The sequence below is a fragment of the Ranitomeya variabilis genome, chromosome 1, assembly GCF_051348905.1.
Source record: "Ranitomeya variabilis isolate aRanVar5 chromosome 1, aRanVar5.hap1, whole genome shotgun sequence".
Classification (NCBI taxonomy): Eukaryota; Metazoa; Chordata; class Amphibia; order Anura; family Dendrobatidae; genus Ranitomeya; species Ranitomeya variabilis.
Genome location: NC_135232.1, coordinates 713,171,513 through 713,243,601, shown reverse-complemented (window position 1 = coordinate 713,243,601; position 72,089 = coordinate 713,171,513). Strand labels below are relative to the sequence as shown.

At 47.1% G+C, this 72,089-nt stretch overlaps 1 protein-coding gene and 1 long non-coding RNA gene across 2 annotated transcripts; one reads left to right on the top strand and one right to left on the bottom strand.

The window, feature by feature from the left end:
• Positions 1 to 23,694: 23,694 nt before the first annotated feature.
• On the bottom strand, positions 23,695 to 35,320 carry GTF2A1 (general transcription factor IIA subunit 1). The gene is made up of 9 exons (XM_077267445.1): positions 35,157 to 35,320; positions 30,151 to 30,252; positions 29,899 to 30,082; positions 28,474 to 28,544; positions 28,294 to 28,369; positions 27,396 to 27,529; positions 27,006 to 27,320; positions 25,886 to 25,975; positions 23,695 to 25,003 (listed from the first exon to the last, which is right to left on the bottom strand). Exons 1-9 carry the CDS (start codon positions 35,184 to 35,186, stop codon positions 24,896 to 24,898), a joined length of 1,110 nt encoding a protein of 369 aa, XP_077123560.1. The 5' UTR covers positions 35,187 to 35,320; the 3' UTR covers positions 23,695 to 24,895.
• Positions 35,321 to 35,351: 31 nt separating this feature from the next.
• Positions 35,352 to 70,877, top strand: LOC143779192 (uncharacterized). The gene is made up of 3 exons (XR_013216497.1): positions 35,352 to 35,528; positions 60,816 to 60,892; positions 69,467 to 70,877. It is a non-coding gene; the product is annotated as an uncharacterized LOC143779192 (long non-coding RNA).
• The last annotated feature ends 1,212 nt before the right edge of the window (positions 70,878 to 72,089 follow it).

Here is a 72,089-nt window from a genome sequence, read left to right as displayed (position 1 = left end):
AAACGACGCATAGCGACGTGCAGTGCACGACGCTAGTGTGAAAGTAGCCTTACATAAAAATTACAGATATCACAGTAAGCAAACTAACAATTACAGACTGATACAGAGGGGCGAGGACCTTGCCCTTGCGTAGATATAAATCATTGAGCTGCCAGGATGAAAACTAAATCTCCGAGCAGTCATAAATACTCGGAGGTCACCCGAGCGTGATCAGGAAAACCCAAGCAACGAGTACACTCGCTCATCACTAACAATAATCAATATGAGTATGAACGTCACGTACTCTGGAATAAAAGGTGTATTCTCTCTCCATGGGGTGACAGCATCTCCAAGCATCAACTAGATCAAGCCTATCTAGTAGGGAAGAAATCGCTCCAGTTGAAGACTGAGATGCAGGCAGAGGTGTAGATCTATCAAAAAAGAGATCATGAAGGGTTTTTAAATCTCCACCTAATATATTAGTGGGATGCCATCCATGAACAACTTCCAAGAGTCTAGCAAAAAATGAAAGCTTGGCAGTGTTAGGCGGATAAACATTAATGAGGCAATATTCCTGCTGTTCGATAAGGACTCTGACTACTAAATATCGTCCTGCCTTATCTCTCACTACATCTTGTTTAGAGTATTCGAGGTCCTTATGAAACAAAATGGCCACCCCATGCTTCTTCCGTGAAAAGGAAGCCTCCAAGCACTCCCAATAATGTCTATTACGGAGTGCTGGGTGACCTCTGCAAAGCCAGTGAGTTTCTTATAAAAAGACAATATGTGGGCGTAAGCGGGTAATATGGTCTAATACCTTTCTGCGCTTTACCGGCGAATTGACCTCCGGAAATAGCATATAGAAAGTTCACATCAGTAGCAGGCTCAGAACCAGTGTTTGATGTTGGTTCAAGGTGTTATGGAGCCTCAGAGAGATATGAAGAAAACTTCAATTGGCAGCAGGGGCAATAATGAGGTAGGAGAAATGCTAACCCAGGGGCTGTACCCACTTTGTGAATATTGAAGTTATATGGGCCAAAAAAAAAAAAAAAAAAGGGCCTTTATATGAATCTCTGGTACAAACTAGACCTTTTGCTAAGATCGTAGGAACAGATGCTGCTCTGGTGTGCCACCTTCAGGAAGAATGAGAGCTGGTGACAGCTCCACTAGTGATCAGAAGTGAGTGAGGTATATTTTCGGCCCCACCATCGCCTGATGGCTGTGCTAGGAGCTGGGGATAGAGAACTATGCGGTGTGGCTCCACTCACTAGCCTACAGTGTCCGGTCCTGCTGGGTTTAAGGCCGGTTTCACACGTCAGTGGCTCCGGTACGTGAGGTGACAGTTTCCTCACGTACCGGAGACACTGACACACGTAGACCCATAAAAATCAATGCATCTGTGCAGATGTCATTGATTTTTTGCGGACCGTGTCTCCGTGTGCCAAACACGGAGACATGTCAGTGTTCGTGGGAGCGCACGTATTACACGGACCCAATAGAGTCAATGGGTCCGTGTAAAACACGCACCTCACACGGACATTCTCCGTCTGGGGTCCGTGTGGCGTGCCGGAGACAGCGCTACAGTAAGCGCTGTCCCCCCCACTGGTGCTGAAGCCGCGATTCATATCTTCTCTGCAGCAGCGTTTGCTGCAGAGAAAATATGAAGAATAGTGTTTAAAATAAAGATCTATGTGTCCGCCGCCCCCCCACCCCCTGTGCGCCCCCCCGCTGTTCAGAAAATACTCACCCGCTCCCTCGTTGGCTGTTGCTCCTTCCTGGTCTGGCCGCGGCTTCCACTGTATGCGATCACGTGGGGCCGATCATTTACAATCATGAATAGTCGGCTCCGCCCCTATGGGAGGTGGAGCCACATATTCATGACTGTAAATGATCGGCCCCACGTGACCGCATACACTAGAAGCCGCGGCCAGACCAGGAAGCAGCGAGGGAGGCGGGTAAGTATTTTCTGAACAGCGGGGGGGGGGGGGGGGGGCGCACAGGGGGTGAGGGGGGCGGCGGACACATAGATCTTTATTTTAAACACTGTTATTCATATTTTCTCTGCAGCAAACGCTGCTGCAGGGAACATATGAATCGCGGCTTCAGCACAAGATGCAGGGGACCACACGCGTGGGTACCACACGCTCCGTGTGGTACCCACTCGCCATACGGGCGGCACACGTGTGCCGCACGCATGGCCTACGTGAGTTCCCAGGCACACGGACACGGATAACTCCGGTACCGATTTATTCTGGTACCGGAATTATCTGGACGTGTGGGACAGCCCTAAAGCAAACATCTCAGCTGTGCCAGCACATAGTGTGTCACAGGTGGTCTTGGATTGCTCCACAAGCAGTTCTGAATCCACCCAAACGGTCCAAATGAGACCAGCTTCTTTTTGTTAACATAGTAACATAGTTATTAAGGTTGAAGGAAGACTTTAAGTCCATCTAGTTCAACCCATAGCCTAACCTAACATGCCCTAACATGTTGATCCAGAGGAAGGCAAAAAACCCGCAAAGAGTAAGCTCCACATTGGGGAAAAAATTTTCTTCCAGACTCCACATACGGCAATCAGACTAGTTCCCTGGATCAACACCCTATCAAGGAAACTAGTGTATATAACCTGTAACATTATACTTTTCAAGAAAGGCATCCAGTCCCCTCAAATTTAAAAGGGACACTGTCACCCCCTCCAGCAGTTATAAACTAAAAGAGCCACCTTGTGCAGCAGTAATGCTGCATTCTAACAAGGTGGCTCTTTTAGTTTTTGTTGCTGTTAGTCTCAAAATAAAGCGTTTTATAATTTTGCCCAAATACCTATCTTTATACCTGGAGGCAGGTCTTTGAAGCGCCCAACTGCCGTCAGTCATCTCTTCTGCGGTGCTGGTCGCCGCCCCCTCAGCAATGTTTTCCTCTGAAATCCGGCGCCTGCGCTGTGCTCTTCTGCCTGGAGCAGGCGCATTGAGCATTGGCCGTCATAGCTCAGATGCCGGGTTCCGGACTGCGCCTGTGCCGTGCCTAGGAATCCCAGCGCCGCACTGTGCATAATGCATAACACACTGCGGGGCGGGGATTCAGTAGCAGGGTGGCCGCACTGCCCGCACAGGCGCAGTCCGGAACCCGGCATCTGAACTATGACGGCCAATGCTCAATGCGCCTGCCCCAGGCAGAAGAGCACAGCGCAGGCGCCGGATTTCAGAGGAAAACATCGCTGAGGGGGCGGCGACCAGCGCCGCAGAAGAGATGACTGACGGCAGTTGGGTGCTTCAAAGACCCGCCTCCAGGTATAAAGATAGGTATTTGGGCAAAATTATAAAACGCTTTATTTTGAGAATAACAGCAACAAAAACTAAAAGAGCCACCTTGTTAGAATGCAGCATTACTGCTGCACATGGTGGCTCTTTTAGTTTATAAGGGCTGGAGGGGGTGACAGTGTCCCTTTAAGTAATGAATCACTCATTACAACATCATATGGCAGAGAGTTCCATAGTCTCACTGCTCTTACAGTAAAGAACCCGCGTTTGTTATTATGCTTAAACCTTCTTTCCTCCAGACGTAGAGGATGCCCCCTTGTCCCGGTCTCAGGTCTATGATTAAAAAGATCATCAGAAAGGTCTTTGTACTGTCCCCTCATATTTATACATTAAAATAAGATCACCCCTTAGCCTTCGTTTTTCCAAACTAAATAGCCCCAAGTGTAATAACCTATCATGGTATAGCAGACCCCCCAGTCCTCTAATAACCTTGGTCGCTCTTCTCTGCACCCGCTCTAGTTCAGCTATGTCTTTCTTATACACTGGAGACCAGAACTGTACACAGTATTCTAAGTGTGGTCGAACTAGTGACTTGTATAGAGGTAAAATTATGTTCCCTCATGAGCATCTATGCCTCTTTTAATGCATCCCATTATTTTATTTGCCTTTGTAGCAGCTGCCTGACACTGGCCACTAAATGTGAGTTTGTCATCCACCCAGGTCTTTTTCATTGACGGTTTTGCCCAGAGTTTTAGAATTAAGCACATAGTTATACATCTTATTACTTCTACCCAAGTGCATGACCTTACATTTATCCCCATTAAAGCTCATTTACCATTTATCAGCCCAAGCTTCTAGTTTACATAAATCATCCTGTAATATAAAATTGCCCTCCTCTGTATTGATTACCCTGCAGAGTTTGGTGTCATCTGCAAATAATGAAATTCTGCTCTGTATGCCCCCTACAAGGTCATTAATAAATACGTTAAAAAGAATTGGACCCAATACTGACCCCTGTGGTACCCCACTGCTAACCGCAACCCAGTCCGAGAGCGCTCCATTAATAACCACCCTTTGTTTCCTATCCCTGAGCCAGCTGTTAACCCACTAACACATATTTTTCCTATCCCCATTATTTTCATTTTACGTATCAACCTTGTGTGGCACTGTATCAAAAGCTTTTGAAAAGTCCATATACACTACATCCACTGCATTCCCTTGGTCCAGTCCGAAACTTACCTCTTCATAGAAATTGATCAGATTAGGCTGACAGGAACGGTCCCTAGTAAACCCATGTTGGTATTGGGTCATGAGGTTATTCCTCTTCAGATACTCCAGTATAGCATGTCTTAGAATGACCTCCAGGATTTTACCCACAGTAGAGGTTAAGCTTACTGGCCTATAATTTCCGAGTTCAGTTTTTGTCCCCTTTTTGAATATTTGCACATTTGCTATACGCCAGTCCTGTGGTACAGACCCTGTTATTATGGAGTTTATAAAGATTAAAAATAATGGTTTATCAATGGCTGTACTTAATTCCTGCAGTACTCGGGGGTGGATCCCATCCGAGCCCGGAGATTTGTCAAATTTTAGTGATTTTTAGACACTGCCGTACTTCCTGCTGGGTTAAGCAGGTGACATTTAATGGGGAATTTTTGTTATCACTGATCATATTGTCTGCCATGGAATTTTCTTGTGTAAATACTGATGAAAAAAAGTCATTTAGCATATTGGCTTTTTCCTCATCCTCATCCACCATTTCACCCAGACTATTTTTAAGGGGGCCAACACTTTCATTTTTTAGTTTCTTACTATTTACGTAGTTAAAGAATATTTTGGGATTATTTTTACTCTCTCTGGCAATGAGTCTCTCTGTCTCAATCTTTGCTGCCTTGATTTGCTTTTTACAGAATTTATTTAATTTTCTGTATTTATTTAATGCCTTGTCTCTACCTACTTCCTTTAATTCTCTAAATGCTTTCTTTTTGTCACTTATTGCGCCCCTTACAGCTCTATTTAGCCATATTGGTTTCCTCCTATTTCTAGTATGTTTATTCCCATACAGTATATACTGTGCACAGGTTCTATCCAGGATGCTAATAAACGTCTCCCATTTTCTTTGTGTATTTTTATGTCTCAGGATATCGTCCCAGTTAATTGCACCAAGATCATCTCTCATCCATTGGAAATTTGCCCTCCTGAAGTTTAGTGTCCTTGTCACCCCCCTACTACCCATCTTATTAAAGGATACATGAAAACTTATTATTTTGTGATCACTATTCCCCAAGTGACCCCCAACTCTATGCGGTCTGGCCTGTTGGTTAATATTAGGTCTAAAGGTACCGTCACACTAAGCGACGCTGCAGCGATACAGACAACGATGCCGATCGCTGCAGCGTCACTGTTTGGTCGCTGGAGAGCTGTCACACAGACCGCTCTCCAGCGACCAATGATGCCGAGGTCCCTGGGTAACCAGGGCAAACATCGGGTTGCTAAGCGCAGGGCCGCGCTTAGTAACCCGATGTTTACCCTGGTTACCAGTGTAAAATGTAAAAAAACAAACACTACATACTCACCTTCGCGTCCCCCGGCGTCCGCTTCCTGCACTGACTGAGTGCCGGCCCTAACAGCAGAGCGGTGACGTCACTGCTGTGCTGTGCTTTCACTTTACGGCCGGCGCTCAGTCAGTGCAGGAAGCGGACGGTGGGGGACGCGAAGGTGAGTATGTACGGTTTGTTTTTTTACATTTTACACTGGTAACCAGGGTAAACATCGGGTTACTAAGCGCGGCCCTGCGCTTAGTAACCCGATATTTACCCTGGTTACCATTGTAAAACATCGCTGGTATCGTTGCTTTTGCTGTCAAACACAACGATACACGGCGATCTGACGACCAAATAAAGTTCTGAACTTTAATCAACGACCAGCGATATCACAGCAGGATCCTGATCGCTGCTGCGTGTCAAACACAACGATATCACTATCCAGGACGCTGCAACGTCACGGATCGCTAGCGATATCGTTTAGTGTGACGGTACCTTAACAGTGCCCCCTTCTTGTTGGGTCCTGAACCAGTTGTGAGAGGTAATTGTCTCTCATAGTTGTCAAAAACCGATTACCTTTGCTGGAACTGCAGGTTTCTGTTCCCCAATCTATTTCAGGGTAGTTGAAGTCCCCCATAATAATTGACTTCTCCCTGAGTTGCAGCTTCATCTATTTGCTTTATGAGGATATTCTCCATTGCTTCCATTATTTTTGGAGACTTATAACAAACCCCTATCAATAATTTATTATTTTTCCCTCCTCCCCTTATCTCCACCCACAGGGACTCCACATTTTCATTCGATTCACCTATATTATCACGCAGTATGGGTTTTTAGGATGATTTTACATATAGACACACCCCTCCCCCTCGCTTATCCGTTCGGTCATTTCTGAACAGACTATAGCCCTGCAAGTTAACAGCCTAGTCATAGCTCTCATCCAGCCATGTCTCAGATATCCCCACCATGTCATAATTATGCTCCAACAACATTAATTCTAATTCGTCCATTTTGTTGGTGAGGCTTCTGGCATTACTATACATGCACTTTATGTTATAGGTCGCTTTCTCTGGTGTCCCCACAAAGCTCAGGACGAGCTTCCTACATGCCAGGACTCCCATCAACGCATTTTTAAACCTTTCAGTAACACCTTGACAAAATTGGCTTCTAAGAGCCAGGTTATTCCATTTGGTATCGGTTGCCCACATGCGGAATTCAGAGCTTTAAGTGTCCACTGAACGATTCCCTTGCTGAAGGCGATGGAGCCTGGATTCAGCCAAGGAAAATACGGTCAGGATCATCATAGATAAGGGCTGAAGCCCTGAAAAACCCTTCTACGGACCGGAGACACATAGAAACCTGTGACAAAGAAAAAGCCTAGGATTGAGGATACCCTTGCAACAGTGAAATCACAATTCCCACTTGCTGTTCCTTATCCCCAGAAAAGCAAGGACCAAGTTTATGTTTAAAATGCAATTTGCACGCTTCTTTAATACAAAAAACCTGTCCCTACCTCATGAAAACCTGTCCGGGAGGACAATTTTGGGTTGAAGCTGGACCGGCCTACCCGCAGAATCCCCCACAGTAGGAGTCTGCAGCCGCTGCTGCTGAACCTCAGAGCAAAGGTCAGTCATCTCTAGTGATAACCTCTGCAGCTGCTCTGCCAGCACAGAAACGGGATCCATGAACTCTGAAAAAGGTAAAAGTAAAAAAACAAACAAAACAAAAAAAAAAAAAACACACACAAAAAACAAAAGTCAGGGTTCCCCCCCCTTTAAAGAGAGTGTATGGCGGGTGTTAACGTCACGCTGGGTGAAGGATAAATAAGTGCACAACAAGGGGAAGAGGAAGCCCATACACTAGGGAAGAGGGTAGTGGAGATCCCTAGGCAGACCTAAAAAATCACCCTGTCAGCCCTAAACGTCCCTATATACGTTCTGCACATATCGCTGAGCAGGAACCAAATCCCCGCCTGACCCTAGCGATAGGCCCTACATTGGGAGAGGACAGGGTTAGCACTTGGTCGGTCGTCGCTAAAGACAAAGAGGGAAGACGACGGATGGGGGGGGGGGGGGGGTGGGGGGTGGAAACACTTAGCTTGAGAAGACAACCAAGATGTCAGCCAGCAATCCTCCAATAGACCTCAGGGGAAAAAACACTAAGACTGCTAAGGCTATGTGCACACTTTGCGGCGTCCTCTACGGGTTCTCCCGCAGCGGAATTGATAAATCTGCAGGGCAAAACCGCTGCGGTTATCCCTGCAGATTTATCGCGGTTTTGCGGTTTCCGCTGCGGGTTTACTCCTATACTATTGATGCTGCATATGCAGCATCAATAGTAATGGTAAAAATAATAAAAAACGGTTATATACTCACCCTCTGATGTCCCGATCTCCTCGGCGCTGCACGCGGCGGTCCGGTTCCAAAGATGCTGTGCCGAGAAGGACCTTCGTGACGTCACGGTCATGTGACCGCGACGTCATCTCAGGCCCTGCTCGCACAGCAACCCAGATCGGACGGCCGCGTGCAGCGCTGAGAGGTGAGTATATCATTATTTTTTATTTTATTTTTTTTTTTTACACACACAAATATGGTTCCCAGGGCCTGGAGGAGAGTCTCCTCTCCTCCACCCCGGGTACCATCTGCACATTATCCGCTTACTTCCCGCAACGTGGGCACAGCCCCATGCGGGAAGTAAGCGGTTCAATGCATTCCTATGTGACATGCTGCGTTTCTGCGCGGTTTTTCCCGCAGCATGTGCACAGCGGTTTCCATAGGGTTTACATGTAAATGTAAACGCAATGGAAACTGCTGCGGACCCGCAGCATCAAAATCGCCGCGGATCCGCGGTAAAACCCGCAAAGTGTGAACATGGCCTAAAGCTTCCAAAAAGACTGAGGCAAATATGAGCCAACACCCGCACCATTCTCCAGAAATTGAATGTATTTAACCCCTTAGTGACCACCAATAGGTAATTTTACGGACCTGCGATATAGGAGACTAGCATCCACCAGCTGTCGGCTGTGCACTATAGCTGACAACTTGCTGCATCATCCATGATCAATGTTGGTACCAACTATAGTCATTTAACCCCTTAAATGCTGCAGTCAATAATGACTACAGCATCTAGATGGTTAACAGTGTTTGGGCTCCCTCTTTAACCCCAGTGGCACTCGGAGATCTTGATCGTGTCGTCCTGAAGTTTGCAATGGCCATTCATAGCCAAATAACGGTCTTAAAATCTGGCGGCTACAGTGGCCTGTTCAGAAGTTATCAACATTTGGATGGCAAAAATACATTTCTTCATTCCTGTTATGCCACTTTGTATTAATTCCTGAAAAGCATCTGAAGGGTTAATAGACTACCTGTAAGAAATTTTGAATACTTTGAGGGGGTGTGGTTTTTAGAATTCTAGCACTTTTGGGGGTTTCCAAAATATGCGACCCCCAAAGTCACTTCAAAATTTAATAGGTCCCTGAAAAAAGGTTTAGTAAATTTCATTGAGAGAAAAAAAAAAAAAAATAGTTTCAAACCTTCTAAAATGCGAACAAAATAAAAACAACATTTTACAAATGGTGCTGATGTAAAGTAGACATGAGGGAAATATTATTTAGGCTACGTTCACATTAGCGTTGTGCGGCGCAGCGTCGGGCGCAGCCGCGGCGACGCATGCGTCCCTATGTTTAACATGGGTGGCGCATGGACATGTGTTGTCTTGCGTTTTGTGACGCATGCGTCATTTTGGCGCAACTGTCAGGGCGCAGAGGACGCTGCATGATGCAGTTTTTTCTGCGCCAAAAATCATGCAAAAAATGAACGCATGCGTCACAAAACGCTGCGTTGTGCGTTGCGTCGCCGACGCTGCGCCGCACACCGCAAATGTGAACGTAGCCTTATTAATGTTTTTCTATGGTATGACTCCGGATTAAGGGAATAATCAGTCAAAGTTTGAAAATGGCAAATTTTATGAAATTTTTGTAACATTTCTGATATTTTTATAAACAAACGCAGAAAACATCGACACAAATTTACCATTATCATAAAGTACAATATGTCACGAAAAAAGCCTCAAAATCAATGGGATATGTTGAAGAGTTCCAGAGTTATTACTACAAAGTGACACTGGTCAAATGTAAAAAATTTGGCCCGGTCACTAAGGGGGTAAACCTTCACCACAGGTGTATGATTAGCAGCAGAAGGTGGAGGTACCTATTGGGTCCTAGAGGGAGAAGGGTATCACTCCATAAGAGATGCAAAAATCAAGGAGCTTGAGCTAAATCCAAAGATCTTCTACAACCAGGTCCAGGATGACTGTCTGTCACACATGACACAACTGTGACATGCAGTCACTATTCTGCTGGTGCAGTCACTGTGTACATACATTACTGATCCGAGTTACATCCTGTATTATCCTCCAGAGCTGCATTCACTTGACTGGATAAAATGGCCACAGCAGCCTTTATTAAACAACTATAACATATAAGTTAACATAAAAATTAACCTGAATCTGAGAAAGGGTCTTTGGAAGCAACCACATTGAAAACCTGTCACCATCACCTACTCGTCTATTGCCCCAAACCGCAAGGTGCTGATTCGGGGCCCTCTTTCTGAATGATGTCCTATACATTTCCCTCTAAGACCTTTGCCCAGTAGGGACCGTGATTATTGGTTAACATCTGGCAAAGAAGGGAGGTGACCCTCCCAAACAGGGTATACTCCCTCCCCTTTACCATACCACCTCAGATTTCCAAAGACCCGATCCCACCACAACATGCATGAGGGACCACCTCATGAGTGCATCACCCAAACAGCCTTTTCCAGACCCTCTCAAACCTAGGGTCCACATATCGATACCTATGGATGACAAATGTACCCCATCTGATGCAAACGTTCCTAGGAAGGAACCTCTAAATCCTGATGCCCTACCACAATGGCACCACATCTTGCGGCGAGGCGGCTGGGTAAAAGTGTGGGGAGGCGAGTGCCACCCCGCATGTACTCACCACCGATGCAGCATGCTGATGCGGATTCATCCCAGCGTGCCAAGTAGACGGCCAGCATGGACGGTCCACAGCTGCTGGAGGGTCTCTGGTGGGGCTCCTACACTGATCTTCCAACAGACTGCCCTAGGATTGCTCATTGAGCCCTATATCTCCAGGGGACAGTGACCAATCAAGTATGTCCATGACCCCTGACCTACATCCCCTTTCATGTGTGACCTAACCTATTTTAAACTCATCTTTGCCCCTATAGTACAAGAAAAACTCCATTTTGGAATCTTGTTTCCCCTGATCTAAACTGACCCATTGAGTACTCTGGCATACATCCCTGTCACTGTGTACATACATTACTGATCCGGAGTTACATCCTTTATTATGCTCCAGAGCTGCACTTGCTGACACTGTAGATTTTTGTATACAGTAGCAGCCCACCACCAGGAAAGGAGATGAGGACCAGACTAGGGCACATTAGAAGAAAAGCCCCTCCAGAGAAGAGCGGCTCTACATGTGCAGCATCTCACATACTCCAGAGAGCGCACCTTCACCAAGTCACCGAGTATGGTCCTAAACACATCGTCCACTGGGAGGATTTTCCGTTGCATGGATGCTACGCACCGTGCGTTCCACGTGTGATATCCATCCACTGTGCTAACTAGAAGAGAGAGAGAGAGAGAGAGAGATCCTACACTTCATATTGACACACACCATGGAAGCAGCACCAAGCCAAGGTGAAGGAGTGAGGACAACGGGTGAATGGGTGACCTGACTGAAGATATCCTCACAGTGCACATTTCTGCACAGTGCAGTTTGTACTGAATTGTGTTGGGTTGTCACACCTGTGCCCCTGTGTTGTGAATTCCGCTCTTGGGCTCCCTCCGGTGGTTATAAGTGGTAATGTTGTGAGTTCTGATCTTGGGCTCCCTCCGGTGGTTATAAGTGGTACTGCTGCTCCTTTGGATTTCAGCAATTATCAGGTGCGTCCACTTATTACCAGTTCTGATTGGGCTATTTAATCTGGCTAGACCCTTTCCTTAGTGCCAGTTGTCAATTGTTCTTTGGTGGATTCACATCTCTGCTTGGAGTCTCCTGCTATTCTGACCAAATCATCAAAGATAAGTCCTGGCTTGTTTTTTTTGCAGTCCACATGCTGTGGACTTAATAGTTCAGTGCATTTTAGGTTTTCTCTTGTCCAGCTTGGTCAGTATGGATTTATTCAGTTAAGCTGGAAGCTCTGGAGAAGCAGATTTACCCTCCACACCTTTAGTCAGGTGTGGAGATTTTTGTAATCTCTGTGGTGGATTTTTTCTAGTATTTTAATACTGACCGCACAGTATTCTGTCCTGTACTTTCTATCTAGCTAGAGTGGCCTCCTTTGCTAAATCCTGGTTTCATTCTGCGTTTGTTATTTTCCTCTCCTCTCACAGTCAATATTTGTGGGGGGCTGTCTATCCTTTGGGGATTTTCTCTGAGGCAAGATAGCTTTCCTGTTTCTATCTTTAGGGGTATTTAGTCCTCAGGCTGTGACGAGGTGTCTAGGCAGTGTTAGGAACATCCCACGGCTACTTCTAGTTGTTGTGTTAAGTTCAGGGTCTGCGGTCAGTACAGGTACCACCTCCTCCAGAGCACGTCCCATGTTGCTCCTAAACCACCAGATCATAACACCCCTGGTACAAGGCCAGGAAACGATCCCTTCCCAGGAAGGCAGATGATGGAATGTGAGCAACCATACCACGAGCGCTTAAAGTTTTACCATAAACGTCCAAGGCCCTGACCAGATAAACTCATCGCGGATTTTCTTTGGCATCTCTACCACCTCTTCATACCGGCCAAGCCACGTCATGAGGTCATAACGAGAAAGCGACTCGTTACAAGCCATCACTGTCACTTTCTTGACTTGGTTTTGGCTAGACACCACCTGAGTGGCAAAATCTTTCAAGCCGAGCTCATTTTTTTGCCAACTCACAATTCGACCAGTAGAGCTCAAGCCGCTCTGGCTGAACAAAGCATGCCTCTCTATCCAAAAGGATAGATCAACCTCTCGACCCTCTACCATTAGTGATCTCTCCTTTCTTTAGAGCCTCCAGGAGACATTGCTGCAACATGCGGTCCCCCAGAGCATAGTAGGACACCCTATTTTCGCCGGAGATGACAGCGGCATAACTCCTAACGGGCGCTGCCACCACTGGGGGGGGGGGGGGGGGCAACCGGACCACATCAACTCCAATAGTTTCACCGTTAACTGTTGTGAAATTGGATTTTGGGCTCCCCCGGTGGCCACTGGTGGAATTGAACTGGTGTGCATCATCCTCTCTGTTCACCTGTTTCCATCAGGATGTGGGAGTCGCTATTTAGCCTTGCTCCTCTGTCACTTCCATGCCGGTCAACATTGTAATCAGAAGCCTTTCTGTGCATGTTCCTGCTGCTAGACAACTCCCAGCTAAGTTGGACTTAGTCCTTGTTTGTTTTTGCATTTTGTTCCAGTTCACAGCTGTAGTTTCGTTTCTGTGTCTGGAAAGCTCTTGTGATCTGAAATTGCCACTCTGATGTTATGAGTTAATACTAGAGTCTTAAAGTAATTTCAGGATGGTATTTTGATAGGGTTTTCAGCTGACCATGAAAGTGCCCTTTCTGTCTTCCTGCTATCTAGTAAGCGGACCTCAATTTTGCTAAACCTATTTTCATACTACGTTTGTCATTTCATCTAAAATCACCGCCAATATTTGTGGGGGCCTCTGTCTGCCTTTCGGGGAAATTTCTCTAGAGGTGAGCCAGGACTATATTTTCCTCTGCCAGGATTAGTTAGTCCGGCCGGCGCTGGGCGTCTGGGGATAAAACGCAGGCTACGCTACCCGGCTACTGTTAGTTGTGCGGCAGGTTTAGTTCATGGTCAGTTTAGTTTCCATCCTTCCAAGAGCTAGTTCGTATGTTTGCTGGGCTATGTTCTCTTGCCATTGAGAACCATAACAGTTACCCACCTCTATAAAAAAACCCTCACCCTCCACCAAACCAACAACCACACCACTAGACAAATAATTTTCCTCATTCACACCCACCACCACATTCACTGCTGCTTGGCCAGTAACAACAGTGTGTGATATTTTGACCTCCACATCATCAGGCACCAGGGGCTCAATTTCCTCCATAGAACTGGAGGTGAACTCACCCCTGGTTTTACGTGTGCCCTCCGCATGATCAGTAGGTATTTTCCGCTGCGTCACAGTTGCTACCAGGCGCAGCTGATCCTTAGTATTAGCTGACCAGTGGCATCAACACAGAATAGGACTTTGGTGGGCGGGCCGGAGCTCCCAGCCCCGACAACCCCCTCACTTCCACCCCTTCTCAACTAAGCCATCAGCGGCAACAACATTCAGTGGCGCCGAGGCTACTGGAACTACCCGACACTGGAACGTCCCCCCCAACTGAGGAGCACACTACAGTATCATGGACTTAGGCTACGTTCACATTTGCGTTGTGCGCCGCAGCGTCGGCGACACAACGCAGGAACAACGCATGCACAACGCTGCGTTTTGCGACGCATGCGTCCTTTTTTGCTTGATTTTGGACGCACAAAAAATGCAACTTGCTGCGTCCTCTGCGCCATGACGCGTGCGCCGCAGTGACGCATGCGTCGCAAAACGCAAGTGCAACGCATGTCCATGCGCCCCCATGTTAAATATAGGGGCGCATGACGCATGCGGCGACGCTGCGGCGCCCGACGCTGCGGCGCAGAACGCTAATGTGAACGTAGCCTCAGGCTGGTTTCACACTTGCGTTTTTTTTTTTTAAAACGCTGCAGATCAAAACGCATGTGGTGAAAAAAACGCATGTAAACGCGGCAAAACGCCGCGTTTTTTAGACGCATGCGTTTTTGCATGCAGAAAAAAAAACGCGGCGTTTACATGCGTTTTTTCCTGCGTTTGCGTTTTTTAAACGCATGCTGAGAAGTGTGTGACAGCTGCCAATCATCAAAATCAACTAGAAAACCCACTATAAACAGAAATAGCTAGGGTTAGGATCCCTAGTAACCCTAGGGATCCTAACCCTAGGGATCCTAACCCTAAGGGTTAGGATCATAACCCTAACCCTAAGGGTTAGGATCCCTACGGTTAGGGTTAGGATCCCTAGGGTTACTAGGGATCCTAACCTTAGGGTTAGGGTTAGGATCCCTAGTAACCCTAGGGTTAGGGTTTTCTTGTTTTTTTCTTGTGTTTAGGGTTAGGGTTTTCTTGTGGTTAGGGTTTTCTTGTTTTTTCTTGTTTTTCTATAAAACCGCATGCGTTTTTAACGCAAACGCATGTGCTTAAAACCGCATGCGTTTACATAGACAGCAATGCATTTTTTTGCGGCAAAAAAACGCAGATAGAAATTACTACAGGTTGCATTTCTGCAAATGAACGCACGCGTCAAAAAACGCATGCGTTGCCGAAAACGCGTCAAAACGCACGCGTTTTTTAATGTTAAGTATAGAGAAAAAACGCATGCGTTTTTAGCGCTAAAACGCTGCAGATCAAAACGCAAGTGTGAAACCAGCCTTATCGTACACCTTCACTTTCCAGCCTCTCGCCTGATGCACCTCCTGCTACGTCGCCACTAGTGATGAGCGAATATACTCATTACTCGAGATTTCCCGAGCATGCTCGGGTGTCCTCAAGAGTATTTTTTAGTGCTCGGAAATTTAGTTTTTATTGCTGCAGCTGAATGATTTACATCTGTTAGGCTACGTTCACATTTGCGTTGCGCGGCGCAGCGTCTGCGACGCAACGCAGCATTGTGACGCATGCGTTCATTTTTTGCATGATTTTTGCGTCACAAAACGCAAGACCACGCATGTCCATGCGCCCCCCATGTTAAATATAGTGGCGCATGACGCATGCGTCGCCGCGGCTGCGCCGCATAGCGCTAATGTGAACGTAGCCTTAGCCAGCATAAGTGCATGTGGGGGTTGCCTGGTTGCTAGGGAATCCCCACATGTACTTATGCTGGCCAACAGATGTAAATCATTCAGCTGCGGCAATAAAAACTAAATTTCCGAGCACTAAAAAATACGCGGACACCAGAGCGTGCTCGGGAAAATCTCGAGTAAAGAGTATATTCGCTCATCACTAGTCCCCACTACTACAAGCAGAGACTGAGCTCTGCGCCTCACACCTTGCTTTGTAATCTCCCCGCGCCTTTGCACCGGATCCACAGTAGAACTCGGTCTGGGCAACGGGGCTTATACAACGAGCTGACCTTGATGCCGATTCAGGGGGTACAGGTAGGGTGGCATACACATAGCTTACTGCTTCCTGCAGCTTTGGCTTGGTGTTCTTTGCCTTTTTCTTCTGGCCCAAAGGGGCCTCCTCCGGTAAATAGTCACCAAGATTGAAATTCTTAAGTCATACTAGGGACTCTAGGAGCTGCTTAAAGGGAACCCGTCACCCCGTTTTTGCGATATGAGATAAAAATATTGCTCAATAGGGCCTGAGCTCTGCTTTACAAGAGTGCCTTTATTATCCCGATTCCCCACCTTTGCAGAGAAAATACCGTTGTAATCTCGTCGTTTTCTGCTGTCAATCACCCCGGTCCGGTCGGCTGTGCCTAATCGCTGTCTCTCCCCCCGCTCCTCGGCGTGTCAGACGTAACTCAATCTGTGAATAGCACAGATCGCGCTCATTTTTCGCGTTTGCGCAGTGCATTTGCCGCTAGCGCATGCGCAGTATGTAATGCCCAACAGTAGGCAAAGCATACAATACGTCATTGCGCATGCGCCGTTTTTTTTACTGTAGCCTCTGTGCCCCGGAAGTCTCAGTATGCAAATTTGCATATCGAGACTTCCGGGGCACAGAGGTTACAGTGAAAAACCGGCGCATGCGCAATGATGTGTTGTATGATTTGCCCACAGTTGGGCAAAGCATACTGCGCAGGCACGAGATGACACTTTAATGCGCAGACGCTAAATACAACGCCGGGATGAAAATTCGTAGTGAAAGCCGGAGGTGGGGAGAATTGGCGATTAAGCCCCGCCCATCGGACCGGGGTGATTGACAGCAGAAAACGGCAAGATTAGTACGGTATTTTCTCTGCAAAGGTGGGAAATCAGGGGATAAGAGGCACTCTTGTAAAACAGAGCTTAGGTCCTATTGAACTATATTTTTATCTCATATCGCAAAAACGGGGTGACAGGTTCCCTTTAATCTCTGCCATTTGTGCCCCTTCCTGGCTGCTGTGGTCACTTTCGTCCCCAGAGCAGGCAGAACTGTGCCCAGATGTCAAAGTTGCCTATCCTGCAAGGAGCTTGCTGCACGTGGCCTGCGGGTGACTTGGCAGGCTGCCAGGTGGAGCTTTCTGCTGGTCATCATCACTCATCATCCACCTGGCTCTCAGGCCGCAGCCGATCTACCTTTGCTCTCCTAGTCACTTCTCCAAATCTGTCCTCATTCATTAGTTTTTCCTTGAAAGGACCACTCTTCTCTCTGATGAAGGCTTTCCTTACCTCCAGCTCATTTCAGTTTCAGTCTCTTTACCTAAGCCTGGAGTTGGGTCTTCCTCGGTTTGGAGGCACCAGCAGCTTTGGCACTTGTGCAGCGCAGCTCCTCCCGGAGCCTCGTGATGGTCTTACTTCAGGGGTGGGCAATTAATTTTCCCCAAGGTGTCACAGAGACAGTGACAGTTGTGGAGGGCCGAACCAATGGGCAGAAATTAATTCTGCTTAATATCAATATAATTATTATTTTATTAATTGTATCACTTAAGATTGAGCAGAATTAAGTATGCAAACATCCCCCCTATATATCGTATGAGTCCATGTCACCCCCCAAGCCTCCCCATGCCCAAAAAAACAGCCCATACACAAGAAGAAACAAGAACAAAAAGACCACCACACACTCACCTCGGTCCTGTTCCCTGGCGCTCTGCTTCTCTCCCTGCCTCCGATGCACGGACTCTCCGGAGTACACAGATGACGCGATGAAATGACGTCATCGCGGCAGCCGTTACACATGCCGATTGGTGGAGGAAGTGACCGGAGGCCCCTTCACCAAAGGCAGAGGTGTTTCTAGGTATTCTGGCACCTGGGGCAAAAATTCAGTTTAGTGCCCCCCTTTCCCAAGTACATACGCGATGTGCACACGTACTGACGAGCTGCTCTCCCTAATGCTCTCAATGTTCAGTGAAAAGCTGAGAGAAGCAGGCAGAGAAGATCATTGTCACAGGACAGGAAAGTCGCATATGAGTGTCCATGTAATGACTACTGGAACCTGCAGAGCTGAATCCTGACATTACAGGCTTATGAATTCTCACAACTAATTCACTGCACACTTTTAGGACTCTCCCTGGCCGGTGGCAAGAGTGGACGGTCATGCCAGCTCAAGCATGCGATTTGTATACTTCTGGCCACATTCCGACTAGACGTGTCTAACCTCACTCAGCTAATTTTCATTGAGGTATACATGTCTAGTCAGCGTGTGACCGCATGTAGGTAAATCGCCGGCACGAGAGAATCCTAACAGCGAGCACTGAGAATTCAGAAGTTTGCAGTCACGTAGAATAACTGCAGACTGATCACAAGTCTAGACAACCCCTTTAATGCTCCTAACAAATAAAAATATGAGAAATAGTCAGTATCACAAATATTTACATCCAGGTACCTTATAGATGGACGTTGTCTCTTCTTGTTCAGACTCCATGATGAGCTCTCTCATCCACAGCCGTCTCTGCAGACTTCCATATTCTCTGGTCTTCCACAGCAAATCTCAACTATACCTTTAAAGATACCAGTGTCATTATAATGCTCCCGAATAAAAATTATCTGCCCCTCACTATATGGTCTGCACAAAATATGACCCCACGCTGGCCCTCTTATGGCACATGCTCTTCACACTGACCTCTCCTTTCCATACTGGCCCTCTCTTCACACTGTCCTCCCTATAGGCCCCGTCTATACTGTACCCTCTCATCACACTCCCCCCTCCTTGGTATACTCTTCCCTCCTGGCTGTACTCTTACACCGTCACCCCCATGCTACACCCCCACTACTGTTTCTATTCTGTGCCCACTCATTCGCCATCCATACTGTCTCCTCACACTATTACCGCCACCCATACGGTCTCCTCACACTATTACCATCTCATCTAATATCCCCCCGTTAACAGTACTGTCTCCTCATATTTACCCCCTCTCTATACTGTCTACTCACACTCCTAACTCCCCATACTGTGTCTGCACACATCCCAACACCCTTACTCCCCATACTGTGTGCGCATACATTCCCCCGTTCGCTCCCCATACTGTCTGCACCCATCCCCCATACTGTTTTCTCGTCCATGCCTCCATTCCGTTTCCTCATACATGCTCTGTATCTCCCCCTTTGCTCATTGTGTCCTCAAATCCCCCATCCCCACACACATTAAATCCACCCCCTGCACTTAATCTTTGGTTTCTTCAGCTCTACTGGAGCACTTACCACCATTGTGCTCCTTTGTAGTCCGGCGAGTGACGTCAGCAGCGTGATCACATGATCTGATCACGCTGCTCGTGTCACTCTGACACAGTGGTTAGAGCCTCAATTGTACTCGCGAGTACAACCGAGACCTGGGAGCCGGCGTGCTGCAACTTCTCTGTGCCAGCTGTCAGTTTAACAGCCGGTACAGAGAACAGCCGACTCCCAGTCCGGAGAGCGGTAGAATGCAGTCACCGGGGAAGACAATGAGGACTGCCGCATTAGGCGGCCGACTGCCCCCATCCTACATACGCCTCTGAGTCCATCAGCGGCGCAGCGCCACAGATGGAAACAGCAAGCGGGCGGGCATTGTGCGGCCCGTGGACCTCTGGGTTCCAGCCCCACGGCTGTCTCGGTCCACGGGCCAGACAGAGGGCTGGACTTTGCCCAGGTCTGTCTCACTCGTATCTTCATACTCACGGAGGTGGCTGAGAGCCTGGGAGGCATAGGTGGACAGACTCCTAGGGTCTCTGCAGCCCCCAACCTTCCACAGTGAGGTTGGCCTTACCTCTGTGAGCACTCAGCTTTCCTCCGTAAGGACCGCCATCATGCACGCTTGTCCTCCATGTTGGAAGCCTTACGACCTCTCTGGGTCTCCGCAGACCAGGCACGGAAGGGGGGGGGGGGGGGGGGGGGGTTTGGAAACATATTACTGCGTCTGGAGTAGCGACTCACCCCCGGGTCCTCTGATGTGCAGGCAGTTAGCTGGTTTCTTCTGCCCCCCACTGGCCTGGCCCGGGGAACAGAAGCCTGGGACTTTGCTACATCGCTCATCCCAGAAAACCCATTCCCTCCCTCGGTAGGAGAGAAGGTCCCCAAGTGCAGAGGTGTTGTGGCTCAGGAACACACAGCAGGATCAGTAGCGACCACAACTTCAATTACCACAGTTATCAACGAATGGGCAGAGCTGCACTCACTATTCTGCTGGTGCAGTCACTGTACAGACATTACTGATTCCGAGCTTCATCCTGTATTATACTCCAGAGCTGCACTAACTATTCTGCTAGTGCAGTCACTGTGCATATACATTACTGTCACACACAGTGTAGGAAAGACTAAGTGCAACATGGAGGGATAAGTGGGAAGGGAACCCAACACTAGGGAAGGGCGAAGTGAAGACCCTTAGGCAGATCTAACGTCACCCTGTCTGACCCAAGCATCTCTATATAGGTTCCGCACCCATTGCTGAGCAGGATACCTAGCCCTTGCCTGACCCTGGCGATAAGCCTGCATAGGGAAGGACGGGATAGCACTAGTCAATCCTCACTACCACTAAAGACAGATGGAATACACAAACAAGGGGAACACTTAGCTTGAGTGGACTCAGAGAGAAACACAGATGTCCTCCAAGCACCAAAGAGGAAGATAGCCGACTGCTATAGCTTCAAGTCTCAATAGGGAAATGTCACCCGTAACATCCAGCAGCAAGCTTGGGCTTATAAACACCCCGGTCTAGGTGTGTCAACTAGAGCCGGGGGAAGGCTACCACTGGGTCCTAGAGTCAGAAAGGACCAGGAAGAAGTCTGCAAATCAAACTGCTGAAACCTTCTGCAGTCAGATGCAGAGCGACAGCTGCAACCTCAGACTCACCCATGACAATTACATTACTGATCCGGAGTTAGATCCTGTATTATACTCCAGAGCTACACTCACTATTCTGCTCCTTACGTACATTTCATATGGCTTTTATACGATGATCTTCTGTAATATAATGGCTCCATGTCTGATGCCACCGATGGTAGTGGGTACAGGTGTAATGTCTCCCATACGCAGTGCCACCTATAGTCACTGGACCAGGCACTATCAAAATATCCTGTGCAGGAAGTGATGTTGAAAACTATATCACAATGTAACAGAAGTAACCCTGGAGACAGGAGTGTGCCAATCATTGTTATGGTAACAGGCGAGTGTGTTGCTGGTTCTGGGCATGACGCTGGTAGCTCCTCTGTGAGAAGCATCTGGAGCGATTTCATAATTTCCCAATCAATAAATCAATGTCATGTGTGACCATGAGACATCCTGGAGGCGGAAGGTGCATGGTCACGGGGTCTCATGGCGCAGGTTCCCGGGGTCACACCAAGGGCTTGTTATGATAGCTCCTGCCAGTGTTCTGGGCGAGCGCGGTGCGAGTGTCCCAGTGACGTCATGCCAGGATCAGGGCGTCATCTCCAACGCTCAGTGAGCCGTCCAGGTCTGTTTAACCCCCTCCACAGCCCACAGTGACTGCAAGGAACAGTGTACAATGGAGTAATATCAGTGGTGAATAAACCAAAATGTGAATGTCTGTTTCCCCCCCAACCATCACAGGTCAGCCTCAGTTTACATGCGGCCATCTGTCTGAAATTCTGCTGCTTCTACCGGGTTTCAGTCACATCAAGACAATGGCATCTTCTAGGATTGAGGGGGTTAAAGACCCATACAGGAGTTAGGCGGGGGGTATAGCCCCAAAGGAGAGCTTCTAAATTTAACCAGCCACATTGTCTGCACAAGAACAGGAAAAGAAAAAAGAGCTGAGAGGCTCTCATGGGCGAGGGGCTCTCAGCGGTGCCCCACAGATGGGCAGAGGCTGCTATGCGAGGCCGGAGGTCTACAGCAACTCGTCTGGCTCAACAGAAAGAAAGCAATGATGAGGAGGAAAGTGAATGGTCCCTATAGTGAGGGAGGAATTCTTAGGGATACTAAGGCCCCCGTTGTCACAGCATATATAACTAGGCAGACAGGACCAGCTCCCCCACCACCCCCCGGCAGGGGCAACAACACCGCCATGGAGAGCTCACCTATTGCACCAACCATCATGGGGAGACTGGCACAGCTTGCACCATATGACCGGGAAATAAAATTTATCAGGTTACAAAATATGGAGGAGCCATTGAGTAAGGCCTGGAGAGCGAAGGCTCCATCCTCCACCTACACACTTCTCTACTGAAACACAAGGAGAGAAGGGCCCAGGGCCACAACCAAGGGGAGCACAGCCCAGAGCACGGTTATGGGTGTCCAGCCCAACCAAGAGTGCACAGCCATGGGTGCACGGCCAGGATGGTAGGGACGAGGGCCACAGCCAGAGGAGTATGATGCTTCACTTCAAAGCCTCAACATTAGGCCTCCTTCAACCGTCCTGGTGATTCTTTAAAGAACAGGGAAAGGGGAGAGGATTATTCAGCTCATCAAGTGTTGGAATGTAGCCTCCATCACAATATGTGGTGCAGGGACTCCAGCCCGGCAGTTGGGCAACAGACAAAAGAGGAAGGGCGTTCCAGCATCCACCATGTACAATCGGGTTAAAGCATGACTTTTAATAATAAAAAAAATAAACCACATGGGGTCCCTCCCCCTCTATTTGCTAACCAACAAATACTAAACAGACATCCGCATGCTGATATTAATAGGCTGGGACGAAGCCATGAATGCCCACTCCCAGACCAAGAACACCAGCCCTCCACCACCCCAAATCTGGCGCTTAGCCTCCACTCGTTCCACATAATCCATTAAAGCCCATGTGCCACAAGGATCTGGATGGCTTGGTGAGAGGTCACATCAGTGATGCGACCACTCACTACGCCAGCCGGAACATACTAAGCGGAGCGTGAGAACATGGCTGTGTGTGACCGGCGGTGATGTCATTAAGGTTACAGCCGATTATAGGCAGCGCTTCTCATGCTCAGCGTGTTAGGGCTGGTGTGGCGATCTGTAGCATTACGGATGTCACCGCTCACCAAACCATCCACAGATCATCGTGGGACATGGACATTAGTGGTTTATTGGCAGAACCAGTAAAGGCTTAACAAACAGCTGTGAATTGATATCAATAGCCTGGGAACTTATGGCTATTGGCCCGTTCTCAGAATATTTACATCGGCCCCACAAAATGAAGCGAAACCCCACGCAGTGTTTCCCCCCCTCCAAATGATTTAATATACACACACACACACACACACACACACACACACACAGTGGGTGCTGACTCCAACTCGCATCAGCATCGAATTTTCTCTGACCACAGAGACCAAGCAACAAGGATGAGTTTAATTCAGCTCCTGGGAACAGCATTAACTGTATGGCTTTTTCCCCAGGCGCCAAAAAGTGTCACACAGAGAGAAAAACAAACAAGCAAGCAAGCAAGCAAGCAAGCAAAAAAAAACAAACAAACACAGACCACCCTACGGACATAAACAAACGGATGTGTGAAGGGGCGTTGCACCAGCCTCCTATGGCAGCATTGCATCATTGTACCATGGGATGGACATTTGATGATCCATCCTGGCAGCGTGGCACACAAAGGGCGAGCCACAGTGTCCGTCAGAATCAGCAGACAAGGTTCTACAACATGGTCCGAAATCATCTCCAATCTGCAGACGAGAGGAGAAGCCTCCGATTTCAGGCTATGGCAATATATCTACAGCCCGCACAAGCCCCCTGGGGGTCTTCACACAGAAAATATAAAGTTTTTAAAATAACTTTTAATTAAAGGTTTTTGCAAAGGTAAAATATTAAAACGTAAGAGAATCAAATAGGTTTCCTAATGAGAAGTCTAAAGCGTGGCATTAAAAGAAAGCGGCCTCATCTGCCATTGTACAGCATTTACAGACAGACATAATAAATAGCGTCGCCCCTCCACAGCACTGTACGTACAACAGCAGATGACAGGGGCGCAACCACCCGTCCGATATAAAAGAGATCCCAGCCCCCGAGTACAAAGGGTTTCACATTTATGAAAAGCTGCTCCATCACTGCCACATACAGGGTCCGATGATCGCCAAGAGGGAGTGGCCATGCTCCAGAGCTCCGACCACAGTCAATGTGCTGTGTAAGGCAGCAAGTATTCATTGGGGGTTCCCACACCAAGATCATTCATCTGCAACCATCACCCCACAGAACAGGCTGAAAGAGACACAGAATTCCCATACAAAAACATAAATCAGAATGGATAAGACGGCAACCCCGCCAGCAGCCAAGAGGGGGCGCAGCTTCCATCTGACTCAGCATCTTACTTGCGTGATTTTAGGCACTAGACACAAGGCAGTACAAACATGGAGCCCCCTCCCATGTATCACCATTGCCAGGAGTGAGGGTGGGTAAGGCAGCCAGCCCCAGACGTGCCCAACAAGAACCCCCACAGAGTGCGCTGCAGCGAGGGGGGCACAGGTCGTGGAGCAGTTAGCTGCACAGTTAATGATTAAGCCGAAGAATAAAACAGAATGGAGGGTAGGATGTGAAGACACTGAGCTGAACCCGACATTTAGGCATCACATCATGGATGATTGCGGCATAAGGGAGAGGCGGTAAAAGCAGGGGTCGCATCAGGTACCTAGGAGGGCAAAGGTGCCAGTGTCCCCCGATAAAAACACTTTGTACAATCTTTTGAAGTAAAACTTTCCAGAGGATCAAACTTGTATAACATGGAAAGAGGAATAAAACAAGGGCTGCACGTAGCCGTCCGTGGCCAGCGTCACTCCATGTGATCAGTCCCGTGACATCCAGGCCCAAACGGAGATGCAGCGTTAGTCTATTGTCACTGACGCCAGGGAAGGGGGTCAATTCCCGGACTTTGGGTGCAGTTTTAAAATTAACCAGTTATTTAGCTGGGTTTTCTCTAAAAGTCACTGCCCCCCTAACAACCCTGCTCAGGGCCGAGGGGGGCTCACCACTCAGCATCACCAATGGCTTTGGAGAAGACAAAGTCACGACCATTCAGGTTCATAATTCCATCTTTGAGATGAAACTTCCACTTGTTTTTACTTCTGTGGATCTGAAACGTGGAGAAGAGTGGAGATATTAGCAGAGGATACTTGGGGACCGTCCGACCGCAGGCTTGCCCACTACAAAAACCTACATCTGCAAACAATGTCAAGCACCTTCATCAGAAAGCAAAGAACCATGATCGGATCAGACCACAATGGCGGAGAGGTGGACCCTCTCATGATTCAGTGTGGCCAGCTTCCATACATCGCAGCGGTTAGGCTACGTTCACATTTGCGTTGTGCGCCGCAGCGTCGGCGCCGCAGCGCACAACGCAAACAAAAACGCAGCAAAACGCATGCACAACGCTGCGTTTTGCGCCGCATGCGTCGTTTTTTTCATTGAATTTGGACGCAGCAAAAATGCAACTTGCTGCGTCCTCTGCGCCCCGACGCGGGCGCCGCAGCGACGCAAAACGCAAGTGCGCCGCATGTCCATGCGCCCCCATGTTAAATATAGGGGCGCATGACGCATGCGGCGCCCGACGCTGCGGCGCTGGCCGCAAATGTGAACGTAGCCTTTGGCCACGGCCAGACACTGCTCACAGTGCCAGGACGCTGCAATGCACAGATGACTATCTCTACAAGGCTGCCACCTAGTGGCCACGCTGCGTATGGCACATTCTGACAACCTACGGGGGTCAGGTGCACAGGACAAGTGCTTGTGACATGAGCACAGATGTAGGACCTAATTGGTTCGTTAATACTGCACACATCGAGCCTTTATTATAAGGGCTCTAAATAAATGCCAATCTCTGGGTGCAGCACTGTTTCAGAGAGGGTTCATTTCACTGCAGTAGCTCACAAGTGTGAGGATGGCTGTGACAGGTGTCCTGGTTTTTGCCATTGACTGGACAGGACCAGTGTCCACTGGCACTACAAGGGTGTCTCACCTTATCGTATTGACACACAACAACATTCTCCGTGTCGAACAGCTCCTGCCCTTCCTCATCGCTCACATCGTCCTCACTGTTCAGCGGCTCCTGCGGGAGGAAACAGAAGTCACTAGATCCGGCTTTATAGACTACTAGATGGTGGCCCAATTGTAACACATTGAGTATTCTAGAATATGTATGTAGTTTATTTATGAAGATTTAAGAATAATGCAATGAATACACAGGATTTTCTGGGTAAAATATATACATTATCAGTGAAGCGGTGTTTAAATCCCGCGCCAATATCACTGATCGGCCGGCCGCGACCAATCAGCGCAGCGGGGTTTAAATCCAGTGTTAATTCGCGGCCGGACTGCGCCTGTCGCTGATTGGTCGCAGGCAGCTGGCGAGACCAATCAGCAATGCGGGATTTCCGTTACAGAGAGAAAAATAGACGATTATATAGTAGATACCCGATGCATTAGAATCGGGCCACCATCTAGTATTCATATAAACATTGGTGCTTACATTTATGTTTTAACCCATTGGACACTGCTATGGTTTTTCTCCTGTCTTTACTTTAAGAGTCAAAACTTTATTAGTCATCTATCGCTGTATGACCGCTTGTTTTCTACAGGATGACTTATAGTTTTCAAAGACACCATATATTTAACCATATGATAAACTTAAAAATGGGGGAAACTTATTCTCTCCCTCGCACACTGTCCTCCATGTTATTCTCTCCCTCGCACACTGTCCTCCATGTTATTCTCCCTCACACACTGTCCTCCATGTTATTCTCTCCCTCACCCACTGTCCTCCATGTTATTCTCTCCCTCACACACTGTCCTCCATGTTATTCTCTCCCTCACACACTGTCCTCCATGTTATTCTCTCCCTCACACACTGTCCTCCATGTTATTCTCTCCCTCACACACTGTCCTCCATGTTATTCTCATTCTAGTATATGTACGTAGCTTATTTACGATCGCTGATTGGTCGCGCCCGGCGCGACCAATCAGCAATGCGGGATTTCGGTTACAGACAAACAGACCCTTAGACAATTATATATAGATTGCATTCTGTAACTACAACTCCCAGCATGCCACATGCCAGAGGGACGCCGCCTTAAGATTACCTCTTCCACTTGGCCGTCTTCTCCATCCTTTTCCTTGTCCTCCTCCTCTTCATCGTCATAATCTTCATCCTCGTCCTCATCTTCCTCAGAAGAGGTATCTCCGGCACCATCCACCTGCAGGACAAGAGGTGCTTGCTGCTGTCCCTGCTGCGGCTGTTGGGCATTCGCCACAGAGAGTTGCCCCTGCGATGGTGCTTGTGGAGCTGCGATGGTGGTTGGGATGACTTGGGGTTTATTGCCTGTGAAGAGGATTTGCTGAGGCTGTATGATGACACCGGTCTGCTGTGAAAGACCACCGGGCAGGGGAGTCAGAACCTGGAATAGACAAGTGGGTCACAAGGGCCATACCCCCTATGATATTGGAAGTCACCAGCATAAAAAGCTGTCTACCTGCTGGATGACAGGGCCTTGTACCCCTCCAGGCTGCATTTGGGGGATCACTTGCTGCTGCAGGACCATAGGCTGCTGCTGCTGAATGATATACTGGGCACCATTGGGGGCTCGGACCACCTGCAGGAGCTGACCTGTGGGAAGAACTGGAAAGTAACAAACTGGCACAATGATGGCAGAGGTGACCACCAGATGCCTGAGCCCTCAGAAAGGATCACGACATGGGGCAGATTGTGGAGGGACAAGCGAAACAAACTGGACCCATCAAAGAGAGAGAGAGAGTGGGAGAGAGAGAGAGTGGGAGAGAGAGAGAGTGGGAGTGTGTGTGTGTGTGTGTGTGTGTGTGTGTGTGTGTGTGTGTGTGTGTGTGTGTGTGTGTGTGTGTGTGTGTGTGTGTGTGTGTTACCACCATGTGCGATTAATCAGCCCCCACACAGTGACACCCAAAGGGCTCCTTCCTTGTGCAACACAGATTTTAGCTACTTTAGGAGGTTCCACTTTTACAAAGCCTCATCACTGATCAGGGAGAGGATCCCAAGACCCTCATCCGTAGGATTTGTGATGGCGCCAGAGGTTAGATGCAGTCCAATTTTATAGTAGACGCTTGTAACAGGTATTGACTGCATGTAAGGAGCTTCCCTGGTTGCCAGCGAGCTAAAACTAAGCCAAGGGTGAAAGAGTGCTAACAGAAATTTAAAGTCTGACATCACCACCAACCCTCCGAGACCTCCCAAAACCAAGCAGCAGCTAAAATCCTCAGCAGAGGCATAACCAGAACCTCTTTGCCTCAACTTTAAGTCTGTACCCTGGTCCACAAGTATCATATACACCACTGGTTTGTAAGTGTAGAGGGTTTCAGGATTCTCGTGTGCCGACGTTGCCCCTCACCCATAATTACCAGAGTTGGTGATTAGCTGCTGGACAGGGGTAACCCCGGCAGGAAGAGCCAGTGTAGCCGCGGTGGCTGCCGCACTCTGCAACAAGAAACAGATTGTAGCCTTTACCCCCTCAAAAAAAAAACTAAATAAAAATTAAAAAAAATCAGCGACACCCCCTCAGCCCCAAGAGGACCCCGTACCATTCCTTGTGGGGCCATGTGCTGGATCAGCTTGGAATCATTGCTCGGAATCAGAACCTGCTGCTGAGAAGCTAAAATCAGAGGGAAGAAAGATGTGATCACCAGAAGGACGGGGCACTGATAAATAGAGGACAATAACTCTTCTGCAGTATTACCGTATATACTAGAGTACAAGCCGAGAATTTCAGCCCATTTTTTTAAGGCTGAAATTGCCCCTCTCGGCTTATACTCTAGTCATTCCCAGGGTCGGCAGGGGAGGGGGAAGCGGCAGCTGTCTAATCATACTTAACTGCTCCTGGCGCCGGCAGCTTCTTCCAGCGTTGAGCGGTCACATGGTACCGCTCATTACAGTAATGAATATGGACCCGACTCCACTCCCATAGGGGTGGAGCCGCATATTCATTACTGTAATGAGCGGTACCATGTGACCGCTCAATACAGGAAGAAGATGCCGGCGTCCGGAGAACCAGGGACGTGCAGGGACCGCGCCAGAAGCAGGCTAGTATAACGGGGGCATTGCGCGATATTCACCTGTCACACCTCCGGGCTCCGTCTTTTGCACCGTCTGCAGTGACACTCAGGTCACAGGGTGCGATGACACGATTAGTGTGCGCGCCGCCCTCTGCCTGAACGTCAGTGCAGAAGACGTAGTGGCACCCGGCGGTAGAACTGGGAAAGATGACTATAGCAAATGCCAGGGGCCTGAGCGACGAGAGGAGAGTATGTGATTTTTTTTTTTTTTAATCACAGCAACAGCATATGGGGCCATAATCAGCATTTGTGCAGCATTATATGGGGCAAATATCTCTATGAAGCATCTTATGGGGCCATAATCAGCATTTATGCAGCATTATATGGGGCAAATGTGTCTATTGAGAATCTTATGGGGCCATAATCAACATTTGTGCAGCATAGTATGAGGCAAATGTCTGTATGGAGCATCTTATGGGGCCATAATCAACATTTGTGCAGCATTATATGGGGCATATTTTAATATGGAGCATCTTATGGGGCCCATCATGAACTGTATGGAGCATTATATGGGGCTCCTGATTCAATATGGATATTCAAAAACACGTAACCTACTGATGTCTCAATTAATTTTACTTTTATTGGTATCTATTTTTGACATTTACCAGTAGCTGCTGCATTTTCCACCCTAGGCTTATACTCGAGTCATTAAGTTTTCCCAGTTTTTTGTGGCAAAATTAGGGGTCTCGGTTTATACTCGGGTCGGCTTATACTCGAGCATATACGGTATATCCTAAGTGATGACCACAATGGCCACCATCTACAGATTCTCCTGTCTATAGTGGCATCACTGCCTTCCAGGAGTGCTGCATGCCAGCCCATTAGAGCTATGGTGGTGGCAGATTGGGTCGCCATGAGACTGAACACCCCCTCACTGTGGCACTATAATCAAACCTTGGTGCGTGGCTGGGATGAGGACCTGCTGAGCCTGGTGAGTGGCGGTCGGCGGTGGATGTTGGTGCACCTGCACATGGTGGTGGTGGTGGTGGTGCTGCTGCTGGGACTGGAGTAGAAGCTGCTGCTCTTCGGAGTGGAAGCCGTCCACAGCCTTGGACTGCATCAGTTTGTTCTCCCACAGCTGGAAGAGAAGAGGTGGTCAGAACGGCAGCAGGTAACAGCGCAGAGGGGTGGGGGTACGGTACTCACCGTCTTCAGCTCCATCAGGACCTGCTCGTCCACACCCTCGTCCAGAAACAGCTCCCGGACATCATTGATGACATCCTCGATCACCGAGCGGTACAGTTTAGGCTGAGACACAAGAGATAGCTCAGATTAGCACACACGATGAGGCAGCTGCGTCCCTGGCTGCACCAAGATCTACAGAAGGCAGGGCTGTGCGGAGGCAGTAAGCCAAACCTCCGACTACGCAGCACTGGTCACTACTGAGCACGTGTATAAAGGGAAGCACAGATTCATCTAAACTAAAAGCTGAGATTAGAAACCGAACAGACATTTATAGGACATTTCATCACTTTCCCAAATTATTATGGAACCACTTACAGCACATCCTGCATTGTACTACTGTACCCAATTTATTATATATGTTGGGAGTGGCTCCATTATATACCAACTCCAGTGTCCTGGCTGAGGCACTGCAGCACTTTCCACACCATCTGTCATAGGGATGGTACCTGACAACATGGCGGCGCCACCTCTTGTACTTACATCGTAAGTACTCTGGTACCATCAGATCCCATGCTCCTAATACTCCGTGTTCAAAACATCTGATTGTCAGCAGGGACTTGCTCACACAGCTGAGGAATGTTACAATTGCATCCAGTGCGGGCAGTCTCTCAGGATTGGCTAGGCACAACTGTAACAATCCCTCAGCCCTCACAAGTCTTCCAATCTGTTGCCACATTAATCATGGATATCCAGTCTCCCCAGCAGCCATTATCCAGCGTCAGCCTAAACAGCAATGCAGAAGGGGGTCGACAATAACGTGGAGGATCCGGCCACTGCGGACAGTCACATCTCTCCACAAGGCCACGTCCCCACGATCAGCTTTAGCTGCACCTATTATGTAAATTTGGCAACTTGCGTTTTTGAAGCTGTTTTTTCTCTCCGTTTGCAGTGTCATGCTTCAACCGCTTCACGCCGCAGCCCTTTTTTGTTTTTGCATTTCCCTTCTTCCCAGAGCCATAACTTTTTTATTTTTTGGTCAATATGGCCATGTGAGGGCTTGTATTTTGCGGGACGAGTTGTACTTTTGAACAACACCACTGCTTTTACCATGTTGTGTACTAGAAAACGGGAAACAAAATTCCAAGTGCAGTGAAATTGCAAAAATAAGTGTAATTCCACAACTGATTTTTTTTTCCCCATCATTTTCACCAAATGCTAAAACTGATCGGCCATTACGATTCTCCAGGTCATTACGAGTTCAGACACCAAACATGTATAGGTTTTTTATTTACGTGGTGGGAAAAAAAAAAAAATGAAAAGTTTTAAAGAAAACTTGCGTCATTTTCCGAGACCTATAGCATTTCCACTTTTTGCGATCTCAGGTTGGGTTAGGGTTTATTTTTCGCGTGCTGAGCTGATGTTTTTAATGATACCATTTTGGTGCAGATACCATCTTTTGATCGCCCGTTATTGCATTTTAATGCAATGTTGTGGTGACGAAAAAAAATCGTAGTTCTGGCATTTTTACTTTGTTGCGCTACGCCATTTACCGATCGGATCAATTCTAGTTCTTTTTATATCTTGATAGGGCGATTCTGAAGGTGGAGATACCAAATCTGTATTTTTTAAATATTTTGAATGGGGCATAAAGGGGGGTGATTTAAACTAACTTTTTTTTTTTAACTTTTCACTTGCTTCAATAGCAGAAATGCTCACTTGCTATGAGGGCAGACTGCTGGGTGGCGCTCATAGCAATCCGGCAATGACAACCAGAGGGGTCTGCTGCAGACCCCGGGTCATCATGACAACCCACAGGCGAATCGTGGTCATGTCACAGACAGGAGTGCCAATGGGCGGGATTAATGACGCGTTTACAGCACAATCACATTAAATGCAGCTGTCAGAGATTGACAGCGGCATTGAACAGGTTAACAGCCGTGAGTGGATTGCAATTTCACCAGGGGCTGCTAGGGGCACATGTCAGCTGTTTTAAACAGCTGACATGTGCTGGGAAAGATGTGGGCTCAGTGCTGAAGCCCATATCAAAGTGGGAGACCCCCACATGCGCAGTATATGTATGGCGCACGTCTTGATAGGGTTAAATAAAGCTTGTTCTTGAGACTTTTTTGGCTTTTTCAGAACATTATTAACATACTAGGTGCGTTCTACTTCGGTGCAGATTACATGTGTTTCCACTGCAGAAACGCACTAAAAACGTATGTTTATTTTTTTGCTGGGCATTTTCTGCATTTAATGTAAGTCAATGGAGAAAATACACAGAAAACTCATCATACCCGCCAAAGAAATTGCAGTGGTGGATTGGAAACGAGCAGCGCAGGCGAGTTTAAGCAGCGCTAAACAAGAGGCGCAGGGGCAGAAGATCTCTATAAATCCCATACTTTGCTGGACCGGTAAGACGCTGCAGCGTGACAGTGAGATACACAGAGCCAAAAATGCAACAAAACCTCATTGTGGGCATGCAGCCTAAGTCACCAGACAGCAGGGATGAGAAGTGGGGGGGGGGGGCTGGATGACAGAGCAGACCCCCCCCACAATGCCTAGAACTGTACCCAGCATGGCAGCCCCTCCGGCATCTCCTGTACACCCTTCATAAGTCCCCAGGAGTGTCATCCTGGAATAAGCTGGCTGTGAGCGGAGAGACCACCAGTTATCAGATCAGGGGCTGCACTAACCTGCCCATATCCCCTGAAAAAGGCAGTCCAATAGTGACAGACATGAGATCCTAATGCTCTGAGCAAGAGGTTCTGCAGCAGCAGTGTGAATGAGGTGTTCCAGTACAAGGTAGGCTAGAAGTCACTAAACTGTTTGACTTTTAGGGCCCTGTAAATATTCTTCCTTTTACATCTTATGAGGCCCAGTCTGTTACTCACAGGTTTCCTCCATCACTGCAGTACACAAGGACAAGCACACAGAGGGAGGGGAGCTGACGTCAGCAGGACTCATCCCCTCCCCCTCAGCTCTGTGTATATAGAGGGAGGTGCGGGACAGAAGGAGGAGGAGAGACCCAAAAGTATCAGGAGGAGGAGGAGACAATGTCACAGCATGTCTGATTCTACAGTAGCTAGTGATGGGTCGTTTGTAAAGGATCTGTTACAAGGAGGCGGCTCCCTGCTGTGAAGGATGGGAGCCGGCACCCCAGAGAGCCACTAAATTCTACGAATAGCTCTCACTGGGCATAAAATCCCAATGTTCAGCAGATGCAACTCTGCCCACTCATCAATTTAATTAGTTAGCAGTGGGTGGAGTTTCAGCCACATTATTAAAGTCAGCTTTAAAGCCTCACAAGTCATGGAGGGGCCCCAATACTGAGAAGGGGGACACTGAGCCCCACAAGTCAGAGGGGCCCAAATACTGAGAAGGGGGACACTGAGCCTCACTAGTCATGGAGGGACCCCAATACTGAGAAGGGGGACACGGAGCCTCACTAGTCATGGAGGGACCCCAATACTGAGAAGGGGGACACGGAGCCTCACTAGTCATGGAGGGACCCCAATACTGAGAAGGGGGACACGGAGCCTCACTAGTCATGGAGGGGCCCCAATACTGAGAAGGGGGACACTGAGCCCCACAAGTCAGAGGGGCCCAAATACTGAGAAGGGGGACACTGAGCCTCACTAGTCAGGGAGGGACCCCAATACTGAGAAGGGGGACACGGAGCCTCACTAGTCAGGGAGGGGCCCCAATACTGAGAAGGGGGACACGGAGCCTCACAAGTCATGGAGGGGCCCCAATACTGAGAAGGGGGACACTGAGCCCCACAAGTCAGAGGGGCCCAAATACTGAGAAGGGGGGACACTGAGCCTCACTAGTCAGGGAGGGACCCCAATACTGAGAAGGGGGACACCTAGCCTCACAAGCCATGGAGGGGCCCCAATACTGAGAAGAGGGACACAGCCTCGTCATGGAGGGGCCCCAATACTGAGAAGGGGGGCACAGCCTCGTCATGGAGGGGCCCCAATACTGAGAAGGGGGGCACAGCCTCACTAGTCATGGAGGGGCCCCAATACTGAGAAGGGGGGCACAGCCTCATCATGGAGGGGCCCCAATACTGAGAAGGGGGACACGGAGCCTCATAAGTCATGGAGGGGCCCCAATACTGAGAAGGGGGACACAGCCTCACTAGTCATGGAGGGGCCCAAAACTAAGGAGGGGAGACACTGAGCCCCACAAATCATAGAGAGGGCCCCAATACTGAGGTGGAAATTGAGGGCCACAAGTTATTGAGGGGTCCCAATACTGAGGAGAGGGGGATACTGAGCCCCACAAGTCATAGAGGGGGGCCCAATACTATACTGAGGGGGGACTGAGCACCACAAGTCGTTGAGGGGTCCCAATAGTGGGGGGGGGGGGACCCTGAGCCCCACAAGTCATAAAAGGGCACCAATACTAGGGGGGACTGAGCCACAAATGTTATAGAGGTACCCCAATACTGAAGAGGGTGACAACCACACAGGTCACAGAAGGGCCCCAATAAAGAGGGGGACTGAGCCCCACAAGTTTACTGAGTGTGTGTGGGTAATGAGCCTCACAAGTAATTGAAGAACCCAATAGTGAGGAGGGAGACACAGAGCCCCACAAGTCATTGAGGGGCCCCAATAACGGGTGGGGATGAGCCCAACAAGTAATTGAAGAGCCCCAATAGTGATGAAAGGGACACTGAGGAGCCCCAGTAGTGAAGGGGACCACTGAGCCCCACTACAGTCACAGAAGGCTCGGGGGCCCCAGTGCGGAGGGCTCGGGCAACAGATTCCAGCATTATACATGTAACGACCCCAGGACCTGGCAGAGGAGCCCCCGGAGGCGACGCTACTCGGGGCCCTTATGCAGGAGCCGTATGGCCCTCAGCACAGGACCACAGTGACTGCTGACACTGCCGTAGCGCCCGGAAACCCCCACACACCCGGAGAATGGCGGGAATACAGAGGAGCCCAGCACACCGGGGCCCCGACCACCGCTGGACTCCACATCTCAGGCACCGGCTGAGCCGCACTACACGGGGCTCTTACCACGGGGTTGGCGTTGGCCGCGGTCGCCATGTCCCGCAGTAGCCTCCCCGGCCCCCGGTGCTGCCTCCTCGCTTCTGCTTCTCCTTTATATACGGACACCGAGCGCCGAGACGCAGCCAGCAGGTCACGGGGGGCGGGAAGCCTCGCGAGAGGAGCGCGTCACTGGGGCGGGGCCGCACGGGGGCTGCTGGGAGTCGTAGTGCTCAGGGCCGAGAGGGAAACAAGTCTGTTAACCCTTCAGGTGCCAGAGCGAGCGAGAAGCCGAACAGTGCAGACAGGAGAGGCGCTCGGGCCGAGGAGACGTGCTGGGGACCTGTGGTTCTACAGGAGATGGGGCTGCATAACCGTAAGAAGGGTCCTCAGTGCGAAAGGGTAATACTTCTGCACTGTGACCGCCTTATCTAGAGTACCTGGGGGTGAATACTTCTGCACTGTGACCCCATCATCTACAGTACCTGAGGATGATTCTTTTGGCACAGTGATCCCATCATCTACAGACTATGCTACCAAGGTGGTTATTTTTTCTGTGCAGTGACCCTCATCAGCTACAGACTACGGTACCTGTGGAGTGATTACTTCTGCACAGTGACCCCCGTCATCTACAGTACCTGGGGGTGATCACTTCTGCACAGTGATCCCCATGATCTATAGTACCTGGGGGTGATTACTTCTGCACAGTGACCCCCGTCATCTACAGTACCTGGGGGTGATCACTTCTGCACAGTGATCCCCATGATCTATAGTACCTGGGGGTGATTACTTCTGCACAGTGACCCCCGTCATCTACAGTACCTGGGGGTGATCACTTCTGCACAGTGACCCCCGTCATCTACAGTACCTGGGGGTGATTACTTCTGCACAGTGATCCCCATGATCTATAGTACCTGTGGAGTGATTACTTCTGCACAGTGACCCCCTTCATCTACAGTACCTGGGGGTGATCACTTCTGCAGTGACCCCCGTCATCTACAGTACCTGGGGGTGATCACTTCTGCACAGTGACCCCGTCATCTACAGTAACTGGGGGTGATTACTTCTGCACAGTGATCCCCGTCATCTACAGAACCTGGGGGTGATTACTTCTGCACAGTGATCCCGTCATCTACAGTACCTGGGGGTGATTACTTCTGCAAAGTGATCCCCATGATCTATAGTACCTGTGGAGTGATTACTTCTGCACAGTGACCCCCGTCATCTACAGTACCTGGGGGTGATCACTTCTGCACAGTGACCCCGTCATCTACAGTAACTGGGGGTGATTACTTCTGCACAGTGATCCCGTCATCTACAGTACCTGGGGGTGATTACTTCTGCAAAGTGATCCCCATGATCTATAGTACCTGTGGAGTGATTACTTCTGCACAGTGATCCCCGTCATCTACAGTACCTGGGGGTGATTACTTCTGCACAGTGATTCCCATGATCTATAGTACCTGTGGAGTGATTACTTCTGCACAGTGACCCCCGTCATCTACAGTACCTAGGGGTGATTACTTCTGCAAAGTGATCCCCATGATCTATAGTACCTGTGGAGTGATTACTTCTGCACAGTGACCCCCGTCATATACAGTACCTGGGGTGATTGTTGTGAATTCCGTTCTGGAGCTCCCTCCTGTGGTTGCTAATGGTATTTTTGTGAGTTCTGCCCTTGGGCTCCCTCTGGTGGTTTTGAGTGGAACTGCTGCTCCTTTAGGTAGCTGTAGCAGCTGCCTTCACTGATTGCCTTGCCTGGGTTTGTTATTTAAACCTGCTCTGGGCTTTAGTTCATGCCAGCTGTCAATGTTCTTGGTTGGATTTGGTTCTCTCCTTGGATTTCTCATATGGCCTGTCCTTGTCAGCAAAAGATAAGTTCTTGCTAGTCCTTGTTTGTCCATTTGTTTTGGACTCTATTGCTCTGCAAATATTTCTCTTTTTGTCCAGCTTGTCACTATGTCATATTCAGGCTAACTGGAAGCTCTGGGAAGCAGATTTGCCCCTCCACACCGTGAGTCGGTGTGGAGTTCATTTTTGTAAACTCTGCGTGGATTTTGTAGTTTTTAATACTGACCGCACAGTATCCTTTTCTGTCTATCAAGTTTAGTATTGGCCTCCTTTGCTAAAATCTGATTTCATTTCTGTGTACGTCATTTCCCTCTCCACTCACAGTCAATATTTGTGGGGGGCTATCTTTCCTTTTGGGGTTTTCTCTGAGGCAAGATAGCTTTCTATTTCCTTCTTTAGGGGTAGTTAGTTCTTAGGCTGTGAAGAGGTGTCTAGGGAGAGTCAGGAACATCCCACGGCTATTACTAGTGTTGTTGTTAGGATTAGGGACTGCGGGCAGTAGAGATACCACCTTCTCAGAGCTCGTCCCATGTTGCGTTTTAGCCACCAGGTCTTATCAGTGTGGCCTCTTAACCACCAGGTCATAACAGGTGATTACTTCTGCACAGTGATCCCCATGATCTATAGTACCTGTGGAGTGATTACTTCTGCACAGTGACCCCCGTCATCTACAGTACCTGGGGGTGATTACTTCTGCACAGTGACCCCCATCATCTACAGTACCGGGGGGTGATTACTTCTGCACAGTGACCCCCGTCATCTACAGTACCTGGGGGTGATTACTTCTGCACAGTGATCCCCATGATCTATAGTACCTGTGGAGTGATTACTTCTGCACAGTGACCCCCGTCATCTACAGTACCTGGGGGTGATCACTTCTGCACAGTGACCCCCGTCATCTACAGTACCTGGGGGTGATTACTTCTGCACAGTGATCCCCATGATCTATAGTACCTGTGGAGTGATTACTTCTGCACAGTGACCCCCGTCATCTACAGTACCTGGGGGTGATTACTTCTGCACAGTGACCCCTGTCATCTACAGTACCTGGGGGTGATTACTTCTGCACAGTAATCTGTCATGATCTCAATGGCAAGAGATCATAGCATCAGCATATAAAGGAACTAGCTCTTGGAAGATGGGAACTGAGCTGACCATGAACTAAACCTAACGCACAACTAGCAGTGGCCGGGTAGCATGCCTACGTTGATTCTAGATGCCCAGCACCAGCCGGAGGACTAAATAATGCTAGCAGAGGAAAATATTAGTCCTAGCTCACCTCTAGAGAAATACCCCGAAAGGAGACAGAGGCCCCCCACATGTATTGGCGGTGAATTAAGATGAAATAACAAACGTAGTATGAAAATAGGTTTAGCAAATTTGAGGTCCACTTACTACATAGCAGAAGACAGAAAGGACACTTTCATGGTCAGCTGAAAACCCTATCAAAACACCATCCAGGAATTACTTTAAAACTCTGGCATTAACTCATAACACCAGAGTGGCAATTCCTGTTCACAAGAGCTTTCCAGACACAGTAACGAAACTACAGCTGTGAACTGGAACAAAAATGCAAAAACAAACATGGACAAGAGTCCAACTTATCTAGTAGTTGTCTAGGAGCAGGAACAAGCACAGAGAGGCTTCTGATAACATTGTTGACCGGCAAGCAACTAACAGAGCAGCAAGGTTATATAGCGACTCCCACATCTTGATGGGAACAGGTGAACAGAGAAGATGAAAACACCAGTTCAATTCCACCAGTAGCCACCGGGGGAGCCCAGAATCCAAATTCACAACAGTACCCCCCCCTCGAGGAGGGGGCACCGAACCCTCACCAGAACCACCAGGGCGATCAGGATGGGCCCTATGAAAGGCACGAACCAGATCAGAGGCATGAACATCAGATGCATTCACCCAAGAATTATCCTCCTGGCCGTATCCCTTCCACTTGACCAGATACTGGAGTCTCCGTCTGGAAACACGAGAGTCTAAGATTTTCTCCACAACGTACTCCAACTCACCCTCAACCAACACCGGAGCAGGAGGCTCAACGGAAGGCACAACCGGTACCTCATACCTGCGCAATAATGACCGATGAAAAACGTTATGAATAGAAAAGGATGCAGGGAGGTCCAAACGGAAGGAAACAGGGTTAAGAATCTCCAATATCTTATACGGGCCGATGAACCGAGGCTTAAACTTAGGAGAAGAGACCCTCATAGGGACAAAACGAGAAGACAACCACACCAAATCCCCAAGACAAAGCCGAGGACCAACACGACGGTGGCGGTTGGCAAAAAGCTGAGTCTTCTCCTGGGACAACCTCAAATTGTCCACCACCTGCCCCCAGATCTGATGCAATCTCTCCACCACAGCATCCACTCCAGGACAATCCGAAGATTCCACCTGACCAGAGGAAAAACGAGGATGAAACCCCGAATTACAGAAAAACGGGGACACCAAAGTGGCAATTCCTGTTCACAAGAGCTTTCCAGACACAGTAACGAAACTACAGCTGTGAACTGGAACAAAAATGCAAAAACAAACATGGACAAGAGTCCAACTTATCTAGTAGTTGTCTAGGAGCAGGAACAAGCACAGAGAGGCTTCTGATAACATTGTTGACCGGCAAGCAACTAACAGAGCAGCAAGGTTATATAGCGACTCCCACATCTTGATGGGAACAGGTGAACAGAGAAGATGAAAACACCAGTTCAATTCCACCAGTAGCCACCGGGGGAGCCCAGAATCCAAATTCACAACAGTACCCCCCCCTCAAGGAGGGGGCACCGAACCCTCACCAGAACCACCAGGGCGATCAGGATGGGCCCTATGAAAGGCACGAACCAGATCAGAGGCATGAACATCAGATGCATTCACCCAAGAATTATCCTCCTGGCCGTATCCCTTCCACTTGACCAGATACTGGAGTCTCCGTCTGGAAACACGAGAGTCTAAGATTTTCTCCACAACGTACTCCAACTCACCCTCAACCAACACCGGAGCAGGAGGCTCAACGGAAGGCACAACCGGTACCTCATACCTGCGCAATAATGACCGATGAAAAACGTTATGAATAGAAAAGGATGCAGGGAGGTCCAAACGGAAGGAAACAGGGTTAAGAATCTCCAATATCTTATACGGGCCGATGAACCGAGGCTTAAACTTAGGAGAAGAGACCCTCATAGGGACAAAACGAGAAGACAACCACACCAAATCCCCAACACAAAGCCGAGGACCAACACGACGGTGGCGGTTGGCAAAAAGCTGAGTCTTCTCCTGGGACAACCTCAAATTGTCCACCACCTGCCCCCAGATCTGATGCAATCTCTCCACCACAGCATCCACTCCAGGACAATCCGAAGATTCCACCTGACCAGAGGAAAAACGAGGATGAAACCCCGAATTACAGAAAAACGGGGACACCAAAGTGGCAATTCCTGTTCACAAGAGCTTTCCAGACACAGTAACGAAACTACAGCTGTGAACTGGAACAAAAATGCAAAAACAAACATGGACAAGAGTCCAACTTATCTAGTAGTTGTCTAGGAGCAGGAACAAGCACAGAGAGGCTTCTGATAACATTGTTGACCGGCAAGCAACTAACAGAGCAGCAAGGTTATATAGCGACTCCCACATCTTGATGGGAACAGGTGAACAGAGAAGATGAAAACACCAGTTCAATTCCACCAGTAGCCACCGGGGGAGCCCAGAATCCAAATTCACAACAGTACCCCCCCCTCAAGGAGGGGGCACCGAACCCTCACCAGAACCACCAGGGCGATCAGGATGGGCCCTATGAAAGGCACGAACCAGATCAGAGGCATGAACATCAGATGCATTCACCCAAGAATTATCCTCCTGGCCGTATCCCTTCCACTTGACCAGATACTGGAGTCTCCGTCTGGAAACACGAGAGTCTAAGATTTTCTCCACAACGTACTCCAACTCACCCTCAACCAACACCGGAGCAGGAGGCTCAACGGAAGGCACAACCGGTACCTCATACCTGCGCAATAATGACCGATGAAAAACGTTATGAATAGAAAAGGATGCAGGGAGGTCCAAACGGAAGGAAACAGGGTTAAGAATCTCCAATATCTTATACGGGCCGATGAACCGAGGCTTAAACTTAGGAGAAGAGACCCTCATAGGGACAAAACGAGAAGACAACCACACCAAATCCCCAACACAAAGCCGAGGACCAACACGACGGTGGCGGTTGGCAAAAAGCTGAGTCTTCTCCTGGGACAACCTCAAATTGTCCACCACCTGCCCCCAGATCTGATGCAATCTCTCCACCACAGCATCCACTCCAGGACAATCCGAAGATTCCACCTGACCAGAGGAAAATCGAGGATGAAACCCCGAATTACAGAAAAACGGGGACACCAAAGTGGCAGAGCTGGCCCGATTATTGAGAGCGAACTCTGCCAATGGCAAAAAAGCAACCCAATCATCCTGGTCAGCAGACACAAAACACCTCAGATATGTCTCCAGGGTCTGATTAGTCCGCTCGGTCTGGCCATTCGTCTGAGGATGGAAAGCGGACGAAAAAGATAAATCTATGCCCATCCTAGCACAGAATGCCCGCCAAAATCTAGACACGAATTGGGTCCCTCTGTCAGAAATGATATTCTCAGGAATACCATGCAAATGAACAACATTTTGAAAAAACAGAGGAACCAACTCGGAAGAAGAAGGCAACTTGGGCAGAGGAACCAAATGGACCATCTTAGAGAAACGGTCACACACCACCCAGATGACAGACATCTTCTGAGAAACAGGCAGATCTGAAATAAAATCCATCGAGATGTGCGTCCAAGGCCTCTTAGGAATAGGCAAGGGCAACAATAATCCACTAGCCCGAGAACAACAAGGCTTGGCCCGAGCACAAACGTCACAAGACTGCACAAAGCCTCGCACATCTCGTGACAGGGAAGGCCACCAGAAGGACCTTGCCACCAAATCCCTGGTACCAAAAATGCCAGGATGACCTGCCAACGCAGAAGAATGAACCTCAGAGATGACTCTACTGGTCCAATCATCAGGAACAAACAGTTTATCAGGTGGGCAACGATCCGGTCTATCCGCCTGAAACTCCTGCAAGGCCCGCCGCAGGTCTGGAGAAACGGCTGACAATACCACTCCATCCTTAAGGATACCTGTGGGCTCAGAGTTACCAGGTGAGTCAGGCTCAAAACTCCTAGAAAGGGCATCCGCCTTAACATTCTTAGAACCCGGTAGGTATGACACCACAAAATTAAACCGAGAGAAAAATAAAGACCAGCGCGCCTGTCTAGGATTCAGGCGCCTGGCGGTCTCAAGATAAATCAAATTTTTGTGGTCAGTCAATACCACCACCTGATGTCTGGCCCCCTCAAGCCAATAGCGCCACTCCTCAAAAGCCCACTTCATGGCCAAAAGTTCCCGATTCCCAACATCATAATTCCGCTCAGCGGGCGAAAATTTACGGGAAAAGAAGGCACAAGGCCTCATCACGGAGCAGTCAGAACTTTTCTGCGACAACACTGCCCCAGCTCCGATCTCAGAAGCGTCGACCTCAACCTGAAAAGGTAGAGCAACATCAGGCTGACGCAACACAGGGGCAGAGGAAAAACGGCGCTTAAGCTCCCGAAAGGCCTCCACAGCGTCAGGGGACCAATCAGCAACATCAGCACCCTTCTTAGTCAAATCGGTCAATGGCTTAGCAATATCCGAAAAACCAGCAATAAATCGACGATAAAAGTTAGCAAAGCCCAAAAATTTCTGAAGACTCTTAAGAGAAGAGGGCTGCGTCCAATCACAAATAGCTTGAACCTTGGCAGGATCCATTTCAATGGAAGAGGGAGAAAAAATATATCCCAAAAAGGAAATCCTCTGTACCCCAAAAACACACTTAGAACCCTTCACACACAAAGAATTAGACCGCAAAACCTGGAAAACCCTCCTGACTTGCTGGACATGAGAGTCCCAGTCATCCGAAAAAATCAGAATATCATCCAGATACACAATCATAAATTTATCCAAATAATCGCGAAAAATATCATGCATAAAGGACTGGAAAACTGACGGAGCATTTGAAAGACCAAAAGGCATCACTAAATACTCAAAGTGGCCCTCGGGCGTATTAAATGCGGTTTTCCACTCATCCCCCTGCCTGATTCGCACCAAATTATACGCCCCACGAAGGTCAATCTTAGAGAACCACTTGGCCCCCTTTATGCGAGCAAACAAATCAGTCAGCAACGGCAATGGGTATTGATATTTTACAGTGATTTTATTCAAAAGCCGATAATCGATACATGGTCTCAAAGAGCCGTCTTTTTTTGACACAAAGAAAAAACCGGCTCCTAAGGGAGATGACGATGGACGAATATGTCCCTTTTCCAAGGACTCTTTTATATATTCTCGCATAGCAGCATGTTCAGGCACAGACAGATTAAATAAACGACCCTTTGGGTATTTACTACCCGGGATTAAATCTATGGCACAATCGCACTCTCGGTGCGGAGGTAACGAACCAAGCTTGGATTCTTCAAAGACGTCACGATAGTCAGACAGGAACTCAGGAATTTCAGAGGGAATAGATGATGAAATGGAAACCACAGGTACATCCCCATGAGCCCCCTTACATCCCCAGCTCAACACAGACATAGCTCTCCAGTCGAGGACTGGGTTGTGAGATTGCAGCCAAGGCAATCCTAGCACCAAATCATCATGTAGATTATACAGCACCAGAAAGCGAATAATCTCCTGGTGATCCGGATTAATACGCATAGTTACTTGTGTCCAGTATTGTGGTTTATTATTAGCCAATGGGGTGGAGTCAATCCCCTTCAGAGGAATAAGAGTCTCCAAAGGCTCTAAATCATACCCACAGCATTTGGCAAAGGACCAATCCATAAGACTCAAAGCGGCGCCAGAGTCGACATAGGCGTCCGTGGTAATAGATGACAAAGAGCAAATCAGGGTCACAGATAGAATAAACTTAGACGGTAAGGTGCAAATGGAAACAGATTTATCAAGCTTTTTAGTGCGCTTAGAGCATGCTGATATAACATGAGTAGAATCACCACAATAGAAACACAACCCATTTTTCCGTCTAAAATTCTGCCGCTCGCTTCGGGACAGAATTCTATCACACTGCATACTCTCTGGCGACTTCTCAGTGGATACCGCCAGATGGTGCACTGGTTTGCGCTCCCGCAAACGCCTATCGATCTGAATAGCCATTGTCATGGACTCATTCAGACCCGCAGGCACAGGGAACCCCACCATAACATCCTTAATGGCATCAGAGAGACCCACTCTGAAAGTCGCCGCCAGGGCGCACTCATTCCACTGAGTAAGCACAGACCATTTACGGAATCTTTGGCAGTAAATTTCCGCTTCATCTTGCCCCTGAGATAGGGACATCAAAGTTTTTTCTGCCTGAAGCTCCAAATGAGGTTCGTCATAAAGCAACCCCAAGGCCAGAAAAAACGCATCCACATTGAGCAACGCAGGATCCCCTGGTGTCAATGAAAAAGCCCAGTCTTGAGGGTCGCCCCGGAGCAAGGAAATCACAATCCTGACCTGCTGTGCAGGGTCTCCGGCAGAGCGAGATTTCAGGGACAAAAATAATTTGCAATTATTTCGAAAATTCTGAAACCCAGATCTATTCCCCGAGAAAAATTCCGGCAAAGGAATTCTCGGCTCAGATACAGGTGCATGACAAACAAAATCTTGCAAATTTTGTACCTTCGTGGCGAGATAATTCAAACCTGCAGTTACACTCTGAAGATCCATTACAAACAGGTGGACACAGAACCATTCAAAGATTAGAAGGAGAGAAAAAAAAAAAAAAATTTCAGCAGACTACTTATTTCTCTCCTTTCTCAGCCAAGGATTTTAACCCTTTAGTGGGCCGGTCAAACTGTCATGATCTCAATGGCAAGAGATCATAGCATCAGCATATAAAGGAACTAGCTCTTGGAAGATGGGAACTGAGCTGACCATGAACTAAACCTAACGCACAACTAGCAGTGGCCGGGTAGCATGCCTACGTTGATTCTAGATGCCCAGCACCAGCCGGAGGACTAAATAATGCTAGCAGAGGAAAATATTAGTCCTAGCTCACCTCTAGAGAAATACCCCGAAAGGAGACAGAGGCCCCCCACATGTATTGGCGGTGAATTAAGATGAAATAACAAACGTAGTATGAAAATAGGTTTAGCAAATTTCAGGTCCACTTACTACATAGCAGAAGACAGAAAGGACACTTTCATGGTCAGCTGAAAACCCTATCAAAACACCATCCAGGAATTACTTTAAAACTCTGGCATTAACTCATAACACCAGAGTGGCAATTCCTGTTCACAAGAGCTTTCCAGACACAGTAACGAAACTACAGCTGTGAACTGGAACAAAAATGCAAAAACAAACATGGACAAGAGTCCAACTTATCTAGTAGTTGTCTAGGAGCAGGAACAAGCACAGAGAGGCTTCTGATAACATTGTTGACCGGCAAGCAACTAACAGAGCAGCAAGGTTATATAGCGACTCCCACATCTTGATGGGAACAGGTGAACAGAGAAGATGAAAACACCAGTTCAATTCCACCAGTAGCCACCGGGGGAGCCCAGAATCCAAATTCACAACAGTAATCCCCATGATCTATAGTACCTGTGGAGTGATTACTTCTGCACAGTGACCCCCGTCATCTACAGTACCTGGGGGTGATCACTTCTGCAGTGACCCCCGTCATCTATAGTACCTGGGGGTGATTACTTCTGCACAGTGATCCCCATGATCTATAGTACCTGTGGAGTGATTCCTTCTGCACAGTGACCCCCATGATCTATAGTACCTGTGGAGTGATTACTTCTGCACAGTGACCCCCGTCATCTACAGTACCTGGGGGTGATCACTTCTGCACAGTGACCCCTGTCATCTACAGTACCTGGGGGTGATTACTTCTGCACAGTGACCCCCGTCATCTCCAGTACCTGGGGGTGATCACTTCTGCACAGTGACCCCCGTCATCTATAGTACCACCTGGGGGTGATTACTTCTGCACAGTGATCCCCATGATCTATAGTACCTGTGGAGTGATTACTTCTGCACAGTGACCCCCGTCATCTACAGTACCTGGGGGTGATCACTTCTGCAGTGACCCCCGTCATCTATAGTACCTGGGGGTGATTACTTCTGCACAGTGATCCCCATGATCTATAGTACCTGTGGAGTGATTCCTTCTGCACAGTGACCCCCGTCATCTACAGTACCTGGGGGTGATCACTTCTGCACAGTGACCCCGTCATCTACAGTAACTGGGGGTGATTACTTCTGCACAGTGATCCCCGTCATCTACAGTACCTGGGGGTGATTACTTCTGCACAGTGATCCCGTCATCTACAGTACCTGGGGGTGATTACTTCTGCAAAGTGATCCCCATGATCTATAGTACCTGTGGAGTGATTACTTCTGCACAGTGATCCCCGTCATCTACAGTACCTGGGGGTGATTACTTCTGCACAGTGATTCCCATGATCTATAGTACCTGTGGAGTGATTACTTCTGCACAGTGACCCCCGTCATCTACAGTACCTAGGGGTGATTACTTCTGCAAAGTGATCCCCATGATCTATAGTACCTGTGGAGTGATTACTTCTGCACAGTGACCCCCGTCATATACAGTACCTGGGGTGATTGTTGTGAATTCCGTTCTGGAGCTCCCTCCTGTGGTTGCTAATGGTATTTTTGTGAGTTCTGCCCTTGGGCTCCCTCTGGTGGTTTTGAGTGGAACTGCTGCTCCTTTAGGTAGCTGTAGCAGCTGCCTTCACTGATTGCCTTGCCTGGGTTTGTTATTTAAACCTGCTCTGGGCTTTAGTTCATGCCAGCTGTCAATGTTCTTGGTTGGATTTGGTTCTCTCCTTGGATTTCTCATATGGCCTGTCCTTGTCAGCAAAAGATAAGTTCTTGCTAGTCCTTGTTTGTCCATTTGTTTTGGACTCTATTGCTCTGCAAATATTTCTCTTTTTGTCCAGCTTGTCACTATGTCATATTCAGGCTAACTGGAAGCTCTGGGAAGCAGATTTGCCCCTCCACACCGTGAGTCGGTGTGGAGTTCATTTTTGTAAACTCTGCGTGGATTTTGTAGTTTTTAATACTGACCGCACAGTATCCTTTTCTGTCTATCAAGTTTAGTATTGGCCTCCTTTGCTAAAATCTGATTTCATTTCTGTGTACGTCATTTCCCTCTCCACTCACAGTCAATATTTGTGGGGGGCTATCTTTCCTTTTGGGGTTTTCTCTGAGGCAAGATAGCTTTCTATTTCCTTCTTTAGGGGTAGTTAGTTCTTAGGCTGTGAAGAGGTGTCTAGGGAGAGTCAGGAACATCCCACGGCTATTACTAGTGTTGTTGTTAGGATTAGGGACTGCGGGCAGTAGAGATACCACCTTCTCAGAGCTCGTCCCATGTTGCGTTTTAGCCACCAGGTCTTATCAGTGTGGCCTCTTAACCACCAGGTCATAACAGGTGATTACTTCTGCACAGTGATCCCCATGATCTATAGTACCTGTGGAGTGATTACTTCTGCACAGTGACCCCCGTCATCTACAGTACCTGGGGGTGATTACTTCTGCACAGTGACCCCCATCATCTACAGTACCGGGGGGTGATTACTTCTGCACAGTGACCCCCGTCATCTACAGTACCTGGGGGTGATTACTTCTGCACAGTGATCCCCATGATCTATAGTACCTGTGGAGTGATTACTTCTGCACAGTGACCCCCGTCATCTACAGTACCTGGGGGTGATCACTTCTGCACAGTGACCCCCGTCATCTACAGTACCTGGGGGTGATTACTTCTGCACAGTGATCCCCATGATCTATAGTACCTGTGGAGTGATTACTTCTGCACAGTGACCCCCGTCATCTACAGTACCTGGGGGTGATTACTTCTGCACAGTGACCCCCGTCATCTACAGTACCTGGGGGTGATTACTTCTGCACAGTAATCCCCATGATCTATAGTACCTGTGGAGTGATTACTTCTGCACAGTGACCCCCGTCATCTACAGTACCTGGGGGTGATCACTTCTGCAGTGACCCCCGTCATCTATAGTACCTGGGGGTGATTACTTCTGCACAGTGATCCCCATGATCTATAGTACCTGTGGCGTGATTCCTTCTGCACAGTGACCCCCATGATCTATAGTACCTGTGGAGTGATTACTTCTGCACAGTGACCCCCGTCATCTACAGTACCTGGGGGTGATCACTTCTGCACAGTGACCCCTGTCATCTCCAGTACCTGGGGGTGATCACTTCTGCACAGTGACCCCCGTCATCTATAGTACCACCTGGGGGTGATTACTTCTGCACAGTGATCCCCATGATCTATAGTACCTGTGGAGTGATTACTTCTGCACAGTGACCCCCGTCATCTACAGTACCTGGGGGTGATCACTTCTGCAGTGACCCCCGTCATCTATAGTACCTGGGGGTGATTACTTCTGCACAGTGATCCCCATGATCTATAGTACCTGTGGAGTGATTCCTTCTGCACAGTGACCCCCGTCATCTACAGTACCTGGGGGTGATTTCTTCTGCAAAGTGATCCCCATGATCTATAGTACCTGTGGAGTGATTACTTCTGCACAGTGACCCCCGTCATCTACAGTACCTGGGGGTGATTACTTCTGCACAGTGACCCCCGTCATCTACAGTACCTGGGGGTGATTACTTCTGCACAGTAATCCCCATGATCTATAGTACCTGTGGAGTGATTACTTCTGCACAGTGACCCCCGTCATCTACAGTACCTGGGGGTGATCACTTCTGCAGTGACCCCCGTCATCTATAGTACCTGGGGGTGATTACTTCTGCACAGTGATCCCCATGATCTATAGTACCTGTGGAGTGATTCCTTCTGCACAGTGACCCCCGTAATCTACAGTACCTGGGGGTGATTACTTCTGCAAAGTGATCTCCATGATCTATAGTACCTGTGGAGTGATCACTTCTGCACAGTGACCCCGTCATCTACAGTACCTGGGGGTGATTACTTCTGCACAGTGATCCCCATGATCTATAGTACCTGTGGAGTGATTACTTAGGCAAGGTTCAAATTTGCGGTTCAGTCCCAAACGCATGATACCGCTGCATTTTTTTAGCGGCATCAGTTACACATGACGGGAAAAAACACTGCTTTTGCATGTGTTTGATTTTCCAGGAGAATTTCCTTGACACAAGCCACGCCAAATGAGCGTGTCTCATGGGATTTCTGTATATAGACCCTTGTACAGATGAAATCCTCACATTTTGCTCCTGTATCTTGTGCCAAGATGGATCTTCGCGTGGAGAGTTTCTATCGGAATCTGGATTTGGATGTGAACTTGTTTCTTTCCTTTGCATTTGCTTGTGAGCAAGAACGGAAAAGAAAACAACAGAGAAGACGGCGTCGGCGCTTATGGCAGCGCCCGATTCTTGAACTCGGACAGAGCTGTGGAGCCTACCACTCCTTATACAGTGAGCTCCGTGAAAACCCACAGAAATATTATGAGTAAACGAAGATGTCTCAAGACGGCTTCATGGATTTGCTGCTTCGTGTACAAGGAGCCATCAGCAGGCAAGACACCCAGCTTCATAGAGCGATTCCTGCTAAGGAACGTCTGCTGGTGACACTATGTTAGGGGTTGGCGGAACGCACCAAATATATATATATATATATATATATATATATATATATATATATATATATATATATATACTGTATATATATACTGTATATATATATATATATACTGTATATACAGTGGGGCAAAAAAGTATTCAACTCAATGCTGAGTAGACTACAAAGCTCTCTCCAGAATCGAGACACAAACTAGGGACCCGGGTCACTGACAATTTTGTCCGGCATACCGTGTAGGCGAAAGATATGTTTAATAAACAACGCTGCCAGCGCCCGTGCAGAAGGTAGCCGTGGAAGAGGCACCAAGTGCACCATTTTGGAAAAATGGTCGGTGATCACCCAAATAATGGTGCAGTTACGAGACTTGGGTAAGCCCACCACAAAATCCATCCTGAACATCTCCCAGGGCCTGTCCGCCACCGGCAGGGGGTAAAGCAACCCAGCTGGCCGTTGACGAGGAGACTTGTTTTTGGTGCTGGAGACACACGCCCGAACATAGTCTGCGACGTCACGGGCCATATGCGGCCACCAGTATATCCTCGCCAATAGCTCAGATGTCCTTTTGGACCCAAAATGTCCACCCACCCTGGACGAGTGAGCCCAAGAGAGAACCTCCGGACGCAAACTGGATGGTACAAAAGTCTTGCCTGGAGGCACAGAGTCTAGTGAAACCGGGGCCACAGTTCTCAGACTCTCGGTAGGCACAATAAGCCGAGGCTCCTCTTTATACAACGGAGCGAGAGAGAGCGTCGGCACGAATGTTCTTCTCCCCGGAAAGGAAATGGAGGGTGAAATGGAACCGGGAGAAGAACAAGGACCATCTGGCCTGGCGAAAATTTAACCGCTGGGCTGTCTGTAGGTAAACCAAATTCTTGTGGTCTGTGAATACTTGGAAAGGAAAGGGACCCCCTTGAAAAGATGTCTCCACTCCGAGAAAGCCAACTTCATTGCTAGCAACTCCCTGTCCCCAATGGAATAATTCCTCTCCGCTGGTGTGAAGGTCTTGGAAAAGAAAAAGCAAGGATGCTTCCAACCTTGAGCATCCTTTTGAAAGCGGACTGCTCCAGCACCAACAGAAGAGGCATACACCTCCATTATAAATCGTTTATCTACATCGGGTCAATGTAGGATGGGAGCACTAGCAAAATGGGACTTAATAGAAGTGAAGGCCTTGGAGACCTCCTCAGACCACAATTTGGGATTTGCTCCCTTCTTGGTGAGAGCTATCAAGGGAGCTACCAAAGTTGAGAAATGAGGAATGAACGGGCGATAATAGTTAATGAACCTCATAAAGCGCTGCTCCGCTTTAAGAGAATGGGGTTCTTGCCAGTCCATCACAGCCTGTAGTTTGGAAGGATCCATAGCCAATCCCTGGGCGGAGATGATATAGCCCAGGAAAGGTAAGGACTCCTGCTCAAACACACATTTCTCCAACTTGGCGTAGAGGGAATTAGCTCGTAAGAGGTCGAAGACTTTGCAAACATCTCTCCGGTGGAAGTTAATAACTGGAGAGTAGATGAGGATATCATCCAGATAGACTACGAGGTGGAAAGCATATCCCAGAAGATATCGTTTACAAAGTCTTGGAAAACGGCTGGGGCATTACAGAGCCCCAAGGGCATCACTAGATATTCATAGTGCCCATCCCTGGTGTTAAAAGCCGTCTTCCATTCATCCCCCTCACGGATGCAAATCAGGTTGTAAGCACCCCGCAGATCTAGTTTAGTAAATACCTTTGCTCTCCGAAGCCTATCAAAGAGCTCAGATATCAGGGGCAGAGGATACTTATTCTTAACGGTGATGGCGTTAAGACCCCTGTAGTCTATACATGGACGTAGTTCCCCATTCTTCTTCTGCACGAAGAAGAACCCAGCCCCTGCAGGTGACACTGACTTCCTAATGAATCCCCTTGCCAAATTTTCCTGGATGTACTGTGACATTGCCTCCGTCTCCGGGAGAGATAACGGATAGACTCGACCCCGGGGAGGCTCAGCACCAGGCAAGAGGTCTATAGGACAGTCATAGGGGTGGTGAGGCGGAAGGGTCTCCGCAGCCCTTTTGGAGAACACGTCAGCATAGGGCCAATATTGCTTGGGGAGAGAGGATAGATCTGCGGGTACTTCAGTAGTAGCAACCTGAACGCATTCCCTCTGACATCTACCCCCACAAGATTCACCCCATCCCAAAATTCTGCCTGTGGACCACTTAAAATGAGGAGAGTGGTACCGTAGCCAAGGTATCCCTAACAGTACCTCATCAATTCCCTCAGGAATGACGAGCAGAGATATAATCTCATTCTCATAATAATCATTACCAGGGGAATTGCGTGATGTTGGGCAAAGGCAGAAGACATAAAATTGCCCTCTGCCCCAGAATCCACACAAAGCTCTACCGAGTGGGAGAATGAGCCTATAGTAATTGTCCCCTTAATGGACAATTTGGAGGCAAACGCCGCCGTGTCTAGTGTACCTCCACCAACTACCACTAGACGCTGACGTTTCCTCGACCGCTGGGGACATCTGGTGGCAAGATGTCCTGACTGCTGGCAAACAGACGGTGAGTGCATGAGTGGTCCGGGACTTAGATCCCGCTCGTGACACTTCCATGGCCTCATGTGACTCAGGGACCAGGATCGGAGATTCCAAAGGTTTGGCGAAGGTGGGAGCCAGTCGAAACCTCTGCCTACACTGGGCTTGCTCTAACCTCCGCTCGTGAAAATGGAGGTCAATACGAGTGGACACAGTTATTGACTCCTCCAGTGTGGCGGGAATCTTCCTAGTGTCAGGACTCTGAACATTTTTTATTACCATTTTGTGCATTACTTCCCTTTTCCAAGATGGCGTCTTTGGTCTCATGTGCACTGTGTCTTCCTGCTATAAAACTCCACCCCAGCCTTCAGTCTGTGCTAGAGTATTCTGCCTTGCATCCAGCTCCTGACCTCTGGTGACTCCCTGGCTATATGCCTGCTCCTGTGAACCTGTGGGGTTATGCTGCTACTCTGCTCTGAGTTCCTGCTGCATACACCAGTTCCAGTAATCCTCCTTCATCTGCTGCTCGTGTTTACTTCCATCTGCATTTGCTGGACATGTAAGCTGTTTGCTGCTCTGCAAGAACCTGAGACTATTACCCGGACCTCCCTGGTTGAGCTAAGATATTATTTGAACTGCCTTATAAGCATATCTATCTGTGTTTTGGACTAAGCAAGGACTTATTCGTGTCAAGTATCCTCAAGAATAATTGTGCTTCATAGACTTTCTGCGTGATTGCATTTTCCTCTGAAGTTTCCTATAGACTGCTGAGCTGCACTTTTGCACCAAGTTTTGTGGACTTGAGTTTCTCTCTGCACCTGTTTGAATCACCGTGTGATAAGACAGACTTTACCACTTATAAAACTGAGTCTTGTAGTTGTCTTGTTCCACGCAAAGAGTCTCCTGAGTTATCCCCTATAATTATTACACCTAGTGGCCAGAGCATCCTTCATGTGGTCAGCCAGCCCCCTCCAAAATATCGGAATAAGGGCCTTATCCAACCACTCCAGCTCAGATGCTAGGGTACGGAAGTGGACGGCAAAATGGCTGACCAAGGACGAGCCCTGAGTCAATGCCAAAAGTTGGAGTGCCGTATCATGGGTGACTTGAGGCCCTAAAAAGACCTGTTTCAGAGTGCTCAGGAACAGTGGAGCACTCTGCACCACATGATCGCCACGCTCCCACAACGGCGTAGCCCACTCCAACGCCCTGTCCGACAGGAGAGACACAATAAATCCCACCTTAGCCCGCTCTGTGGGGAAACGTGCGGCCAGAAGCTCGAGATGTATAGAGCACTGGCTCACGAAACCCCTACAAGATTTACTATCTCCAGAAAATTTCTCTGGCAGCGGGAGGTGAGAAAGAGTCGGAACAGGGGTGGCAGTTGACAAGGTTGCTGCAGCCACGCTAGCAGTCTGAACAGCAACTGCGGTAACATCCACTGCTGAGGTTGAGCGTTCGATAGCCGCCAACCTACCCTCCACCTGCTGGATGCACCACAAAGATTGCTGTTTATCCGCCATTTACTAGCTAGACTCTGGCGCTAGTATTATGTTAGGGTTTGGCAGGACGCACTAAATATATATATATATATATATATATATATATATATATATATATAAAGTAACTAGATGGTGGCCCGATTCTAACGCATTGGGTATTCTAGAATATGTATGTCCACGTAGTATATTGCCCAGCCACATAGTATATTGCCCAGCCACGTAGTATATTGCCCAGCCACGAAGTATATTGCCCAGCCACGTAGTATATTGCCCAGCCCACGTAGTATACAGCACAGTGCCACGTAGTATGTTGCCCAGCCACGTAGTATATTGCCCAGCCACGTAGTATATTGCCCAGCCACGTAGTATATTGCCCAGCGACGTAGTATATTGCCCAGTGACGTAGTATATTGCCCAGCCCACGTAGTATGCAGCACAGAGCCACGTAGTATGTTGCCCAGCCACGTAGTATATTGCCCAGCCACGTAGTATATTGCCCAGCCCACGTAGTATACAGCACAGAGCCACGTAGTATATTGCCCAGTGACGTAGTATATTGCCCAGTTCCATTGTATATTGCCCAGTGACGTAGTATACAGCACAGAGCCACATAGTATATTGCCCAGTTACGTAGTATACAGCACAGAGCCACATAGTATATTGCCCAGTTGCGTAGTACAGTATATTGGCCAGCCACGTAGTATATTACCCAGTGATGTAGTATAGAGCACAGAGCCACGTAGTATATTGCACAGCCCATGTAGTATATTGCCCAGCTATGTAGTATATTGCCCAGCCACGTATGACACAGGTTAAAAAAATTAAAAATAAACATACTCACCTTCCGCTTGCGCGTTGTAGCTGTGTCGCCTGTGTCGGGTGCAGCCGGCAGCTTCCGGTCCCAGGCTGTGATGACTTCGCGGTCACGTGACCGTGTCGCGGTCACATGACCGTGACGTCACGGTAGGTCCTTTCAGCGCAGGCGCGCAGGACTTGTGATGACGTCGCTGTCACATGACCGTGACGTCATGGCAGGTCCTTCTGCCAGACCATCCGTGCACCGGAACGTGCCGGTTGCATCGCGAGGAGCGGGAAAGTCGGCGTAGGTGAGTATATAATCATTTTTTATTTTTTTAATTATTTTTAACAGATGTTTTTACTATTGGCGCTGCATAGGCTGCGTCAATAGTAAAAAACTTGGTCACACAGGGTTAATAGCGGCGGTAACTGAGTGCGTTACCCGCAGCATAACGCGGTCCGTTACCGCCGGCATTAACCCTATGTGAGCGGTGAGCGGAGGGGTGTATGAGGACGCCAGGCAGTGAGTGCGGGGAGTAAGGAGCGGCCATTTTCTTCCGGACTGTGCGCGTCGCTGATTGGTCGCGGCAGCCATGACAGGCAGCTGCCGAGACTAATCAGCGAACGAATAACCGTTACAGACAGACAGACAGACGGAAGTGACCCTTAGACAATTATATAGTAGATAGGTGCGCTCGCAACCCAGGGTCCACCGTGCAGGAGTAAAACCCGCTGCTAGTAACTGACGGTACTATATGGCGGTATAAGTGAACTCTGTTACTTCACAAAGTCAGTTAAGACAAGAGAACGCTGTGCCCTGTTAACCTCACAGAGAAACACAGCTACCAAATAGAGCGAACAGTGGTCATACAGTCAGAATAGCACACGCAAAACTCCTCACCTGAGGTGCCGGTATTCTAGGGGCTTATTTCAGCCAAACCCTGAAACCACATACATATGACCACACTGGCGCAGAACACATTACTTAGTTGATACTAGCGCATGGCCGTGCGGCCATGCGAACCTTTTATAGCTGCAGCAACTACAGGACCTTCCTAGAGGACTAATGGGAGCTGCTACAGTATCTGAGCCACTTCAGGACCTTCCTAGAGGACCAATGGGAGCTGCTGTAGTACCTGAGCATGTGACCCCCGACCTCCAATGAGAGGACTTACCCTGTGCATGCTCAGAAGGGGAAAAGCAGGACTTAGTCCCAGAGATGTCTGCTCACCGCTGACCAGTACTGGCTACAATAGCTGAACCTGGAAGGGCAGCAGTAACCATCCGCACCATATCAGGCTGAGCCAGACGCTGAAACCGACGTCTCCGCCAAGCAGGCTCCACTGCGGCTGGAGAAGCATGGGAGACAGCAGTGGAGATGGCTCGAGATTCCCCCTGTGAAGAGGCGGGAGCTCGACCCCTAACACATTAAGGTACGTAATATTTAAACATTAACGCCTGTTATAATTATTGTTCTGCAATGTACTTAATATTTTCTCCTTTTTCTGTTTTGCAAAACAACTGTCCTAAATATTATTGTTATAAAAGCCATGTCCTTGTCCTTTTTTATTTCATTCTCTGGTTTGCAAAACCCTTGTAATAAATATTATTGTTCTGACTTATTTGTTTTCTTTCTCTGTTCGGCAGATTCCGGGCTACCGGCGAGAGCGTATCATAGCTCCATTTCCAATTCCGGATAGTAATTTCCACACTCTCGGATTATCGCAGACACCTGCCGGGCTTTGTGGGATGTTCTCCGTGAGGAATTTATCCCCCTACCCACCACGGAAATATGGCAGGAAAATGCTGAAAAATTCTTGGAAGTTTATAATTTCCCCAACTGTTTGGGAGCAGTGGATGGAAAACATCCAGATTACCAAACCGGCTGGAACTGGATCTGAGTACTTTAATTATAAAAAATATTTTTCCATAGTGCTCATGGCGATTGCAGCTGCGAACTGTAGGTTTGTCACCGTGGACTTGGATCTATTGGCCGTGGTAATGACTCCCAGATGTTTAAAAACTCGGACATGGGCCAACGGTTGTAAGGCAATCATTTCAATTTCCCCCTGCCACAACCTCTTCGCAACACTCAAGGCCCGCCAATGCCTTTTGTTGTGGTTGGGGATGAGGAATTTCAGATGTGTGAAAACCTTCTGAAACCATATTCCAGTAGGGACTTGCACCACACAAAAAGGATTTTTAATTACCGACTGACCAGGGCACGAAGAACTTTTGAGTGTGCCTTTGGTATGCTTGTCTCGAAATGGCGCATTTTAAGGCCAGCCATTAATCTCAAAATTGAGACAGTCGATGAGGTGGTCAAGGCGTGTGTGGTTCTGCACAACTACATAATAGCTAAAGAATGACCCAACATTGAACTTGATGAACCTGTTTGTACCCCATTGCCAGATTACCATCATCACCCTCTGATGACAACAGTTGAAGTTGCCCAAATGGTGAATACATTTGCGGCCTACTTTGTTTCTGAGAGTGGACGTCTGTCCTGGCAAGAAGAAATGGTTTAGTAAAATGTTCTTGTAATGTTATGTAATGTTATGTACCTGGAATGTTAAAATGTAACTTTCATGTTTGCTGAAAATAAAACACCTCTAGTAAAACACCTGTTCCAAGTGCCCTCTACATTACAATACTTTTTTTACAGTTTAATATGGTGATCACTGGTTCACAACTACAGTCTTTATAAAATCAAGTCCCTGTCTCATGCAGATTGCATGAGACAGGGAGTTGATTATAACCAAATTGGGTTATGTCACCCATGCTTTACACTACACTTCTTCTCTCTGAGGTCAGTGGTATGGTAGGTGACATTGGATTAGCTCCGTCGTCTCTTCAGTCAGCATTTCTATAGTCCAATAGATTAATGCAGACTGAAGAGATGATGGAGCTAATCCACCTCATATCTTTACTCACCTGCCCGTGTGTCAGAACTGGTGTACTCAGGATGCAGAAAACACAGCATCCTGAGTGCACTAGTGCTGACACCTGGGCAGGTGAGCATTGCTGACCCTTTGTGCTGTATTAATTTTTTTTGGGGAGGATTTTCAGTCCTCTTTGTGTTTTTACCACCTCATAGCTCCATGACAGACACCAGAAGCAAAGCTGCAGTGTAAAGCAAATAAAGAAGAGGGGCAGCAGATTGTGTGTCATGGAGTTATGAGGTGGCAAAAACACAGCATGTGTAGACGGCGACAGAATGGCATGGTGGTGGATCGGGACGGCCGTGCATAATCCTTCATGGTGATGGCGATAGACGGCCGTGCAGTTTGCATAACCACCATGGTGGTGGCAGTGGACAGCCGTGCAGGATCTGGAGGCGGCCTAGTCCTGGTGGCGGTGGACGGCCATGCAGGAGCAGGACTCGGCATGGTGGTGGAGTGGCTTTCAGCAGCACCCAGCATGGTGGTGGCGGTGTAGTGGTGTGCAGCAGGACTGGGCATGGTGGTGGCCGCACAGTGCTATGCAGCAGATCTCGGTATTGAGGTTAGTGTGTAATATGTGGCACAGGTGGAAATACTGTAGCTGTGTACTGTGACTGTTGTAAGTACCGAGTCTGCTGCATAGCCTGAAAGTAAACAGCATTGTAGGCCTGCAGCACATTAGGCTGGAGATCAGGCATAAGGTGTTCCGACATGCCCCGCTCTATCTTATTAAAAAAAATGGTGTGCCGGTCTCTGGAGGTCGGCTTCCAGACTGTCAAGGCGTTGGTTGACATCCTGGAAAAGTGTGTTAATATGGGTCAGACCAATTTTCAGTCTATCTCCCAGCGCCTTCAGGCCATTCTGGAAGACCGAGTTCAAGTGAATAAACTAGGGCATGAGTGACCTGTCCGAGGCCTTTTGCAGCTGGCGGGAAGCCCCCCCAAAAAGAAGCAGAGGACTGGGACCGGGGAACACCTGTAGGACCAGTTACCTGTTCCCCAGACTGTGACGCCGGCCCACTTGCTGCTTCACTGGTGGATGGCTCGGACTGGTCCATGGCAGTTCGATGAGGGACCGCTCCAGAGGACGATCCAGGTTCGAGGGTGCTGCTCCAGGTTCTGTGAAAAGAAATGTAAAACATTACTCCAAAAAAATAACAATTGTAAAAGCTCCAACTCCTGTGGAATAGAAAAATTCAGATTAGGGAATACAACACAAAAATACGTTCTCTGAGCAAGGACAGGCCTCAGGAAATCCAGCACCCGGTGATATTTGTATTTACCGATCCTTGATGCAGCACCACTGCGAACTTGGATCTCCTGTCTCAGGTCATTGTTGAAGCGATCCTTCATCGAACGCCAATGGGTTTTGGCTTTGTTCACTATGAAGGGGGGGGGGGGAATTGTTAAACAATGCACTTTAGGCTCGGATCACACAACCGTGTGCGATGCGAGAAACTCCTGCGAGTTTCTCGCATCACACATGGTTGTGTGATCCCGGCCTTCAGGTTCACTGATGCATCAGACCACACTGCAATACTTACGAAATTCCTTTCTGACTCGTGGCGTGGCGTTGTCCCAGTCATCCATCAGCGCTTGGGCCACCTTAGTCCACAGCTGCTGAATCACCACAGCGTCCGAGTGCTGCACCTCCCGGGTGTCCCACAACGCAACTCGTTCCTGCAACAATGTGATGAGGAGGTCTTTATCAAGGAATTCCTCCTCACGTTGTGGAGCCTAAACATGAAAGAAAGACATTAGTGTTGGAAAGAAAAAACGATTCAAAAATAAAAGAGAAAGAAAAAAACAGTCAAGAAAAACAAAGTCAAGATTAAATACAGACAGTCAAGAGTACTTACACGCGATCTTACCACCGGCACTTGGGCCGAAGTCTGCTGCTCCTGCTCCTCTGCAATTGTTGAAGTGTTCTGTAAAAGAAAATACATCATTTTGCCACATGTGTAAATAGTGACAGTGAATACTTACCAATGACTACCAAATGTACTCACTTCAGTCTCCTGTTCAGTGTGCTCTGGACTTGAGGCCATGGTGATATGGTGATGAATGCTGTAAGAAAGAGACAGAAATGAGTACAGACTGTAGGGAGAACAAAAAAAGACAGACATTAGCTTGTATACTTACATTTTGTAATAATAGCAGTCTTCCCACAGAATCAGCTTGCTTCCAATTGAAGAGAGTCAGGAGATAATGGACTTCCAGTGCCCACACCTTCTTTTTATACATCTTTGTTTGGGCGAGTGGCTTAAACCAGTTTCTGGACTTGTTTACTCAGAAAACGCATGCGTACGCAAACGCAAGCGAATGCATGTCCTTGCGTTCCCATAGACTGTAATGCGTTGTTTTGACGCACTCCTTCCGCAAGCGTCCGCATGCATATGGCGGCGGAAATTTGACGCCTCAAAAATTGCAGCATGGTGTGTTAGCCGCGTCCCGCCGCACACCGTGAAACGACGCATGCGTAAGTAAACGCATGTACCTGCATCCACAATGTAAAAACGTTGCAGACACAACCGCAAATGTGAAACCGGCCTAATACACAGTGACTCACATCATGTGCTGTACCTTGGGGGTGATTACATTAGCACTGTGACGTCATCATCTACAGAACCTGGGGGTGATTGCTTCTGCACTGTGACCCCCTTATCTTTAATACCTGGGGGTGATTACTTCTGCACAGTAACCCCACCATCATCTACAGTACCTGGGGTGATTACTTCTGTACAGAGACTCCATCATCTACAGTACTTGTGGGTGATTACTTCTGTACAGTGACCCCATCATCTACGGTACCTGGGGGTGATTACTTCTGCACAGTGACCCCATCATCTACAGTACCTGAGGGTGATTACTTCTGCACAATGACCCCATTGACATGGGGTCCCCCTTTAAAATCGAACCAGCAAAGGCTAGGCAGACAGGTGCGGGCTGATATTAATAGCCTGGGAAAGGGCCATGTATATTGGCACCCCCTAGGCTATAAACATCAGCTCTTAGCCGCCCCAGAAATGGCGCATCTTATATATGCGCCAATTCTGGCACTAAGCCTCGCTCTTCCCACTTGCTCTGTAGCTGTGGCAAGTGAGGTTTATATTTGTGGGGTTGATGTCACCTTTGTATTGTCAGGTGACATCAAGCCCACTGATTAGTAATGGAGAAGCGACTATAAAACACCTCTCAATTACTAAAAAAATAATTTTGTGTCAACTTCCGGAGATTTTTTCTTGTGCCTTGTGTTTGAATATGGTGCATGAAGAATAAGGTTGTATTGTTAAACTAGTAGGAAGTGTTGGCCCTCGCTTATGGGCATTCTTACTGATTGAGGACTTATTGGTTTGATCTAATTTTTTGTGCTGTTTTGAACAGTGTGTCCAAATGGATTTCAAGGGGCGAGAGGTTTAGGTCCTAATACCAACACACTCAGCGGACTTTGATTCTTACAGGTAATTATTTGCGGTGTTTAAAAATTCCATTCATTAATCATATCGGCCACTTGTATTTCCTACTTTGCAGGACACAATCTGGTTTGATTTATAAACAGCAACATGTATTTATTTGGACTGGACACTGCACCTTATAATACAGTATATGTATAGTTTAAACATTCACATATAGATTTGTACTTAAAACGCTGGTACAGCATTATTATTATTATTATTATTATTATAATTATTACAGCTGTGTTTGGCTAGGTGTTGGCATTATATACATGCATTTTTTCTCTCTCTCTTTTTGAGAGTCACAGCACCACCTAGTGGCCAATTGTGATATTAATGGCATTAATGTAATAATTATACTACAAACAATTTCTTGGCACTATGCACTTTAATTAATATTTTGATATGATTATTTAATATTTAATTTCTCAATATAATTTGCCATTTATTAATTGGTTGCCATTTGGTGTTATGCTCTGATATTTGAAATTGTTTGCCATATTTGTTAGTAGTGATCCTTCTTTCAACCTCTGTTTTTCCACTATTTACCATACTCCTGAACAATTTTTACCATATCTTGAATAAAATAATAAACTATTGTAGTTTAAAAAAAAATAATTTTGTGTCAACTTCCAGAGATTTTTTCTTGCGCCTTGTGTTTGAATATGGTGCATGAAGAATAAGGTTGTATAATTACTAATCCTATAGTTATATGGTAAATAAAAACACAGCCAGAATAAAGTCCTTTATTAATCTTAATTTACCATACTTACTGCATCGCCTAATCCCCGAATCCCTCATTCTCCTGCAACAAAAATAAAATAATAAACCAACATATAACTCCCTGTCCGACGTAGTCCATTTACCGAGTGTCCCATGATGATCTCCAGTGTAGAACAATCACATCAGGAGATGTAAAAAAAAAAAATCATATATAGAAAAGAAATACCAAAACTGACCACCAATTGTTTACTAAATAATACTATACATAAATTTATGATCCCAAAAAATAGCATTCAACACAATATCAATGAATATAATACTTTATTATTATATAAAAGGCAAGATGACACAACATATGTTAAAAACATAAGACCTTTTATTAAAAATAATAAAAATAAAATAAATTAAAAACGTAATTAATTACAGGGGAAGCAAAACGCGCGTTGGAGTGGTGTGTCGCACAGGTTGGTATTTGTGTTTTTTCACTATGGAAATCATTTTTTGTTTTATATGATGTCTATTTTTTGATCATGAGGTCTCCTTCCAAATGAGCACTTTGCTTTTTATGAATTGATTTATATTTGATTAATTACATCAAAAAATTCATTTCCTCATGTTCAAAAAATTATTTACATTGAATGAATATCCATCATATTGATCATGAGGTTTCTTTTTGAATGAGCACTTTGTTTTTTTATGAATTGATTTGTATTGATTATTCATATCACAAATTGTATTTCCTCATGTCCAAATAATCACATACATTTGTATATGTCATGAAATAAAATTTGGGGATTTAATATAGATTTATAACCATTTATTTATTTTTACTTTATCAACACATTGTTAGCATAGTCAATGACAAATCAATGAAAAATTTTTTAATTTTATTTTATATTATTGATTTTTTTGCCAATTAGTTTGACATACCATGCCCCTCACACACAGTGTGATTATAATTCAATTTAATTATAATTAGTTTTTAATTTATTTTAATTATTTTTAATAATAGGTCCTATGTTTTTAACATGTTATGTTGTGTCATAATGCCTTTTATATATTAACCCCTTAACCCCCAAGGGTGGTTTGCATGTTAATGACCGGGCCAATTTTTACAATTCTGACCACTGTCCCGTTATGAGTTTATAACTCTGGAACGCTCGCATCGATCCTGGTGATCCTGACACTGTTTTCTCATGACATATTGTACTTCATGATAGTGGTAAAATTTCCTCAATATTACTTGCGTTTATTTGTGAAAAAAAAAACGGAAATTTGGAGAAAATTGTGAAAATTTTGCAATTTTCCAACTTTAAATTTTCATGCCCTTAAATCCCAGAGATATGTCACACAAAATACTTAATAAGTAACATTTCCCACATGTCTACTTTACATCAGCACAATTTTGGAACCCAATTTTTTTTTGTTAGGAAGTTATAAGGGTTAAAAGTTGACCAGCAATTTCTCATTTTTACAACACCATTTTTTTTTTTAGGGACCACATCACATTTGAAGTCACTTTGAGGGGTCTATATGATAGAAAATATAGAAAATACCCAACTGTGACACCATTCTAAAAACTGCACCCCTCAAGGTGCTCAAGCCACATTCAAGAAGTTTATTAACCCTTCAGGTGCTTCACAGGAATTTTTGGAATGTTTAAAAAAAATTAACATTTAACTTTTTTTCACAAAAAATTTATTTCAGATCCAATTTGTTTTATTTTACCAAGGGTAACAGGAGAAAATGGACCCCAAAAGTTGTTGTACAATTTGTCCTGAGTATGCAGATACCCCATATGTAGGGGGAAACACTGTTTGGGCGCATGGCTGAGCTCGGAAGGGAAGGAGCGCCATTTGACCTTTCAATGCAAAATTGGCTGGAATTGATATGGACTCCATGTTGCGTTTGGAGAGCCACTGATGTGCCTAAGCATTGAAACCCCCCACAAGTGACACCATTTTGGAAAGTAGACCCCCTAAGGAACTTATCTAGATGTGTGGTGAGCACTTTGAACCCCCAAAGTGCTTCACAGAAGTTTATAATGTAGAGCCAAAAAAATAAAAAATCATATTTTTTCACAAAAAAATATTTTTCACTCCCAAAATCAGTCAAGGACAATCCTCAGACCATCTCCATAGAGCTGCAGCATCAACTTGCTGCAGATGGTGTCACTGTGCATCGGTCAACTATACAACGCACTGTGTTTTTTTGCCGCCATGCATAACGCCTTTTTGTATTACCAAACAACTCAATCTTGGTTTCATGAGTCCACAGGACCTTCTTCCAAAAAGAAATTGGCTTCTCCAAATGTGCTTTTGCATACCTCAGCCAACTCTGTTTGTGGTGTGCTTGCAGAAACAGCTTCTTTCGCATCACTCTCACATACAGCTTCTCCTTGTGCAAAGTGCGTTGTATAGTTGACCGATGCTCAGTGACACCATCTGCAGCAAGTTGATGCTGCAGATCTCTGGAGGTGGCCTGAGGATTGTCCTTGACTGATCTCACCATTCTTCTTCTCTGCCTTTCTGATGTTTTTCTTGGCCTGCCACTTCTGGCCTTAACAAGAACTGTACCTGTGTTCTTCCATTTCCTTACTATGTTCCTCACAGTGGAAATTGACAGGTTAAACCTCTGAGACAGCTTTTTGTATCCTTCCCCTGAACAACTATGTTGAATAATCTTTGTTTTCAGATCATTTGACAGTTGTTTTGAGGAGCCCATGATGCCACTCTTTGGAGGAGATTCAAACAGGAGAACAACTTGCAAGTGGCCACTTTAAGTAGCTTTTCTCATGATTGCATACACCTAGCTATGAAGTTCAAAGCTCAATGAGGTTACAAAACCTAAAAAAGTGCTTTAGTAAGTCAGTAAAAAGTAGGTAGAAGTATTTAAAACAAGAAAATGATAAGGGTGCCCATACTTATGCACCTGTCAAATTTTGTTTGAATGCAGATTGCACATTTTCTGTTAGTACAATAAACCTCATTTCAAGGCAGAAACATTACTGTGTCCAACAGTTATTAGATATATGAAGCTGAAATAGCTGTTGCAAAAAAACCAATTGTTATAAAACATTAAGCTTAAGATTAATAGGGGTGCCCAAACTGTTTCATATGACTGTACCTGTACAGTAGAAACCCCCCATAAGTGACCCCATATTGGAAACCAGACCCCCAAAGGAACTTATCTAGATGTGCTATGAGAACTTTGAACCCCCAAGTGTTTCACTATAATTTATAATGCAGAGGCGTGAAAATAATTTTTTTTTTCACAAAAATTATTTTTTAGCCCCCAGTTTTGTATTTTCATAAGGATAACAGGAGAAATTGGACAGCAAAAATTGTTGTGCAATTTGTCCTGAGTACGCTGATACCCCATATGTGGGTGTAAACCACTGTTTGGGTGCACGGTAGAGTTCGGAAGAGAAGGAGCACTGTTTTACTTTTTCAATGCAGAATTGGCTGGAATTGAGATCGGACACCATGTCGCGTTTGGAGAGCCCCTGATGTGCCAAAACAGTGGAAACCCCCCAATTGTAACTCCAACCCTAACCCAAACCCCAACCACATCCCTAACCCCAACATACCCCTAACTCTGATCCCAACCCTAACCATAACAACACCCCTAACCCAAACACACCCCTAACCCTAATTCCAACCCTCACCACACCCCTAACCCCAACACACCCCTCACCCCAACACCCCCCTAATCCCGACCACAACTCTAACCACACCCCTACCCTTAATCCCAACCCTAATCCCTACCATACATGTAATCCAAACCCTAACCCAATCTCTAGCCCCAACCCTAACTTTAGCCCCATCACTAACCCTAACTTTAGCCCCAACCCTAACCCTAACTTTAGCCCTAACCCTAACCCTGATGGGAAAACAGAAATAAATACTTTTTTTATTTTATTATTTTTCCCTAACTAAGGGGGTGATGAAGGGGGGTTTGATTTACTATTTATAGCGGGTTTTTGTTTGCCAGCTGTCACACACTAAAAGATACTTTTTATTGCAAAAAATAGTTTTTGCATCACCACATTTTGAGAGCTATAATTTTTCCATTATTGCCCCCGGCAAAATGATACAGAAAAAACACAGAAATGGCCGCACACATGGCTATATGTATCTTGTTATGGGTCAGCCCCCGGCAAAATGATACAGAAAAAACACAGAAATAGCAGCACACATGGCTATATGTATCTTGTTATAGGTCAGCCCCCGGCAAAATGATACAGAAAAAAACACAGAAATTACCACACACACGGCTATATGTATCTTGCAGCTGTTGATTTTGATAGGAATATAACGCACAGTTCCTATTCACGAATGTCACAGAATCACGGGGGAATAAAACATTATCTGGATCGAGTCCGTAACTGTCGATAAATCTGGCCTTTTCATCATTGCAGAGTCCTATCAATATCCAATGCCGGCCGCTCTGGCCTGATGTATCCGTGTTACCAATCAAGGCCGCCGGTCTCTGACGGCAGCCAATCACATGGAAGCACGCCTGCAGATATGCGTTCTGTATAGCGGTTAGACTTCAGCAGAGCTGTGAGTTCTAGAGTGTCCATCATCAGTCACAACCATACAAGACCTCTCTCTGGTTATTTAGCTCCAGAATGGCGGTGCTGACCGAATACACGATCATGCTAGTGTGTGGGGCGTCAGTAGGGCAAAGCACACTTCAGCACGCAGGCAGGGCCGGTTTTAGGCAAAGTGGGGCCCTAGGCAAAGTTTAAAATGGGGCCCCAAATGCTAACATATTGCACATCATACAGAAGCATTCCGGTTGTATTTACATGCGCTGATCTCAGGCCGCTAAATGAGTGTGATCGACAATACTGAAGTCGTTGGACGCTTGTTTCACGGCCTCTTTCCACCGTCTGAGAAAGAATGAAGGGGACAGAACGATCACTAATAGATCACTAACAGATCACCATACAGTATCATGTTATCAGCAGCACATCTACAGTTTACACCGGCGATGTGCTGCTGAGAACAATGATTTTTATTCCGGCATAAACAATCCAATCACCCAATGAATATGCAGCATTTTGCTTGTTTAGTATAATACACCCCATAGTCCTCCATATATTATAATGTGCACCATAGTCCTCCATATTGTAAAATGCACACCCCATAGTCCTCCGTATAATATAATGTGCCCCATAGTCCTCCATATAGTATAATACACTCCTCATAGTCCTCCATATAGTATTATACACTTCCCATAGTCCTCCATATAGTATAATACACTCCTCATAGTCCTCCATATATTAAAATATACTCCTCAGTCCTCCATATAGCATAATACACTCCTCACCGTGCTCCATATAGTATAATGCACCGCCATAGTCATCCATGTAGTACAATTCACTTCCCATAGTATAATGCACCCCATAGTTCTTCATATAGTATAATGTATTCCCCATAGTCTTCGATACAGTATAATTCAGCCCACATATAGTATAATGCAGCCACCCCATAGAATATAATGCAGCCCCCCCATATAGTATAATGTAGCCCCCTCATAGAGTATGATGCCATCACCCCTCATAGAATATAAATATAATACAGCCTCCCCCATAGAATATAATATACCCCCATAGTATATAGCACAGCCCACATAGTAGTATATAACACAGCCACTTAGTATATAGCACAGCCCACACAGTAGTATATAGAAAAGCCCACACAGTAGTATAAAGCACTGCCCACACAGTAGTATACAGCACAGCCCACAGTAGTATACAGCACTGCCCACAGTAGTATACAGCACAGCCCACAGTAGTATACAGCACTGCCCACAGTAGCATACATCACAGCCCACAGTAGTATACAGCACAGCCCACAGTAGTATATAGCACAGCCCACAGTAGTATACAGCACTGCCCACAGTAGTATACAGCACAGCCCACAGTAGTATACAGCACTGCCCACAGTAGTATACAGCACTGCCCACGGTAGTATACAGCACTGCCCACAGTAGTATACAGCACTGCCCACAGTAGTATACAGCACAGCCCACAGTAGTATACAGCACAGCCCACAGTAGTATACACCACAGCCCACAGTAGTATACACCACAGCCCACAGTAGTATACAGCACTGTCCACATCCCCCTTCCCTCCCCGCCTCTCTCCTCCCGAGAATGGACTTAGTCTAGTTAAAAAAATAAACAAAAAAAACACAACCTCCTCACCTCTCCCCGAGCCCACGCTGCTCCCTCCCTGCTCCTGTGTCGGCAGCTGCCGCCGCACTGCCTGACACACAGCGAGTGCGCGATGACGCGCACCCGCTGTGTCAGAGGCAGAGCGGGGAATGATGGGAGAGGGAGCGTCATGTGACGCTCTCTCCTCCATCATTGCTTTGAACTGTACCGGCAGACGCCGGTATAGTTCAATGCGGCGGGGGAGTCAGTGCTGGTGGCAGGCGGGCCCCCCTGCCTCACAGGGGCCCCATAGCGGCTGTGTGACTTGCCACTAGCTGGGGGCCCCTGGGGGAGCGGGGGCCCCAGGCAGCTGCCTGGTCTGCCTGCCCCTAACGCCGACCCTGCACGCAGGTTACCTATTAATGAGGGAGAAATGACCGCCTGGTTCTTGATCAGGTGATAAATCAAACACAAACAAGGTAAACCCATCCATAATTTCTTCATGACCTACTGACAACCCGCTATCAGACTTGTGCTTGCCAGATATATGTGTAAGGGTACCGTTACACTAAACGATTTACCAACGATCACGACCAGCGATACGACCTGGCCGTGATCGTTGGTAAGTCGTTGTGTGGTCGCTGGGGAGCTGTCACACGGACAGCTCTCCAGTGACCAACGATGCCGAAGTCCCCGGGTAACCAGGGTAAACATCAGGTTACTAAGCGCAGGGCCGCGCTTAGTAACCCGATGTTTACCCTGGTTACCATCGTAAATGTAAAAAAAAAAAAAACAGTACATACTCACATTCCGGTGTCACGTCCCTCGCCGTCTGCTTCCCGCACTGACTGTGAGCGCCGGCCGTAAGTGAAAGCAGAGCGCAGCGGTGACGTCACCGCTGTGCTCTGCTTTACGGCCAGCACTCACAGTCAGTGCGGGAAGCAGACGGCGAGAGACGTGACACTGGAATGTGAGTATGTACTGTTTTTTTTCGTATGGATATCGCTGGAACGTCACGGATCGTACCGTCGTAGCGACAAAAGTGCCACTGTGAGACGGTACCCTAAGAGCCATATACTCCCTGATGGCTATATTGACATTACAATCTGGGTGCTAGGGGTGCGCAGGTATCTGCTGACCATCCAGGTATAACGCAGTGTGCTTCACATTATAATGGTGGAACAGCAAAGGATTTTTATTAATCGCACCGCTAAATGCTTCACTATCCACAAAGCCTAATACAACAGTTTTAGGTAGCTGTCCGAGAAAGATATTTTCATGATTGGTTACATGGGTACCGGCTGGAATACTGTACACTTTCCATAAGCCCGGTCATACATCATACATGTATGGCTGTGTATATATATATATGTAGCTTTGTCGCCATAAAAGGAGGGGGGCCCAGACACATTTCTTGCACAGGGGCCCCAAGCTGTCTGTGTCCGCCCCTGCTGGCATCAATAGGGTCCTGGTTACCAAAAGGGGTGGTGACTGGAAAAAGATCTGGTCACAATCAGAAACTAAATGAATATGGCAACTACATACCTTACATCCAAATGGTCTAAGTGAAGTTCTCAGTTTCTCCCCTTTCCTATAAGGTGTTTGGTAGAATTCGTTCTCTACACTTTTTAAATAACAGTTTTATATGATTTCAATGTGTCTTATTTGTTTTTTATTTCCCTTTTTTTAAAGGTTTCCTCATAATACAATGGTCACAAGATAGCCTACCTGCACTTTACTCTCCTATGGTGAAGATCCTCTAGACATCCGGATAGTCAGGAACATTAGATGCCATCTGTGTCTACCCACTATTCTGACAATGGACGGTCTCTCCGCAGTCATTTCCTCCTCTATACGTTTATTACAGGGAATGACACTATGATGACTTTTTTTCTGGGAGAGACACAGATCAAATGTGACTAATATTGGCAGTTTGAATATAAACTTATATTTTTTTTACATTATGGGCTGTTAGTTGTTTGGTGTTTGTTTTTTGTTCCGCCCTTTTTCCTTTGTTTTTATCTTTCCAGTTGGTTTTAAGGGATTCTAATATAAGCCCATATATACCGGGAAGTGGATCAGGTTCTGTGAATTCATTATATTGTTTAATAACAATTTCATTCACGATTATTCACTTAATTTATTGTTCATTACATTTTCTTAATCAAATAACATATTTCTCTTTTTTACACATCCTAATACTGATTCATTTATATTTCTATATTTTAAAGAAAACATTTTTATGAGTGTATTCACTTTCCAAAAACACTTTTCTATATATTTTATTATCCATCACTGTTTTATTAAGCTGCTTTTATCACTTTTTATTCTCCATTTCTCACCCGTTGCACTGGTCACTTGGTGGTGTCACTTTTGCCACTTTTCACATGCATTGTTTTGATTCCAGACAGCCCTCACTATCACTTTACCTGATTGATCGCTACCAGATGGCTCTATGCAGCATTATATTCATCTTGATCTTACCAACAGGTTTATATCCTGAACCTCCTGCTTCACTGGGGATGCTGAACGCTCGCGTGGTGTGGGCCCATTCGGTCTCCATGGCAACAAGTCCATCCAGCACCATTCCGGACACTCCCCCTTGGATATGCCATTCAATCGGAAGTGCCCAGAGGCAGAGTTTCCCGGGATGACGTGTAACGCTGTTTCTTGGATGCCGCACGTGACACACCACCCGGGAGCGTCAAAGGTGCATTTACCCACGTGGGGTATACTCGCTCCCCATGAGTTTTGAATGGCATTTGCCCCAGGTTGTTCGGTTTACACCAATAAGCCATCAGGGCTATGTCCCAACCACTATTAGGTGTCACGCCAATAACATGAACCTGGAAAGGAAAGGGCTGGTATAAACAATAACCACCAATGTGATTGGCTTACATTGGCAGACTCATTCATGTGTTCCATAGATGTGACCGGGGAACAGCCCCAATTCCTTTAGAAACACTCCCATTTTATCCCAGAGTTACTCACCTTGCCTGGACTAGTGCAGGACCTTGGTTTGTTGGAAACACTTATCCATACCCTCTGAGGAAGCTGACATGGCGAAACGCACGTAAGAGGGAATAGTGGTAAATATTTCATCTTTATCATTAATATGGTTCCCAGGGCCTGAAGGAGAGTTTCCTCTCCTTCAGACCCTGGGAACCATCAGGGATACCGTCCGATACATGAGTCCCATTGACTTGTATTGGTATCGGGTATCGGTATCGGATTGGATCCGATACTTTGCCGGTATCGGCCGATACTTTCCGATACCGATACTTTCAAGTATCGGACGGTATCGCTCAACACTATTTATAAGTGCACAGTATCTTTTGACCTTATAAACTGATATCAAGTGATATATTTACAGTTCGTTAACATATATCTATGTATGTATTTATCTTATACTCAATAAATACATTTGTGCTCAAAATTTTACATACCCCTGTAGAATTTTTGCTTTCTTGGCCTTTTTTTTTTTTTTTTTTTTAGAGAATATGAATGATAATACCAAAACTTTTTCTCCACTCATGGTTAGTGGTTGGGTGAAGCCATTTATTGTCAAGCTACTATGTTTTCTCTTTTTAAATCTTAATAACAACCCAAAACATCAAATGACCCTGATAAGAAGTTCACATACCCTGGTGATTTTGGCCTGATAACATGCACAGAGGTTGACACAAATGCATTTGAATGGCTACTAAAGGTAACATCCTCACCTGTGACCTGTTTGCTTGTAATCAGAGTGTGTGCATAAAAGCTGAGTGAGTTTCTGGGATCCAGACAGATTCTTGCATCTTTCATCCAGCCACTGACTTTTCTGGATTGTGAATCATGGGGAAAGCAAAAGAATTGTCAAACGATCTACGGGAAAAGGTAGTTGAATTGTATAAAACAAGAAAGTGATACAAAAAGATGTCATCCACAACTGCCAGGAAAATTGTTTGGAATGCAAAAAAGAACCCACAAATCACATCAGCTGAAATATAGGACTCTCTGAAAACTAGCGGAGTAGCTGTTTCAAGATGCACAGTAAGGAGGCACTTGAAGAAAAATGGTCTGCATGGTCGAGTCGCCAGAAGAAAGTGATTACTGACACAAAGTATCTCACCTACAATACACAAAACAGCACAGAGACAAGCCTCAAAACTTCTGGAACAAGGCAATTTGGAGTGATGAGACCAAAATTGAACTTTTTGGCCACAACCAAAAACGTTACATTTGGAGAGAGGTCAACAAGGCCTACGATGAAAGGAACATCATTCCTACTGTAAAGCACGGAGGTGGATCGCTGATGTTTTGGGGATGTGTG

Excerpts from the sequence above, each read along its gene's own strand:
- GTF2A1 (XM_077267445.1), bottom strand. The coding sequence starts at position 35,186 with ATGGCGACCGCGGCCAACGCCAACCCCGTG. Across the intron at positions 28,370-28,473 it reads ACATGGCCCCACAAGGAATG|AGTGCGGCAGCCACCGCGGC; the intron begins GTACGGGGTCCT and ends TTCTTGTTGCAG. Across the intron at positions 25,976-27,005 it reads AAGACGGCCAAGTGGAAGAG|GAGCCGCTGAACAGTGAGGA; the intron begins GTAATCTTAAGG and ends TTCCTCCCGCAG.